Source organism: Lytechinus pictus, chromosome 3 (assembly GCF_037042905.1).
Source record: "Lytechinus pictus isolate F3 Inbred chromosome 3, Lp3.0, whole genome shotgun sequence".
NCBI lineage: Eukaryota > Metazoa > Echinodermata > Echinoidea > Temnopleuroida > Toxopneustidae > Lytechinus > Lytechinus pictus.
The window spans coordinates 74911482-74972429 of record NC_087247.1 but is presented as its reverse complement, the minus strand read 5'-3'; the positions used below and the strand labels follow the sequence as shown (position 1 = coordinate 74972429).

General features: G+C 37.3%; 3 protein-coding genes, 1 long non-coding RNA gene and 1 other non-coding gene across 6 annotated transcripts in view; 1 reads left to right on the top strand and 4 right to left on the bottom strand.

The window, feature by feature from the left end:
- Positions 1–3430: 3430 nt before the first annotated feature.
- Positions 3431–12448, bottom strand: LOC129256090 (m7GpppX diphosphatase-like). The gene is made up of 2 exons (XM_054894380.2): positions 10244–12448; positions 3431–6614 (listed from the first exon to the last, which is right to left on the bottom strand). Exons 1-2 carry the CDS (start codon positions 10677–10679, stop codon positions 6460–6462), a joined length of 591 nt encoding a protein of 196 aa, XP_054750355.1. The 5' UTR covers positions 10680–12448; the 3' UTR covers positions 3431–6459.
- Positions 12449–19868: 7420 nt separating this feature from the next.
- Positions 19869–20816, bottom strand: LOC135153463 (uncharacterized protein K02A2.6-like). Its single transcript, XM_064096080.1, has one exon. The coding sequence runs from the start codon at positions 20814–20816 to the stop codon at positions 19869–19871; it is 948 nt and encodes a 315-aa protein (XP_063952150.1).
- Positions 20817–27814: 6998 nt separating this feature from the next.
- On the bottom strand, positions 27815–41955 carry LOC129268705 (uncharacterized). Of its 2 annotated transcripts, XM_064097721.1 has the most exons (8): positions 41482–41955; positions 38631–38803; positions 38091–38168; positions 34786–34954; positions 34268–34335; positions 33391–33519; positions 32063–32273; positions 27815–30843 (listed from the first exon to the last, which is right to left on the bottom strand). In XM_064097721.1, the coding sequence occupies exons 1-8, from the start codon at positions 41537–41539 to the stop codon at positions 30668–30670; spliced, it is 1062 nt and encodes a 353-aa protein (XP_063953791.1). In that variant the 5' UTR covers positions 41540–41955; the 3' UTR covers positions 27815–30667. The 2 variants fall into 2 exon arrangements, with proteins under 2 accessions (XP_063953791.1, XP_063953792.1); XM_064097722.1 differs by lacking the exon at positions 32063–32273 and having other exon boundaries at positions 41482–41934.
- Positions 28776–28846, bottom strand: TRNAA-AGC (transfer RNA alanine (anticodon AGC)). Its single transcript has one exon. It is a non-coding gene; the product is annotated as a tRNA-Ala (tRNA).
- Positions 41956–53226: 11271 nt separating the features above from the next.
- The window catches only part of LOC129266690 (uncharacterized), an 18776-nt gene continuing 11054 nt past the window's right edge, over positions 53227–60948 (top strand). The window contains exon 1 of the long non-coding RNA XR_010293192.1: positions 53227–60948. This exon is cut by the window's right edge and continues 1531 nt beyond it. This is a non-coding gene — a long non-coding RNA (uncharacterized LOC129266690).

Sequence of the window (60948 nt, the reverse complement as noted above, 5' to 3'; positions counted from 1 at the left end):
CCACAAAACGCGCGAGACGGTGTAATTAATTGACCCCAATCAAGTCCACATATAGCTAGGGTTGTTCAATTCAACCACGTTTCAAGAATAATTAATATATGAGTAGACATTCCTGATCTTATCTGTATAAAATGATGTACACATTAGATAGGGAAGATTGATACTGAAGAAATAAAACAATGTAAGAGTATACCGTCATATTATTTATGTATGACTGATGGAACGATTGAAGTTAAAGAGAAGAAAAGGCGAGATCAGAAAGGAAAGAATGATCTGAAGAAATAAAATAATTAAAGGTATATAGACTTAAAAGAGATTGAACAAGAACGGTAGAAGAATAAAAGATAAGACAATAACAATTGATAGTGAATAAAATAAAGGTATAGACGTAGAAGATATAAAACAAAAAATTAAGAGCGATAGAAGAAAAGAGGACAGGAACTATTGATATTGAAGAATAAAATAAAGGGATTGACTTAATAGAGATTAAGAGAAATTAAGATATAGATATAGCATGCGTATGTGTACATGTAGAACAAGAGAGGTTGATACTGACTAAATGAAAGCAAATGATGGATAAATTGGAACGACTGATAATGATTGAAGAAAAGAAATAGAAATAACACACCCCCTCACCCATGCTGATGCCAGGCCGTCCTCGACTATACCCGATGTTCAAACTATAACTATGTTGTGCATTAAATGAATAAGGTAAGTTTATCTTTCCACATTTCTAACTGATTGTTTTACTTTAATCATTTTTCATACACATGAAAAATGTACTGCGCAATTTAATGTAATTTAATTGGATATATTTCTTTTTTTTAGTTCAAGTATACTGCCACTTCCTGACTTGTTGTTTCCATTATTGTTTTATTGCTTGGTTTTCCCTCATTCGCTCCGTCAATCATTTTAATCATATCACTACTGAAGTTTAGGGGTGGATCCAGCTTTTTCAACGGGGCCCGGGGGGGGGGTTATTTGCTTATTCAGAAAATCTTACAAGTTTAAAAAAAAAAATAGGTTTCACTCCCAAATGAAGGTAATATATGCCACGAAAAATCTGAACAGAAAAGCAAAAAGAAACCTAAACGAAAAAAAAAGGTCAGTTCATGGCCGTATGCAGCGGGGGGGGGGGGGGGATATTGAAAACTTCATTTTTGTAACATTTTTTTTGCTTTTACAAAATTCACCAAAGGCATGCACGAAATGCTTCAATTTCCCTTTACAGAATGGAAAGACGCAATGACAAGCTCGGTCACTTTTCTCACTTTCAATTTTTTTTTAAATTTTATGCATCTTGCCCCCACCCGCGAAAAATTTCTGCATACGGCCATGGGTCAGTTCACTTACGTATGTCCGATATTTACAACAACAAATATTTTAATGGCTCTCGATGGAGAGGGGGAGGGTGCTAATGCCCCCCCCCCCCCGATCCTCTATGGCTCAAATTCACATTTTTTTTATCTCGATTGTTTCGATTTCAAATGGAATTTTCAATTTCAGATAATTTTCCTTAGTACTTGTTCCCATTCTTTATAAAGTTCTCGCTATGCCTCTTAGAACTTTTTTTTTTTTTTTAGTATTTCTCGTTGATATCATCATATTAGGCATAATCTATTCAGCTTACTCCTAAATCATACCATAATTAAAAGAAAAAAAACCCATCTCGTGCGATCGAGTACTCGTTTATGCTTTTGCAGACACCGTACCAGCAATGCACGAGCTCGAAAGAAAATCAGATTGCTCGAACTAAGACTAAGTTACAACAAAATCACCAAATAGAAAGTATTTCGTGCTTTTTGTGCTATCCCTGTGATTGTTACTGAACCTAAACTCATTTTCTTCGGTAAAATGATACAGGTATTGTATTTTTTAATGATGGACGTCCATTTTAGAGACAAAATCGGAAGTATATGCACTGTCACTGTCCTCTCGGCCTCTGCTCACAATCACAATGTACCGGTACTGGTAGTGGTACCGTACCGGTAGGTACCGTACGGTGCCTAGCTAGCTTAGACTTAGTTATACTAAACTCGTACTAGTAACAGTGTGATTGTAGCTAGCTAGCTAGTAGTACAGTTCTTCAAAAGACTTTACTTTATCCTAGCCTAGGCCTAACGTTGATCGTATACCCATATATGCTTACTTTGTCTTTGTGGCAATGCAGATGTCGACGAGTGAGGGATATGTTAAGCACATTAGGTACAAGGCACAAGCAATTTTAATAATGTTGATTCTACTTGATTGTCATAATGTAAATGTCCAGTCAGATCCTTTTTTATGCCCAGTCGCCATATTATTACGAAGTTAGTAAAGATCTAGTTCCACTACCAGTGCCATTGTATCTACCCGTACCACTACAATTTTGTTGAAATTGTCTTTATCATTCAAAAATATGATTTGAAATTGGATCATAATAAATTGATCACATCTAGACATTGAGTCTACTACACCGACCTGTCGATGATCGCTAACGATAAATAATGGGCCTACCGTGTCTCGTAAACATATTGGTAGATCTAGTAAAGGAATACGACCCTGGATTTTGAATAGGCCCTAAATCATTACCAATCAACTGAAAAATATTAATAGAAAAAAAACTGTTAAGGATCTTTTTGAGAATATCGACTAGGATTGTAGATTTAGTCTAACCCATGCTCATGATTATGACAGTGCAGAGCTCCGATTTACCTCTAAATTGGATACGCTATCATAAAGAAATACAAAACCTGCATCAAAGGACCGAAGAAGAGTGAGTCTACAACATGCACGTACTAACGTTAGTTCTACCGGTACATTTTTTTTATAAATACAGACAGCAAATTAACAATTACAATGTAAATCTTAATTTTCTGTCTGTATTTTAAAAAAATGTAGACCTAACGTTTAATAGTACGTGCACATGGGCGAGTATATTTGAACATAACATTTGAAACATAACCGAAGACATAATACTTACAGTTAATTGTCCTGATGTTAATCAGGCCAATGTGATCCATTGTCTGACTTCAGTGGTTCATCTTTGTGCCTTTAGGCTAATCCACCGTTGGGTCTTAGTTAAGACCAAATCTTTACTTATTGACAAATATACATCTATATATCAAATCAAATGCATGTTTCTAAGGAATGATAAGGGAAAAAATGAGTCGAGCAAGCATTAGCGTACCTACAGGGGGCAGACTGCCCCCCCTGACGAGTCACAACCCATGCAAGAGACATATCTCTGCCACCCCCCCCCCTGACGAGCGAGACACAGATGGCCCGCTCCTTTGAACTTGAAGACCCTTTTTTTGTCAACTTTTCTTCTGATATGAAATATGCAATCCTTAATTTGTGGTTGAAGTCCTTTCTTTTTTTTCTTGTCAAAATTTTTCCTGGTATGAAATCCTTTATTTCTGGTTGAAGATCTTTTTTTTTTTTTTTTTTTGCTTGTCAACATTTTTTGGCGGACGAATTTGCCCCCCTAGGTACGCCACCACGAGCAAGAGAGATAATGACAGCAGAGGTGACGTGATTCAGTGAGAGGAGAGAATATAGAAATTCTGAACACTATCATTCGAACAATGAAGGAAGATTAATAAAAATTGATAAAGATATATGCTTATTATGACAATCCGGTGACAATAAATTGACACTCAAAAAATTATTTTTTCTTTGTTCATAAACACCAGCTAGAGCGTCGCATAAGATAGAATGAGCTTTGCAATATTACTCACACACACAAAAAAAAGAGTCAAAAGGATTGAGAAGTGTGGAGGAGAAAAAAAGGGTAGGAATCGAGGGAGAAGTGAGCTGAGATAGCGATAGAGTAGAAATTCAAGAGTGAGACATGGGTCAAATGGAAATATATCAACATAAAAAACGATAAAAAATAGAATATGAGGAAACAAGGGAAAAGAACACTGATTGTAATTAAGCATGAGTAATCAAGGACATTCGTGGTGCAATCAAATTAAGCCCTCTACATGCTGTGTTTTTGTGACTTGATCGAGTGGTGGGAGACAGAAAGGAGTTTATCATTCCTTATATCATAATAACGGTGGAAGAATGTTGGGCAATAATGCACTGAAAATATGAAAATTAAATCATTATGGTTGTGAACAGAGTAAGAGAATGACGGTAAAGGAATATAAGGAAATAAACAATAGGTCTGTTTTTTCCAGCCTCGGTGTCTCTTGCTTAATCTAGCCCCCCTTTCTCTCCATTATCTTTTGCTCTCTCTCTCTCTCTTGATCATTTTCCCCCTCCATCTGTCTCTCGTATCTTTCGCTCTCTCCTTCTCTTGCTCGACTCTGTCCCTTCTTATCTTGGGTGCTCCTTTTTTTTCTTATAACTATTCACTACTTATCCCAGAAAGTACATGATCTCATCTCGACCCGACTTTCGCTCAACGAAGTTCAGAAAGATGTCAATTTGAGGGCGATGATACGAGCGTGCATTAAAATTGTGCTCTCGCGCAAAGCTCAACATCAAGCCATGACATTTTTGTTTGGGTTTCGAGGAGACGGCATCTTACGGCAATAAGTTGCTGCCAAGTATCGTAATTTCGAGAGAGACATCGCGGCAAGTCAGGAGGGCTAATTCGAGCCATGTGAGTTGTCCAAATTGTGACATTTTATTAATTATCAAATCAATGTCTCTACGACAGAAGATCGTCCCTCCTTCTGCGGTATTATCGCGGTAATACACAAGATTTTCATTAAAAAATCTCGTGGTACATTACCATGGTAATTTCTCTCAGAGTGCGACTCACGCCGATGGAAATTTTCTGGTGGTAATCGCGCGTGACCCGATTTCACATCGACTTACGCGGTACAGCGCGGTAATGCGTCAACTTTATTCCGAGCAATACTGTATCTGTAATACAGAAAAATACACCACCATAATCATCCCCAATATCTGTAAGAATACAGGAAAATACACCACCATAATCATCCCCAATATCTGTCAGAATACAGGAAAATACACCACTATTATCATCCCCAATATCTGTCAGAATACAGGAAAATACACCACTATTATCATCCCCAATATCTGTCAGAATATAGGAAAATACACCACCATAATCATCCCCAATATCTGTCAGAATACAGGAAAATACACCACCATAATCATCCCCAATATCTGTCAGAATACAGGAAAATACACCACCATTATCATCCCCAATATCTGTAAGAATACAGGAAAATACACCACTATTATCATCCCCAATATCTGTCAGAATATAGGAAAATACACCTCCATTATCATCCCCAATATCTGTCAGAATACAGGAAAATACACCACCATTATCATACCAAATATCTGTCAGAATACAGGAAAATACACCACCATTATCATCCCCAATATCTGTCAGAATACAGGAAAATTTGCCCAGGTTTAATCTCTAGGGACCACAGTAATTTGTTTGACTTTATATGTAAAATTCAAATTAGTAAAAAAGTGTAACGGTCAAATTTTTTCTCTGGTGACAATTGCTCCACTGTGAATTCCATGCACTAATGGAATCGCCAACTTAAGCCATGAATTCAACACTATACCCTATCCTACACCTAAAATGCAACCCTAACGGCTAACCCTATATCTTAGACGAAATACAGCCTGGAGCAACTGTCGCAGGAGCAAATGTTGTGTCACCTTCATTCCATCTCCACTATCCCAATACATTGTTCATTTGTCATAGCAACAGCACTTCACCAGGTTCATCATTCATTTTCCCCTCAGTAACGCTTTCTAGTTTTCCATCCCTTTTGAGTTTTGACTCCACATGGCCTCATTGTTTAGTTCTCATTATTATTCAGTTCCACCTCATCATCACTCATCTCTGTGCTTTAATTGGTTTTCATTTTTTAATAGGGTTAGTTCATTTTGTGGTCTATACCACTTTGCTTTTACTTGATTGGTAGAGTTGATTAATGTGAGTGCATTGGCAAATGTGCTTTAAAAAAAGTAAAGTCAGTGCCGACTAGGACTTCATCTTGTTCACATCGGAGTTATTCTTTGTTCACCCTTCTTCAGTTAGGTTTAGATTATTTTTTCATAGAAGAGCATTGTAAATTTGATTTGAACAGGAGTGCATAGAAGATTGGAGAGAGTTATATTTTATTTTGACACTGTTACAGAGGTATATTATAAAAACCCAATAAAATACACAATGTTGAAAACAAAGAAATGCATGAATTCATGCCGATTTTTATTCATATATTTTATCAGTCTTATAAAGAGTAAGCAAAGAATTTGAGGTTTAGGGGCCTCATTATAATCATTAGACCAAACTTGATTCTATGCATAAAGTTGCATGATTAATAAGTTAGATTTTTTTTTAGGATCGACTCTGATCTATGCCACAGATAATGAGCATGCCAATTCACAATCAAGCTGTCATCAGTCAAGATATTTTTTTTTTTTTTTTTTTGGGGGGGGGGGGGCTGAATCAACCCCTCAATGAATGTTTATCTAAGATACCTGAATATTAAACTGCTTCTCTTCAATGTATGGTAGTGTCATATTCATGTAATCCTTGTATGATTCATTGATGAGATGAACATCTTGAGCAGAGTATTTCTGGATGTGTTTCTCAGTAGCAGGATATATCAAAGTTGTTTTTATTCCTGTTTGGGAGAAATGGATGCATAAAAGGGAAAAGTGACAGAGAGAAAAAAATCTGTAATTTCTTAATGACCACAGGCATATATATTAAAAAACCTTAATTTGAACAGACCTGATAATAATGACTATAGAAGACTCTAATCTTATTCCATAGGAAATAGCAGGCAGCATTTGTAATGCAACCTTAAAAAGTCTTAGTCCATTCCATGATTTTCCTTTTATTTTCCTCCTTGCTTCTTTTTGCATTGTTTCCCTTTTTGAAATAAAATTTATTTTCATTTGTCCAGGCCTTATGTTTACGTTTATGTAATTATGTTTACGCAATTATTCCACCCCCAAAAGTTTCACAAAATTATGTAGCCTTATTGCCATATCATTTTCATAAAATAAATAATTCATATGCGAAATTTTAAGGTTGAATACAGAAAATTGTTATTAAAGGAGAATGAAACTCTTGGAGCAAGTTAGCTTTTGTGAAAGCAGAAAAATCAAAGAATAAGATCAACAAAAGTTTGAGTGAAATAGGACTAGCAAGAGAAGAGTTATGAGCATTTGAATGTCGAGATCACTAATGCTATAGAGATCCTCCTATTGGCAATGCGACCAAGATCTACGATGTCACAGATGAACAACTCTCCCATTTTGGACACTGAAAATATACCCCAAAACATCTCTTTTTGCTCATTCTAATCATATGACAAACGATTCATCAATGATATAATGTTGTGAAACCTCTGTACTTGTCCTCTCATAAAGAGAACATCTCACCTTGTGATAGACTCTATAAAAGTGAGAATATAAGTTAAATAAGTACTAAAGTAATGAGGGAGTTGTACGTGTGTGACATCACAGATCTTGGTCGCATTGCCAATGGGAGGATCTACATGGCATCAGTGATCTCAATATTCAAATGCTCATAACTTTCTTATTATTCATTCAATCTTCCTCAAACTTTCAACAATATGTTTCTTTGATTTTCTCTTTTATATGGATTCAGCTGGTTTCAAGGGTTTCATTCTCCTTTAATAATTAACTGTAATTGTTTAATGTAAACAGTAAAGTAACGCAAAGGCATCACATAAATAGGAATCACTGGCAGGATTTAGTGGATAGGTGCAGGATGTTAGGTAGGGTGGGCAATGGAACCAGATTTGTGCTCTAGACATGTGTAAAAAAAGACAATAAGTGAATTTGCCTCAAATTTTCATTCTATATTTTGAGTGCACAATGTAGTTAAATATAGCAACATCTTCACATTTTTTCGTAGCCAAGTTGAATATCTACAGAGGCTCAAACAGTCTAGGTCAGCATAAAGACTTAAAAATGCCTATTTTCAGCCACTAGCCCACACAGTATAGCCTATGGGGATAGGCCAAAATGCTGTATGCATTTCCAGACACATTTTATGGAGCATTTAAGCCTTATTTTTCACTATTTAGGAAATTTTATGGTAAGTTTTGAGCAACGTCTTTGATAATAATGCTAATAAAGAATATATTAAAGGTCAAGCTCAAGTCCACCTCAGAAAGATATTTATTTGAATCAATACAGAAAAATCAGACAAGCATAATGCTGAAAATTTCATCAAAATCGGATGTAAAATAGGAAAGTTATGACATTTTAAAGTTTCGCTTATTTTTCACAAAATAGTTATATATGCACAATTTAGTCACTTGCAAATGAGAGAATCGATGATGTCCGTCACTCACTATTTCTTTTGTTTTAATTGTTTGAATTATACAATATTTCAATTTTTACAGATTTGGCAATAAGGACCAACTTGACTGAACCATAAAATGTTAAACAATGATAATTCCTTATGTTCAGGGAGAAATAGAACTTTTTTCACAGGACAATGAGGAGAAAATTTGAATATTTTATATTTCTTTTAATAAAACACAAAAGAAATAGTGAGTGATGTCATCAGTTCCCTCATTTGCATACTGACCGGGATGTGCATATAACTGTTTTGTGAAATAAAGCAAAACTTTAAAATGTCAACTTTCTTATTTTACATAGGATTTTGATGAAATTTTCAGTGTAACGCTGGTTTGATTTTTCTCTTTTTATTCAAATCAACTTTTTCTTGTGGTGGACTTGTCCTTTAAAGGAGAATGAAACCCTTGAAACTAGCTGAATCCATATCAAAGAGAAAAATCAAAGAAACCTATTGTTGAAAGTTTGAGGAAGATTGAATGAATAATAAGAAAGTTATGAGCATTTGAATATTGAGATCACTAGTGCCATGTAGATCCTCCCATCGGCAATGCGACCAAGATCTGTGATATCACACACGTACAACTCCCTCATTACTTTAGTACTTATTTCACTTATATTCTCACTTTTATAGAGTCTATCACAAGGTTAGGTGTTTTCTTTATGAGATGACAAGTACAGAGGTTTCACAACATTATATCATTGATGAATCGTTTGTCATATGATTAGAATGAGCAAAAAGAGATGTTTTGGGGTATATTTTCAGTGTCCGAATGGGAGAGTTGTACGTGTGTGACATCACAGATCTTGGTCGCATTGCCAATGGGGGATCTCCATAGCATTAGTGATCTCGACATTCAAATGCTCATAACTCTTTTATTGCTAGTCCTATTTTACTCAAAGTTTTGTTGATCTTATTCTTTGATTTTTCTGCTTTCACAAAAGCTAACTTGCTCCAAGAGTTTCATTCTCCTTTAAGGTTTTGCTTTTTAGTAGAAATGCTGTTTTTTGTTTGTTTTTTTTGTCCTACCTATGTTAGGATTAGGATTGTAGTACCTCGAGCGAAGTTCGTGCAGGCTCCACTCCACTTCACTACCGCTACACTACGCTCCACCTACCCGAACTTCGAGACCGTGAACTCGATATGATATTCCGAGTGACAAAGGTGGGATTTTATGGGGGGAAAATATAAAATTCATGCAACATCATGATCTTTAAAAACAAAACTAATATTCTTACTTTACACCAAGTTTCACTTCTTCTCCATGCTTCTATCAGTCTCAAAATTGGTGAATTAGAGCCAACATGAATTTCCTCACACTTATAAATAATTCGCTGCCGATTTCAAAACATCGTATGCGCGCGCGAGGGTCCGAGCTCGGACCAGACCCGGTACCTCGTGCAACGGCAGCAAATTATTTATATGTGTGAGAAACTTCATGTTGGCTCTTTTAAAGATCATGATGTTGCATGAATTTTAGATTTTCCCCCCATAAAATCCCACCTTTGTCACTCGGAATATCAGATCGAGTTCACGGTCTCGGAGTTCGGGTAGGTGGAGCGTAGTGTAGCGGTAGTGAAGTTGAGTGGAGCCTGCACAAACTTCGCTCGAGGTAGGATTGTACTTTAGGTGGTATGAATTAGGGAAGAGAAGTGTAACGTTACGGACGACGAGTCCGATAACATTAGCGATCAACAATGAGAAACAAGATGGCGGCGTAATTTCGCGTAAACATTCGGGCAAGTCTCCCTTGTCTTTTCGCATGAGGTACCAAGTACCATACCCATACCCCCCCCCCAACAAACTGAGTATGACTCTGTCTCTGAGGAGGAAGACCTTAACTGCCTAAGACTAGTAAGACCTAGGTAACTTACACCGTTACACTACTCTACTGTCTACAGGCAGCTTACTCACCCGACAATTCCTTGGGTGGAAAGCATTCATATACACCGTAAATATCATTCTGCATGGAACGATTGAGAGCAGATTTTTCTGACATCAAATTGGGTAACAGGTCTTCTGTAAATGCAGTCTTTTCAAGCAATACAACGGCCTGTAGCCGGGTTTGGTTTGGCTTGATGCCTTTGCCTTCCGCTGCACCTTCTTCGTCGCCTGTGCCAGTCGGGGCCGCTCCTCCCGCGACTGTTCCTCCACATCCACTTGGTTCACCAGCACCTGCAGATCCCTGTGCCTGTGGATCGATGTGGCCCAGTAAGAAAACGGATTTAGATGACAAATTCTGATTCAAAATTCGCTTTATTTTGAATCCTCTAAAACTCTGCAAGGCATCTCGTTCATATTCTTCTCCAGATACTTTTCGCTTTTTTTCTTTTGGTGGATTTTCGGCCATGATACCGGTAACTTTAGTTGCTTATTATATGATTGTAAAGCACGTGCAACTATAGACCAAAAGCTTCGGTCTCTGTTATGTTGGTCGTTCAGCTGGGGCCGATTGCACGAAATGGTCTTTCCAAGGACCGTCTTTCGTGTCGCCCATCTTTTATGATGCGCTATAAGCGGGGTGTTTCTGAAAGTTATGATAAACAAATGAAATTCGTAAGCTAGCTTTTAAATCAAATTTTATACAATTTCATGAGATATCACATCATTTTATAAAAAAATATTTTTGTTTATTCTAACGGACAAATAAAATATATTTGCAGATAATTTATTTGAAATGCGTTTCACATGGCGTATCACTTGTTCACTGCAACCACCCTGCCTGTGGGGAATCTACAGGTTGGACTATGGCATGCCAATGCTGTACAGAGCACACACTTAAAAAAATGATTAAAATATCACTTTTGTGACCAAAATTACTAATTTCCGTACAATTGCAATTTATTTTTCATTAGTGATTTGGGAATAATTTTTGAATTCACTAGAGCGCTCAAAAACTTGAATTTTGGGCATATTTTTGTGTACGCCCTCTATTGGTGGAAAATAATATGGCAAGAAAATTTTCATTTTTTATCTCTTTTTTTGATTGAGAAAAAAATAATTTAAAGAATCAAATTTACTTAAGGGCCAAGTTGTATGACGAATAGGTGTAATGAAAACTGTCAGTGTAAAAAAATCAAGCATTTGTCCCAAAGAAAAAGAGAAAATAAGCCAAACATTGCCATCCTTATTTTGCCACACATGGAGATATAACTGAGAACAAGGTTATATCATAACCTTGTTCATTGAATGAGTGTGGCGTATCATAAAAGATGGGCGACACGAAAGACGGTCCTTGCAAAGACCCTTTCGTGCAATCGGCCCCTGAACTCCGTTGGCTTCACTCACCAAATACGGAGACCGACGTTCTAGCGCGATCTGTACAGGGGACTCAATGGCCATATGTTTATGTGTATTAAGTTCGAATAAAACAGGGCAGTGAAGTTGCGCGACAGCCGAGGTAAGTCACTGTTTTTGTTCCATTTAACTTGATTTTCCCCATTTTTTGGCAAGAGGGAAGAGGGAATATTAATTTGCATTTCGGTCGCGTTAATTTTCAAAAGTTTTTTTCATTAAAGACAAAAATTGAAGAGCCCCGACGGGGGGATTTTGCATTGTAAGTCCCCTAATGCAATATGCAAGCCTTTCAGACGAACGCACTGAGAGAAGAATCCTGTTTAATGGTATAGCATACAATACACCTTTGGTAAGACGCTGGATAAAAATCCTCAATAGTTATGAGCTTCCAAGTCTCCCTAACATCCTTAGAGATCGCATTCCATATAAAGTATGGAAGAAGCTAGCACTGGGAAAAATTTATAAACAACACTATGCTGCCCTTGAAATTGCAATTGCTAAAAAATCTTCTCTAAGTCTATGGTCGGGCATGACCCAACGTGATAAAAAGAATTATTACCCAAAGCAAGTCTCCAGCCCTCTCCTGAGGGAAGCTATGTCCATCAGAGCTCAATTATCCTGCAGTACATACCCAACGAATAGAAGGTTATTCTCTCTGAATCAAAGTACCACAAAGTCCTGCAAGTTCTGCCACTCCGAACTGGAAAGTGTTGTACATTTTGTTGGAGAATGCCCAGCGTTTAGCACACACAGGAAAACCCTTCTAAACTTAATAAAAGAAGACGAGGAACTGCAGTATTTTTCTGTGCATTTCAAAGATCAAGAACCTCAACAATTTACCGCTTCCGTCCTGTTTCTTCCTGACGTCGAATTAGCAGATTCCTCCAGAAACGACCTCAACCTACTTGTCTTAAATTTCTTGCATAAGATTCACCTCTCTCGATCTACCTTACTCTCACGTCAAAATATGTAACGCTAATGTTAATGCAGTATTAAACTGCGGATCTCCGATACAGCGGAGGAAGGATACAGAAGAAGAAGAAGGTGGCTGCACGATAGCGAGCCGTCTGTGTATGAGGAGAAATTTAAAAAATAAAAAAATGTTAAAAAACTCCTCGAAACAGACGGCTGCCAGCTGTCTAGTGCAACTATAGCCTCTTGTCGAGGCCCTGGCGGCTGCTTCCCGAGCGAAGCGAGGGGTTCCCTAATTCGCGAAGCGAATTGCAGCCAGGGCCTCTTGACATCTGAACTGAATTATATATTCATGAGGAACGTCTTCCTAATGAATATACATATGAGTCATGATATTACCGGTCACCGAGTAAGCCAATGAAATGTCAGAGCTGTTTCCTTTTGGGTTCGGAATACTATATAGTATAGTATAGTCCATTATTCGATCTGCAGGGGATTAATTTAATTGCGGGACTTTAAAGGGGATATAACCAGCAAAATGCTACAAGTAGTGGTACTACTTCGTATCGACTTCGTCAACTCCACCTTGAGGGATTCTACGAGGCGAAACTCATGGGGGTTCGTCATCAATGACAACATCGGCGAGCAACACCTAGGTCGTGATGGGGTCCACCAACGAACGTAGAGGGCAGCAACACACAAGCGTGTTGCTCTAAGGAAGGTCAACTCCGCTCGAATTTTGTGACCACTTTAAAAAATAAGGTGGGGTTTTGGGAAATTTGTCGAGTTGATTTTTTTTCATTTGTTAATTTCAAATATTTTTTAATGAACAATTATTAGATCGGTTATTCTGGGTATAAATATTAAAAATATTACTTTTATTTTTAAAGAAAATATTTAGCTTAAAATAATCATGATTTTGACATTTTTCCTCATTTTGGAATATTGAGCCTGTAACGAGGATACCTCATATCTTTTATTTTCTTCTGCTGAATTTCGCTGCACCACTAATAAATGCATAGACAACCACCGTAATAATCGAGGTCATTTTTCTGGCCTGGGTGCGCCGAGTCTGGGCCGGTCGCGCAGCTAGCTAGTGACGTTGATGATGCGCTGGGGCTTCAGGCGACTCGTCATAGATCTAGCAACTTAGACAATGACGTCTAATTTGCCTGGCCTGATTTGAAGTGTAATGGCTTCAGGGCTGATGTTTATCAACGATGATTGTTCAAGGTTAGACTTCAAATTTTAAATGTCATTTGACTTTTAAGTCTATAAATCTGAAATAAAGGCGCTGTATCCCCGAAATCCGGGTCTAAATTTCAACTCTGAGTCCGAGACCATGGCATGGACGGCGAAAAAACGACCCATGCATCGGATGCATTGCATTGGCTGCGCGCTGCGCTGCAGCTGCACTGTGATGATGGGTTCAGCGAAGAGCTCAGAGAAAATAAGGTGGTTATATTCAATCCCGAAATGCTTTGCGAGTGGTCACAAAATCGTCTCGACGCAAATCACCTATACAGCCGTCTGGTGAAATCGCTGATAACAACAATCACCGATTTGGTAATGATTTTAGTTTCCTGAAACTTATATTTGTAAAGTTTTAAATATCAAAGTGTGTTTTTATATGTAAGTATATTCCTCAACATATTTTTTAAGTTATCTTTTATATTGTTGCATGTAGTCATATTCTTTCATATTCGTTTTTTGATCGCTACTAATTTGTTGTTGTATTGGATCGACATTGCTTGATTTCGTTGGCATGAACAATAAAATACGCGCGCAGCTCAGCTGCATGCGCGTATCGAGTTGACCTTCCTTATAGCAACACGCTTGTGTGTTGCTGCCCTCTACGTTCGTTGGGGTCCACCTTAACAAAATTGGCCAGGGTATCTTCGCAGCAAACATCCGCCGTGTCGTACCAAACCAGAAGCATCGACGTCCAAACTTCTTTGATGGAAGGTCCTATGCTGACGTAGCTGCTCCTACGACCAACTTACACGGAAATGTCAGAAGGCATGGTGAGACAACCAGATCGAGGACTTCGACAAGAGAGTGGCAGGACTATTTACTGTTAGTGAGATCATTACTTAATGGTTAAGTACATGTTACTCCATATATACCTATTTGATTGATGGAAGAATATGATACTATGATGGCAAAGATGGAAATGGGAAATTTTGATTTATATAACAGATCAATTGACCTGGTGAGTTCTGTGTTTATGCACGACTTTACCTGCAAAACGATTTGTTATGAAAAAATAAACTTCAGAATGATATATCCCAAATTGTACTTTTATTATTTTCAAAACAAATGGATCCCTTCCATAGAATTAATGAATACGGAAGTGACCAAAATCATTGTTTTCCTTCTCTTATTATTGTCTGGTGATATTGAATCAAACCCAGGCCCAAAATTTAAGTTTCCATGCATGTGGAAACTGTGAAAAACCAGTAAAATCAAATCAGTGCGGCCTTCTTTGTTCCACTTGTAAAAGATGGTATCATATTCACTGTCAAGAAATAAGCCTGGAAATATATTCAAATCTATATTTGAGCCCCGATGAGGAATGGTTTTGTTCAACCTGTTTTTTACCATCTTTCTGTGAATCTTTATTTGACGACTACAATAATACTATTGTAAACTGTGGGAAAGAAATTCGGGTACCCGAAAACATTCCAGAGCCAAATTTACAACAAAAAAACTCGAAGGATTCAAGTTTACTTTATCAAGATTTTGAAAACATATTTGCTGTAAAAGGCCTTCACTTTGTACATCTAAATGTTAGATCTATTCTACCAAAAATTTCAGAACTTCGAATTCTTTTTAAGAGAAAGAATCTTGCAGTCATTGCTTTCACAGAAACATGGCTAAATAACTCGGTGAACGATGAAGAAACCAATATAGATGGATACAAAGTAATACGCAATGATAGATTATCAGGCTCTGGGGGTGGTGTATGTTTTTATGTCCGAAATGATATTGCATTCAATATCATAGATGTTTTAAGTACAGGTGATTCTGAATCACTGTGGATTAATTTGCTTCTACCAAGATCAAAACCAATTATTGCTGGCGTCATTTATAGGCCTCCGAAAAGCAATCAATTTATTGAGAAGATGTCAAATATTCTCGATATATTAAAGAAAGATGATGAAATTATACTTTTAGGCGATATGAATGTTTGTCTTTTTCAGAAATCTCCACTGGCTAAAAAATATACTGACTTATTGAGTCTTCATGGATTTAGCCAACTCATCAAAGATGCAACCCGTGTCACTCACACATGTTCTTCTTTATTGGACCATGTGATTTGTAATAACGAACAAAAAATAAGTCAAAGTGGTGTTATTGATCTTGGTATAAGTGACCATTCTTTTACTTTCTGTACACGAAAGAAAATTAGGCTGGCTATAGGTGTTCACAGAACCACTGATATCAGATCGTTGAAAAAATATAGCGAAGAATCTTTCAATCTTAAACTGTCTGCCGTTGATTGGTCAGATTTAACCCAATGCACTGACGTAAATAAGGCTTGGTCAGTTTTTCAAAATACTTTTATTTCAACGTTGAATATGATAGCGCCTCAAAAACGGATTAGAATTAAACAGAGATCAGAAAACTGGATGACTAAAGATATTATTTCTCTTATTCGAGAAAGAAATGTGGCGTATAAAAAAATGAAGAAAAATCTAAGCGATCAGGATTATGACACGCTTTCCAAAAGATACAAGAAATTAAGAAATATGGTTCAAAGAGAGGTGAAAAAGGCCAAATTAGAATACCTACAAAATAAAATAGAAGAAAATAAAAATGATTCTAAAAGACTTTGGCAGAATCTAAAAAGTTTGGGATTAAAAAAGAAAAATGGAAAGGACCAAGAATTAGTCGTTTCAATTGACGGAGAATTATGTCATGATAAGATAACTATTTCCAATGAATTCAATTCCTATTTTACAAATGTCGCAGCTACGTTGGTAGATAAACTTCCATCTTGCAAAGACATTTTCAGTGCAGACAGTGAAAACATTCGTAAATTTTATGAAAAAAAGGGTATAAGCCAAGATAAATTTGAATTATTACCTGTTAGTGATCAATTCATTTTTAATGAGTTGCGTAAATTAAATGTATCAAAAAGCACTGGGTTAGATTTGATACCTGCTAAATTTCTAAAAGAAGGAGCAAAGAGTTTGTACAAACCATTAAATTTCTTAATAAATCTATCTATCTTTACTAGCACTTTCCCAGAGGATATGAAAATTGCAAAAGTAACTCCTATTCATAAGAAGAAAGATAAAACTGCTGTTGAAAACTATAGACCTATCAGTGTTTTAAGCATAGTATCCAAAATTCTAGAAAAGGCGGTATGTGTTCAGATCGAAAAATATTTTAAAGAAAATGATATGATTTACGAATATCAGTCAGGTTTTCGACATGACTATTCGACTGAGACATGCCTTATTCACTTGACTGATTATCTGAGAACAAATATGTCTAAGGGACAATGCGTTGGGATGGTACTCCTAGATCTTCAAAAAGCATTTGATACAGTTAATCACGGCATCTTATTGAGAAAATTACAAATAATGGGTTTTAACCAGGCTACTGTAGCATGGTTCAAATCCTACTTGTCGAATCGACATCAAGTAGTGGCTATTCGCGATATTTGTTCCAAAATTATGCCTATAACGTGTGGAGTTCCACAGGGAAGTATTTTAGGCCCAATCCTATTTTCAACTTATATCAATGACATGTCTATTTGTTTAAAAGCTGACTGTAAATTATTATTGTATGCAGATGATAGCGTACTACTTTGTTCAAATGCCAACCCAAAATTTGTTGAGGAAAAACTTAGCGAACAGCTGTCTACATGTGTCGATTGGATGACTGATAATAGATTATCGTTACACTTAGGCAAAACCGAAAGCATTCTGTTTTGTTCTAAAAGTAATCATAAAACTTCATTTGAATTTGAAGTATCATACAATTGTAGGCGTCATAAATTAAATCAGTATTATTTAATGAGCCCTCGGGTTCGAACTACAAATAAGAATCTACGAGATGATAATTGAAAGAGACGCAATATAAATGCGTATAGCTCTTGAGACAAGAGGTTTATTAAAATCCTATCAATATGTTTCAATAAACAGAGATATTATATGTTTCAACAAAATTGACACTTGTGTAAACAAACGAAAATAAAAAGAAATATGACACAAATTGAAAATGTAATACTCAAAGAAAAATAACCAATACTTAAGAATGTCTGTGTAACTTGCGAGTGGCCACTCTATTAACCGCGGAAAATGGAATCGATGATAAAGAATAATGTCTTAACAGTAGCTGTCCTCGCGAACAAGATTTCCAAGGGTGGACATACAGAAAAACGAAGAAGATAAAGTTATCACAGGTTTCCACAAATTGAGCAGATCAGGAATGAAGAAGATGAAACACTCAAAGTCTTCCAAGGTTTGAGCAAAATACAGAAAAGCACGAACTAATAAGATTTAGAAGAAACTCAGGAAACGTTCTGGAATAGATGGGGTCCACAATAATCATGTAAGTCTGGAAAGCGTCCTTCAAATAGTATACGTAGTATAGGCAGTTCACAGTTCACTTGTATTAGTAACAAAAGGGCGAAGAAATAACATATGCTGGATAGCGTCCACTCTCTATATCAATATTCTTCTTAAATATTGTATTAATAGTGAAGTTACTCCGTGTTCTATATACCTTTTTATCCGTTAGCACAGCAAAATAGCAGATCAGGCACAAATAATGTTAATAAACGTATTACGGAAGACAATTATCATGAAAAACTAATACACAGAAACAAAAACCCTTCCTTCTCCTGACAATCTCTACACTGCTCTGCCCAATCTTATTCCCTTCCCAATATACCACACATAACTTTTCTGGGGGAGAATAAATATATTGCAAAATAAAATCAGCAGAGCCTTACGAATTCAGAGGAGAGAGATAGAGAGAGAGAGGGGGGAGAAGGGAGAAGAGGGGTAAAGAAGAAAGTGGTCATTGTGCATTAATGCACTACACTGATAGATTTATGGTCCAAGGGGGCAATAGCCTTAACCTCAGATCCCTTTTGTGCAGAGGGCTGCAGCCCTATGAAAGACATGAATGTCTGGAACCAGGTAATGAAAGTTTGTTGATTACATAGGTACATGTATTATTATAAGTTGTGGGAAAAATGAAGTTTTACTATATGTATGAAACACCACAACTTACACATACACCTGCAAAGTTTTATCATGACTCCCACTGTCATGATAGAAAGAAATGATTTATTATTATTATTATTATTTTAAAATAAGTAAAAGCATAGCACAACTAAGCTCATTAGCAAAAAAGTTAACAAAATATTTTCAAGGCTATACAAGAGAAAAAAATAATAGAAAAGTAACAGCAATGATTGAAATATATATCTATACACTACAACTAAAACGAACATTAAGAAGTCACACGTTATATACATTACACTAATACACTCCCATGGTGAAGATCATCACCAATCCTACAAATGTAGTTAGCACAATACATGTAAAAAAAATGTTGTAACTCGCAACTTCAGGTAGAATTTCATGTTTCTATACAGTGCCATTTGGCCCAAAGAGGGCAAAAATTATTGCCTACGTCTCTTGATATTCTAACACTCAGACTTAGCACCAAACAATAATGACTGAAAACCTCACGATTATAATCCATATAAGAACACTCAAGATATTATTTTTTTCTTTTTCGCACAAGGAAACGGGACAACGACCTGATAGTAGAAGTCTTACTCCAGACTTTCACTATTGTGAATGAGGTACACATCTGGGACTGGGTTTAGTCTTATACATCTATTATGTTTGTAATTGGGGATTGGGTGGATTTTGGTTGGGAGAACACCATGGAAAGGGCAGATAGTGGTTTGTGAAACCAACGATCACCATTTGAAGAGGTTGATCTGGCACATGGGGCTACATGTATTTGGTAAAGAGATGCATCATAGCGTGTTGGAGGCATACCTCGAGTCGACCTAGAAGAGGTCCTTGCTTGGGGTATGGGGATTTGGGATGGTTCAGTGATTTGTGTACCTGTTTCCATAGCAAGGTTTGGCTTTTGAGGGAGGGATTCCTCTTCTTGACCAGGAGGAGGTCCAATAGAGCTCTGATGGGAAACTGTCTCTGGGGACGAGGTTAATGTAGCTACGGTGTCTTGAGGGATGAGCACAGGGTAGAGCATGAATGGTTCATGTTGAAGAGGCAGGGGTTCTTCGTCGTGAAGGGGCTGATTGGGGGTTGGTTGTTCCTGGTCAAAAGTCTCAAAGCAACAGGGCTTCAATTAATTTCTGTGCACTAACTTCTCCTCTTTCTGGCTTGATACAGTAGACAGGATTATCGGGGTTGGGCTGTGAGACTATGATGTATGGGTTTGGTTTCCAAAAGGGACCGATCTTCTTATCCTTCCTTGGGTTATGGTTGCGAAGAAGAACTCGTTCACCATCTGCTAGTGGTACCTCTTTTGCTTTTCTGTCGTACAGCATCTTTTGTCGATCTGCTGCCTGGGCTGCACTCCCTTGGGCTAACTTGTGGACGAACTTCAGCTTCGAGCAGTGATCCTTCGCCCATTCTGTCGATAATGGTGGCGTTTGGTCCACCATTAGGGAGGGAGTACTGAAGTGTAGGGGAATTCGGCCATGCCGACCGAACATCAAGAAGAATGGTGTATATCCAGTGGACCGATGAATGGTATTGTTGTAGGAGAAAATCAGTTCTCCAAGAAACTGGGCCCAGTTGGCTTTCTTCGCTTCATTGAGGGCAGAAACCATTCCGATCAATGTCCTGTTAAATCTTTCACACAAGCCGTTTCCCTGTGGATGGTAGGGAGTGGTGTTACTCTTTGCTGCTCCATATAGAATGCACATTTCCTTCATTAGTTTGGACATGAAGTTCGCTCCCTGGTCCGTGTGCACTCGCTGGGGGTAACCATACACCATCACAAAGTGTTTCCAGAACGCATAGGCTGTAGTGCGTGCTGTCTGGTCACGTGTTGGGACTGCTACGGCTAGTTTGGTAAAGTGGTCTGTGATGACCAGCACATTCTCATACCCTCCCGATGAACGCTGTAGCGTCAGATAGTCCATCATCACCAATTCAAGAGGATAAGACGTGGATATATTTACCAATGGGGCTCTGGTAACGCCGGCCCCTCCCTTCCGCAGGCAGCAGTTCGGGCATTGGCGGCACCATTCAGTTACCTCTGTCGTCATGTATGGCCAGTACCAATCTCTCCTTAGGGTGTCGAGAGTCTAGCTATCCGCTGCCATATGGGCCGCCTGCTCATGTCCGTGCTGGAAAACATCTTTTCTAGCCACAGGTGGTACAACCATTTGTTTATACTCCATTCTCTCCTTGTCATTGTAACAAGTGCGATACAGGATTCCATTGAGGACTGTCAACTTTGGCCACTCCCCTATCAACCTCCGAAAAGACCTGCTTCCAGTCTGGAGTACTTGCGCTGACGGGCGTCTGTTACCACTCACGAGCTCTGCGACAAAGGATGTCGTAGGGTCTCCAGCCTGGAGGTTGGCTACCCTCTGAGACAGCGATTGGGATCGGTGAGTAGGTCCAGTGATAGTCTGAGCATGTATGTTCAATAATTCCCCATCCTCCTGCTCTTCATCTTTCTTAATTTGTTTTTGGGTCAGCTCTTGACTGAAGTCCTCACTAACCGGTAAGCGGGATAAGGCATCTGCATTTTGGTTAGCATGGCCAGGACGATAGTGGACCTTGATATTGAAGTTGGCTAACTTTGCAGCCCAACGCTGTTCGGTGGCACGGAGGTCTGCCTTGCGAAGATAGAGGAGGGGATTGTGATCGGTGTAAACGTCTACTTGAGATCCAAGTAGGTAATCCCGAAACTTCTCCGTCACTGCCCACTTGAGGGCCAACAGTTCGAGCTTGAACGCGCTGTAGTTCTCGTCGTTCCTCTCTGACCTCCGGAGACCCCTGCTGGCATAGGCAATTACCCTCTCCTTGCCCTCCTGATTCTGAGCAAGCACTGCCCCGAGTCCGTGGCTGCTAGCATCAGTGTAGAGTCGGAATGGTGCATTGAAATCAGGATAGGCAAGGATTGGTGCAGAAACAAGGCATTGACGGAGGGTATCGAAAGCTCCCTGACATTCATCTGACCAGATGAAAGGTGGAGATGGACCTCTAGACTTCCGGGAGCCCTTCTTCGGTTGACCTACAAGGGCGAAGAGAGGTTTAGCGATTTTAGAGAAGTTCTTAACAAACCGCCGATAATACCCAGCGAAACCCAGGAACCTGCGAGTCTCTTTGGCATTGTTTGGGCATGGCCATGTCTCCAGTACTTTGCATTTATCGGGGTCGGTTGCAATGCCTTCTGCTGAAATCACATGTCCTAGGTACTGCACTCTCTGTTGGAATAGGTGACACTTGCTAGGTTTCACCTTAAGACCAGCCTGATGAAGTCTTGAAAAGACTACATCTAGATTCCCTAAGTGCTCTTCAAAATCTTTGGAAAAGATGATGATATCGTCTAAGTAGATAAGCAACGTTTCGTAGTTCAGGTCGCCCAGACATCGTTGCATGAGTCTTTGAAAGGTGGCTGGGGCATTCGACAGACCGAAGGGCATTCTATTGAATTCAAAAAGCCCCATGGGCGTAGTGAAAGCTGTCTTTGGCTTATCTGCTTCCTCCATCTCCACCTGCCAATATCCACTGGCAAGATCAAGCGTCGAGAAGTACTTGGCCTGACCGAGGGCATCCAGTGACTCTTCTATACGTGGGAGGGGGAATGTATCATGTCTTGTTTTGGAATTTAACCTCCTATAGTCGACACACAGTCGCATGCTGCCATCACGTTTTCTTACTACAACAATTGGTGATGCCCAAGGACTGTATGACTCTTGGATGATATTTGCGTCAAGGAGCTGACGGAGGTGTTCTTTGACTTCTCGATAATGTTGAGGAGGGATTCTCCGGAATGCTTGTTTTTGGGGTGGGGCATCTCCAGTTGGGATACTGTGTGTAGTGAGATTTGTGCAACCGTAGTCATCACTTCCTGTTGAGAAAACATGTTCGTGTCGCCGTAGCAATTCACTGGTCTTGGCAACCTGATCATCCGTTAAGCCATCTTGGCAGATATCAATCTCCGAAAGGAACTTCGCTGGCAGAGGACTTGTTTCGGTCATTGTCACCTGCAGTGTCTCAGCATCCACATACTCCAGTTCTATATCGTGCTTAGTAAAGATTGCACCCCTCTCCACAGTGTTAAGTATCGCCAGCTGTGTGTATCTCGTGAGAATGATGTCTCGTGGGCTATGGTTGGCAACCCGAACAGGGACAATTCCTCCATCAACCATCACCAAAGAGCGGGCAGTCATTATCCCATTGGGCAGTCTGTTCTCTTTCATTGGCTCTATGACAGCCAATAGCTCCCTTGCTGATTTCATAGGATGGCAATACCCACGGACAATCGATTCATGGCCCGCCTTTATCCGTACCTTTCCACCAGCAACCCTTATGATGTGCTCGCCATTGTTGATAGCATCAGACTCCGTGGTCGCAGCCAGAACTCTGCTCCATGCCTCATTTTTTCTAGCAGACTCACTTCTAAGGTAGCCCTTCCCTTCCTGACTGAATAATCGCTCTTTACACTGGTCGATAATGTTGGTACCAATAAGGCAGGGGCACTTAGACGAGGTCGGCTTGTCCACCACTAACATACTAACAAGTCCCAAGTCCTGTCCAAGAACTGTCATCTTCAGCATCACACAGCCTAACTAGGGGACTCTCATCCCACTTGCTCCTGTTAACTTCAACCAGGGTATGCTTTCTGGAGTGTGTCCATTGCCCTTTAGGGCAAGCAAAAAATCCTTCCCAATGGTGGAGACCTGAGAGCCGGTGTCGAGAAGACAGGTAACGAGCATCCCTTCGATTTCGGCATCGGCCATCACATGTCCACCCAGGAGAGGGGGTCGATTCTTTGGAGGTGTCTTTGTTGGATCCAAGAGGGGGAGAGGGTCATTAAATTCTTTTTCCGGTATCAGACCCTTGGAACCGGAAGTATTTAGTTTCCCTGGTGGAACTGGGGTGGGTACTGTGGCTGATATTGCTGGTAGCTTTCGAAAGACCCTTGTGCATGAGGATTAAATGAGGAGGGTGTTGGCTGGGCAAACTCCTGATACAGAACCTGTTGCTGTTGGGTTGGTCTAGCCCTTGGTCTAAGAGGCTCCTTACACTCCCTTTTCATATGTCCTGCCCTACCACAGTTATAGCAAAGTAGTGATCGATTGGGGGTGTTTGATTGGCCTGCTCTTGGCGGTTGCCTATTGGGTGTCAGCTGGTCTACCCGCAATCGCAGTGCTTCAACCTCCTTGGTTAGATTGCGAAGGAGCTCTTGGGTTTCCTTCTCCCCCTGCTTGATTGCTGGCTTCTCACTCTCCATAGCTAGGACAGCACTCTCCACCTTGGAAAACTCATCCTGGTTTCCATTCTCTTCCTCTTCTGCGATCTTTGTGGCCTCATCTTTCAGCTCTTCAAAACTTCCACCTCTGTGTTGACGCCAGTAACGGGCCACCGCAACCTTCACTTGGCCTTGCCGTAGACCTTCGACAAAGCAGCTACTCAGTAGGTCACTCATGTCTTTTACGTATTCTTTGTTAATCGTTTTAATCCGTCCCCCAATCTCTTGCAATGCAAGCGCATACCTCCTCACAGATTCTTCTCTGAGCTGGCGTCTTCCATGTAGCCTGCCCAGAAGAGATGGGATAGTTTCCTTGTCCCCAAAAGCACAGTCAAGGGCCTTGAAAACCTGCTCTGGGGTTCTCCGTTGGTCTTCGCTCAGCACGAGGATCTCCCTCTTGGCCAAACCTGCTAGGTGGTAGAGGATGACCCCCACCTGCTGATCTGTAGGTGTCCGCCAAGACTGGAAAGCAGCCTTGACTTGGGCGATCCACTGATTTAACACCACCCCGTCGTTATCACCAGTGAATGTGGGGATGGTCATATACAGGGGCACATAACTAATCGGGAACATTTGGTTGGGGGCTGAGTCAGCTCGACTGTCGGGATGTTGGGGCGTTGGAAGAGACATGATGAATTTAATAAGAGTAAAGTTAGTGGTCAAAAGAATACTGAATTTGGCTTGGGCAAATTAAGATTATCTTTATCTCTACAATTAGGAAACAATTATATCGAAACAAAGTAAAGCTTTGTAGTGTAATATGTTATACTATACCCTAAACACTTGTCATGTAACAGCAAACTTCTTGTCCTATTTCAATATCAATCCCACCGCTGCCACCAAATTATGTAGGCGTCATAAATTAAATCAGTATTATTTAATGAGCCCTCGGGTTCGAACTACAAATAAGAATCTACGAGATGATAATTGAAAGAGACGCAATATAAATGCGTATAGCTCTTGAGACAAGAGGTTTATTAAAATCCTATCAATATGTTTCAATAAACAGAGATATTATATGTTTCAACAAAATTGACACTTGTGTAAACAAACGAAAATAAAAAGAAATATGACACAAATTGAAAATGTAATACTCAAAGAAAAATAACCAATACTTAAGAATGTCTGTGTAACTTGCGAGTGGCCACTCTATTAACCGCGGAAAATGGAATCGATGATAAAGAATAATGTCTTAACAGTAGCTGTCCTCGCGAACAAGATTTCCAAGGGTGGACATACAGAAAAACGAAGAAGATAAAGTTATCACAGGTTTCCACAAATGGAGCAGATCAGGAATGAAGAAGATGAAACACTCAAAGTCTTCCAAGGTTTGAGCAAAATACAGAAAAGCACGAACTAATAAGATTTAGAAGAAACTCAGGAAACGTTCTGGAATAGATGGGGTCCACAATAATCATGTAAGTCTGGAAAGCGTCCTTCAAATAGTATACGTAGTATAGGCAGTTCACAGTTCACTTGTATTAGTAACAAAAGGGCGAAGAAATAACATATGCTGGATAGCGTCCACTCTCTATATCAATATTCTTCTTAAATATTGTATTAATAGTGAAGTTACTCCGTGTTCTATATACCTTTTTATCCGTTAGCACAGCAAAATAGCAGATCAGGCACAAATAATGTTAATAAACGTATTACGGAAGACAATTATCATGAAAAACTAATACACAGAAACAAAAACCCTTCCTTCTCCTGACAATCTCTACACTGCTCTGCCCAATCTTATTCCCTTCCCAATATACCACACATAACTTTTCTGGGGGAGAATAAATATATTGCAAAATAAAATCAGCAGAGCCTTACGAATTCAGAGGAGAGAGATAGAGAGAGAGAGGGGGGAGAAGGGAGAAGAGGGGTAAAGAAGAAAGTGGTCATTGTGCATTAATGCACTACACTGATAGATTTATGGTCCAAGGGGGCAATAGCCTTAACCTCAGATCCCTTTTGTGCAGAGGGCTGCAGCCCTATGAAAGACATGAATGTCTGGAACCAGGTAATGAAAGTTTGTTGATTACATAGGTACATGTATTATTATAAGTTGTGGGAAAAATGAAGTTTTACTATATGTATGAAACACCACAACTTACACAATAATAAGATAATTCATAGGAAAGAATCTGTAAAGTATTTAGGCATTGAGTTGACTAGCTCCCTTTCATTTTCATCTTTAGTAGAATCAATCGTAAAAAGGGCGAATGCCCGTTTGAAATTTTTGTACAGGTATCAAAGTTGTATGGATCAAAAAGCAAGGCGTATTCTCTGTTTTGCTCTTATTCAGAGTTTATTTGACTATGCCAACCCTGCTTGGTTTAGTGGCATAAGCGAACTCGATAAAAAGAAGTTGAAAATTATACAGAATAAAATTAATGGTTAGATTCATTAGCTGTTCTGGTCCCAGAACCCACATGGCTACACCGAACTCTCTGGAGCAGGTTTTCTTGAAGTCAACAAAAGATCAAAACAGCTTATTTTGCACCACGTGCATAAAATCTATCACAATAGATCGAATCATTACATTGGATCAAACTTTAATCTAGTTACCGAAATCCATAACTATAATACAAGAAACAGCCATTTCAATTTTTGCTTACCAGAAAGGGTAGGTAGTATTGGTAACTCATTTTATTACAATGCTATAAAACATTGGAATTCCCTTCCCAATGATATAAAGGAAATAGGAAACTTTTTGCATTTTAAGAGGAAATTGAAAGAATATCTTTCACTTGAGAGTCAAAAAGAAGATGCAAAGATATGTTGTACGGTTGATTTAGCCTGAATACTGACCTAGTTCCTTTCTCTTCTCTACTAGGTATTATTATGTATTTTACATAGTTTGATTGAAGCTTCGATATGTCCTTTCTTCTATTCTTTCTATTTCTTTTATTTCTTCCTATTCTCCTCTTCTTGTTGTTATTGTCGTCACGTTTATGCTGTTGTTCTTCTCCTTATTTATTTCCCTTCGTTATCAGTTTCTTCCGTCTCCTTCTACTCCTCGTCCCCTCTCTTCTTCTGTTCCTCCTCTTCCTTCTCCTTCTTTTCTTCTTCTTCTTCGTTACCCTTGTAAAAAAGTACTGCGGTAGTACTGCGGTACAAGTACCGCAGTACTACCGCAGTACAAGTACTGCGGTAGTACTCGTGGTAAATTGGTCGGTACTACTGCGGTAGTACCGCAGTACCTGTACTGCGGTAGTACCGCGGTACCTATACTGCGGTAGTACTGCAGTAGTACCGCAGTACAGGTACTGCGGTAGTACCGCAGTACCTGTACTGCGGTAGTATCGCGGTACCTATACTGCGGTAGTACCGCAGTAGTACTGCAGTAGTACCGCGGTACCTATACTGCGGTAGTACCGCGGTACCTGTACTGCGGTAGTACCGCGGTACCTGTACTGCGGTAGTACCGCAGTACCTGTACTGCGGTAGTACCGCGGTACCTATACTGCGGTAGTACCGCAGTAGTACTGCCGTAGTACCGCAGTACCTGTACTGCGGTAGTACCGCGGTACCTATACTGCGGTAGTACCGCAGTACAGGTACTGCGGTAGTACCGCGGTACCTGTACTGCGGTAGTACCGCGGTACCTGTACTGCGGTAGTACCGCGGTACCTATACTGCGGTACTACCGCAGTAGTACCGCTGTACCTGTAAACCTCTGTACCATGGTACTACCCTGGTGCTACTGCGGTACTTGCACACCTTTATGAAAACGATCACAATTTCATTTAGCTTAATCACAGTAATAAGAAAATTACAAAAGTATTAATATTATAAAAAGTTTATTTTGAGATATGTATATATATATATATATATGTTTTAACATCTGTAATCATGTACTTTCTTACTAACATGACTAAGTTTTGGCACACACAATGGCTAAATGGTTGGTTGAGGTAACGGGATTCCTGAAGTTTTAGCACACACAATGGCTGAATGGTTGGTTGAAGTAAAGGCAAGTTAAAGTTATATGCTTAATATTTTACATGATAAAAACTGTAGTGAAAATCATCTGTACTCGAGTTGCAACAAAAACAAAGATATCTAACATCTCTACTTTAGTACTTTTATAACAACTATGACTAACGAGTTTTAGGTTCACGCACAATGTTTGTGGTGAAGGCAAGTTGAGATTACGCTTCATATAAAAAGTCTATACAATTTCCAAGAACTGTTGAGTTGTAAAACACTGTCCACGTACTTGTATCAAAGTTGCAACAAAAACATAAATCTTCCAATCTTTGACAAGGTAAGTAAATAGAAGTAAAACATGATTATTTAAAACCATTAAAACTAAACACATGCATCATATATGTAGAAATTGCAGCAGATAATCTATCAATAATATCTCAAAACTGTAGTTAAAAACATCTCTACTGAGTTGCAACAAAAACATGTAGATATCTAACATCTCTACTTTAGTACTTTTTTATAACTACTATGACTAACGAGTTTTAGGTTCGAGCACAATGTTTATGGTAAAGGCAAGTTGAGATTACGCTTCATATAAAGTCTATAAAATTTTCAAGAACTGTTGAGTTGTAAAACACGTACTTGTATCCAAGTTGGAACAAAAACATACATCAATCAAGTTCCTTCCAATCTTTGACAAGTAACACGAATAATACAGTCAATTCAATCTTTATTTCCAAATAAAGATTGAATTGAGCGGAGAATTAAACTGACCATAAATATATATTATAGGTAATAAAGAGCAAAGAAAATGGGGTTCCATCGGGATTCGAACCCGAGACCTCCGGATTGCTAGCCCGGTGCTCTACCGACTGAGCTATGGACGGCCCTAGTCGATAATTCGTCCCATAAACCCCTTAACTTTCAATGCTCGTATGGTCAGAAGCTATAGAAACCTGACATAAACCCAAAGGATAGAATCAACTTTATAGGCCTATGCGAGGGATCACGGCGAAGTGATGCAGCTTTTTGAATATATAATTAACACGAATAATACAGTCAATTCAATCTTTATTTCCAAATAAAGATTGAATTGAGTGGAGAATTAAACTGAACATAAATATATATTATAGGTAATGAAGAGCAAAGAAAATCTTTAACAAGGTAAGTAAATAGAAGTAAAATATGATTATTTAAAATAATGAATCATAAATAAATAAATGAATCATATATGTAGAAATTGTAGCAGATAATCTATCAATAATATCTCAAAACTGTAGTTAAAAACATCTGTACTGAGTTGCAACAAAAACATGAAGATATCTAACATCTCTACTTTAGTACTTTTTTATAACTACTACAGATAATCTATCAATAATATAACAATATTTGTTACAGCACTTTATCAATGTGACCTTACACAACAAATAAGTAGGGTAAATATATTGTGTACACATATAGAAGACAATGCCTTTAAAATGTTACATGAGCATACTTTGTTATTTGGCACAAGGCAAAGTTTTTAAAGGACGAGAGGAAATTTGCCACTTAAATAAATGGCGTCAAACGCATACACATTATCAAAGTTATTTTTCAGCACACAATGAATACATTTCAGCAATATCTTTGGCAAATAGAGTACGGAACAATCAGGAACATGAAATAATTTGGTATATTCCCGTCATTCAAAATCATAACAAAAGCAATTTTAATTCCATTCGCTTTTGTTTAAAGACGAGATTAACAATACCAAATGTCTCAAATTTTAATGCATGTTTGAGGCAATTTAGGTTCCCCATATAAATTTTGATGTCTTCCAAGAGACGTAGTTTCTTGTTAGTCTGATTTGATTCCATTCTTCAAGGTGAATTTGGGCTTTTATCCGTAGATCATATATAAATGCCATTTTTTGCACAAAAAAATCTCAAATTGTTTCCTTATCAGATCAAAATTTACTCAACAAGAAAGTTCTTGACACTTATTTGTTTAGAAGGGTGCCAACAAAGAACACTGATTGATGCGTGCGCACTGTCATTTGATATCCACATGCCAAAACATAAAATTTAATATATTAGTACCAGCTGGACGGAAAACACAATACATGCCTAGAATTGATGTGATGGCCCATGAAGAGCTTTTTATCAAAATAGCTTTAGAAACAGGTGAAATGTTAAAGATCATCAAGCGTTGGGATGCTACGCTACAGATCGCCATTTTGAACTAGGCTAGTTTGTGCGCAAGATGGCACTGTGTGTATGATAAACGATGCAGGAGCACCTTTAATATATCAGATAAGGATAATTCTGGCCCCTATTAAAACATTATTATTATTTTTTTTAATGTTGGTCTGTAGCAAGCATTATAGCAATGCCTGTGGTCTAAAACATATTCCAATCAACCAAAAAAATACACAGGAGCGACGGGCGATTCAGAAGTGCCAGAAACGTACCAAACATGGCATACTCGGATAGGTCGCATCATGATGATCATACTAAATTATATTTGGAACAGAATATGCATGTGCTTGTTAAGTCCTCTGATGCTGGCAGTGTTCGGCAGGCCCATGTTACTGACCTCGTCACTGAATGGTGCGAAGAATGTGGCAGGTCGCACAAATTTGCCTCCTCTGGACAGTGAACAGGGGATAATTAGTAAGTAACAAGACTTAGCTCATTATTAATTAATTAGTCATCTTGACAAAGTGCTTCATTCGGTCTCATCTTGTGGTTCTTGGTTTAATTCTTTGGCTTGGTTTTCTTTGGCTTGGTTCTCTTTCGGTTGAGATCTACGTTTGGCCAACTTAATTTCGTTGCCAACTTTGTTCCGCATAACGATGCGGATTTCCGATGATGACACTCCTGGGAACTTTGACTTGACATGACCTGCAAAGGAACACGTAAAAAACAAAAAAAAAAAGATTATAGTCAAGGTAGGTAAATGAGAATCATAGCACGACTTGGGTGCCAATGGCCACTTGAAATTTTATTTGGCCACTAGAAATAAGAAAGAAGCTCTGTATTAGCCACAAACTTGTTAGGTTCTACAACACACAAGTCTATGATCAAATATATTTAATGTGTTATGTTCACCTGTAAATAAAAAGCTAAGCACTAGCCCTGCATAGATTGGGCAGTGATATCTTTTTATAATAAGTAGGCTGATACGGGCTATTCCAGAGTCAAAGACATTACAAATATGAACTAGATGGATCTTCGATTGCGAACTATAAAAAATCCTGCTTCCGCTATCGCACAATTTAAAGGATGTAACTTGTACTTTGAATACAAAGCTATGAACAAGTTTATACACTACAAGTTTACAAACATTTGGCTCATCAAATGTTCAGCTATTTCATAAAATGTGTACCATCAGGATCCATTACATAATTTGCCCAAATATGTAATGTCCATGATGGCACACATTTTCCACTATAAACGAACAATGAATGAAGAAAATATTATCAAATCAAAATTGCTGGTAGCTTTGTAATCTGAGTAAAAATTACATAATGGACGGGTACATCTGTCAGAAGTGATCATGATATTGGGAAACCCTGTTATAACGAGCTCGCTTATAATGAAGTACAGGTAACCCTGTTTTAACAAGGTGGTCGGGACCATCAAATTTACCTCGTTATATTAAGCGGTACTTCGTTATAAACGGCAGATTTAATAATACATATAAAACACAGATTTACGATCGGGACCAAAGGATTCCCCTCGTTATAAGCGAGTTCGTTATAACGGGGTTTCCCTGTACCGCTTATAACGAGGAGAATCCTTTGGTCCCAATTGTAAATGTGTTTCTATATGTGTTATTGAATCTGCCGTTTATAACGAGATACCGCTTATGACAAGGTAAAATCGATGGTCCCAAACACCTCGTTATAAGGGGTTTCATGTGCACATGTACAAATTTAAAATTTTAAAATCCAACCACTTTGTTAGCGGAGGGTTAATGATTAAAATGAAACATTAATGGCATTGCATAATATTATCTGCACCCACCAAATTTGTAAAGCTGACAAATTTAAACACAAAAACCAAAATTGTACATCTTGACAAATGTTTAATCAATAATGAGCTAAGTCTTGTTACTTACTAATTATCCCCTGAAGCTTGTCACTGTCCAGAGGTGGCTTTGCGCGACCTGCCACATTCTTCGCACCAGTCAGTGACGAGGTCAGTAGGGTAGGCCTGCCGAACACCGCCAGCATCAAATCGCAGGTGTACTTGCGAAAATCACCAGCGTTGCACCTGTCGAGGACGTTTCGACTAAGAGAGACCTTCGATCCAAGGGCAATCTGTTGGGACTTAAGAAAATACAACATGGTTAGTGATTATATGCTGATATACCCTACTGACTTAATCATGGCCAACATAAATGAGGGTAAATTTACTGTAACATATTTAATGCAATGGTTGAAATTAACAAAGATTTATACAAACCATTGTTCACATCTATGAAATACCATTTGTAAACTGATGGATAAAATAGATGGATCTTTTGACTGTGCGCAGGAAGGGGAGGACGGGGGTTGGATTCCACCCCCTCACTTTTTGCACGATAATTCTGCAACGCACGCAGGTATTGCCGCGCGACTTCAGGAGTTTTTTCATCGAAGTCTTCCGCATCGTATGAGACCAAATTTCGCAACGACCATGTGTATACCCTTTTGTAAGCGATTGCTAGCCCGGAAATCGCTAAATTTTGTGATTTGTGTACAAATCCTATGGAAACTGATTTTTTTTTCCAATAAGAGAAAAAAGCTTCATTAATTTTTTTTTCAATCAAAACTATCTTTTGATTTTGGGCTAAAAATTGTTGACTGATGGTAAATAATTTTTCCATCGAAAAAACAAACAATAAAAAATAAAATAAAATAAAAAAAAAACATAAGAAATTCCAAAAACAAAGAAATACACCAGGAATTATTTGGCTGTCGCAATTTTGAAAACATGTTATAAGTTATAAAATATGATGATGCACAAATTGAGCATATTGTCAATTATATTTCGAGATTTATAGACAAAAGGGATTTCGCATAATTTTGCATAATTAACAATACTGATTTTTTCAAAAAAATATTACAATCTTGTAGATTATGTCGCAGGTTATGGTGCCAACTTTCGTGGCGGCGGCGCGTTCTGCGGCCGAGATTTCTTGTGGGGGGGGGGGGGTGCGGGCTATAGACTAACCTGGCCTGGTGAGGACTAAATACTGTTAACAATATTGACAGTACACACTTAATGCAACAAATAAATGTTTCTGAAATATTTTGCCGATTTGCAAGCTCGAACCATCATATAATTAGAAATTGTTATCTTGTATACGAGCAGTAATCAATGTTAATCATGGTTATGTACAAATTTTCTTTTTGAATCTGGGCCACTTAGTCGAACTAAAATATTTATACATGAAGTAATTACCTGTGGTCGTGCTGATGATGGCGAGGATTGGGTGGAGGACTGGGTGGAGGAACGAGCGGGCGAGGAACGAGCGGGCGAGGATGATGTAGATGACCCTCCTGATGGACAGTGCATCTCTTCATGATCAGCCTGCCAATGAAAACGAAAATCCATATTTCATACCATCAAATATTTACCAAGATTTTACTGCAAAGTAGGTCAAGCAATCAAAGGAAACAAAAGCAAACAGAAAATAGCAAATAGCATAAGAGATTTGCATGCATGTTTCCTCCTCTAAAAAATGACTTCTAAATAGTTACTAATTCCCACTGATTCAGTTTTCATAGACCTATACAATATAACGATCCATCCAGAGTAATTCATCATAAACACAAATGCACGCTGGCCTGGAATCGCTTTGCCTAAAGGAGTGATCACACAGTCATGACTATACCCACAAATGCTGTACACATTTGCCTGCGGTATTAACCTGTACGATCGTAGTTCGCCATGTATCGACCATACCTACATATGCTCAATGCATACTGTATGCATATTTGCGAATGCCACAAGAATGCAGTGAGACAGCAGTAAATATGCGATACTCTTCCATCAAGAAAGAAGAACCAGTACGAGGGTTACACACTTGGTACAATTGCAGTAAGAATGTCATAGGTATTGTCCACCATTCTTACTGCAATCATACTGAGTTCGCAAGACATCGTACTGGTTCTTCTCCATTCTTGATGGAAGTGTTATCGGATTCTTACTGCTTTCTCATGGCATTGGCAAATATGTGAACAGTAGACATAGAGCACTAGTTCGTACCACATGCATACAGCAAATTCGTGGGTATAGTCATGTCCAGTGTGACCACCCCTTAAGATTCACAACATACCTTGAGTCTCGACATCTCCTCCATATCCACTATGAACCCTTTAAAGGTTTCGATGAATTTAGGCACTCCTTGAACAAAAACAAAATAACATAGATATCTATTCATACCACTAAAAATTGAACTATTTAAAACTATGAAGGTATTATATGAAGAAAAATTTGCCAAACCGAAGCTGAATACTCTAGAATGGAGAAGAGAGCTGGAGATTTAATACAAACATAAGATCATGACACAGATAAAAAAAAGTAGAAAACTTCTTTGAGAGATTGGGATACCTCAGAAAAAGAAGCCACTCCATGAATTTCACAAAGTTCAGAAGGCTTATACAGAGTTGTTAACATATGGAACAAGTCCCCTCATTCCAACTTTTTTTTTTACCAACTATTCAACATGAATTATTTAAATGGGCTCAAAAGGGTACCATAAACTAAAGGTTTGTTTAACGAATATGTGAGGTATATGACTATGAGGTATTGTCCAAGCATTTGAATACTAAATAATGGGAGGAAATACTGTACCTTGCAAAAACAACAGCTGTTGCTGTATCTTTTCCCTAACTGCCTTCTCCTTAGTCAGCTTCACCTGCAGATCCTCAGTCTCTCTCCTTGATTTCTCCAACTGCTTTTTCAGGTCAATTATCTCACCACTTGTTCCACTTCCCGTTGCCGTACGTCCATTTGATTTTTTCTGTCAGAATGATAACAAATCGGACACTAGTTAAAAAGTATGGTTTATGAATGTGAACCAGCGCAATTACCTCGTCATAACAGGATTTAGTTAATTTTGACCAATAACAAGGTTTCACTGTGAATTAGGATTTGTAAGATTTTACATGGCAATTAGCATACTTATCTAACTAAATATATTGACTTTGTACATTTATAATGTTTAATTACTTAGCTAAATATGTTCAATGAAAATTTTAAAGGATTCATTCAAATGTGTTAAAATTGTAGCAATCAATAGGAGGGCAAGTCCAAGATAAGGTCCCCTGAGAAGACAAAATTTCATCTTTGCTCAACATTGAAATGTTTGGTGTCATTTTGAAGCATGATAGTTGAAATTTAAAATTCTGTGAAGGAATAAATTGTATCATGCAAATTTATGCAAATTTCAGTGACTTAATTTGCATAAATTAGAAATGCTGTGTTACGTATGGGACAAATATAAAAAATCATTATTATTTAAAGAGGAAGATCAGTAGTGGGCGAGAGGGCGTTGGAACCATTTAACTATTTTGGGAGCTGGAATGAAAATAACTAAAAATACTGAAGTAAGATCATTAATTTTAAACAAATGTCACGTTTATTTGATCAAAATCGGTTCAGAAATGGCTGAAATATCAAAGAAAACAGATATTTACTTTTGTACGTGGCCCACGTACAAAAGTCGATAACGGCCGTGTGTATTGATATTTGAATTTTACGAACGAATTTTCGCTCTTCGATGGATACAAGATCAACCTTTTTTCATTCATAAAATCACACAGAAGTAAAATTAGGTGTCCAAAATTCCACGATAGTTCTTTAATGATGTTTTCTTTATATAAATACCCATTAACCTGATTTCAAATACATTTCGAGTTCCTAAACCACTACTGATCTACACCTTTAAAGGAACACAATTGAAATTTTATTAATATGTGGACCTAAGAGGTTCATCATCTATTTTAATTTGGTATGAAAATTTATGCACGACGCAATTAATTATGCAAATTAGGTCGCGTCCTATCAGCGATTGTCCCATACGTAACAAATTGAGGACATTTTTTTAGTTTATTTCTGAATTTGTAAAAGTTATTGCAGTGCTATTCTGGGAAGTTCTAATTTATTGTGTTAAGAAGTTAGATACTGGTTAGAAAGAAAAGAAATAACAATTAGACCCATTTTTAATTAGCAAATGAAATAATGTTACGTATGTGACAATGTGTTACGTATGGGACATCCCCATATATATTGCATGCGAATGTACATGCAGCAGGCATCAATAGTTTCTCAGTACATGAATGGTCAATGAGCCTGCAGCATGCATCCCAATCTTGCAGCCACTGTCTTGAGACAATACTAGACTGCTGCATTCTAAATGGGGAGAGGTAGGTAAAATAAATCAGCATGAAATGTGTAAAATATATTAATTTAGGTAGAGCATAATCCATACAGAAGTCATCACTTCATTTGAGAACAATCTGAATATGAAGGAGCACATTTGTTCTTCAAGAAATGCAACAACATTAAGCCATCCAGAAGAACCTGATTCAGATTGAAAGAATGCTATAATTTGATTAAAAAATACCCTCTTATTTATTAATTTGTAAGAAAGGTGAAAATATATGACAATCAGACAGTTGCCATTACTGTCAGCCTCGGAATCATGAGGAAGAAAACAAGTCTTGCAAAACAAAGTTCAGCTTTGCTAATGAACCAGAGACAGATTTTTTTTTTTTACCTCCACCAGTTACTACCAATCAAGAAATTCACATCTTTACAGAGGAAAGTGTAGCTACTGAGTAAGATAAATACAGTGAAGAGGGATAACAAAAAAAAAAAAAGAACAAATTTTACAAAAATTATGTGATGATGCAGAAGATGCCCATAAAAAATAGCCTTTCAGAAAAGTTTTGTTAGAAACTGTGACAACATCAAGAATTTTAACTGTGTATTATTTCATATTGTGGCCCCCCTGTTCAAGATTAAATCTACAGGTAGTAAAGATGTATTTGATAAAAGCAAGGGTGTGTATGCTTTCATTTTAGAAATCATGCAACTGTTTCATGGCATTTCATATTTAGGGAAAATACACTAATATAGACCAAGAACGGTGCACGGTGGTTCATTATATTCGCACAGAATGATCATACTTGTTTGTAGATCTATAGCTGGTATTACTCAAGTGGTTCTTCTTGAACAATAGAAAAGGCATTTTCACACAGTTTAATTATACAACTTAAAAGCCCAGTGAATGTATAAAAATTGCCCCCACCCCCAAATAAAAAAAACAAAAAAATATCATAAAAACTTCTATAATAATTAGCACTAGTAAATACATGTTCAAATCAGTTAGTGGTTGATTAGCAGCATGCCCGTATGAAACAAAATAGATAAAAATGAAAAATATAATCAAATATGATTATGGTTGTAAATTTTATTGGAATTTCATTTTCCTGACAATTTGCAAACAAATCTGATTAATTACAGCTTATTTCACTTTGGTAACCAGACCAAAAATCCAATATACGCTTTCCACACACTAAACGAATAGGGGAAAAAATGTCCCATACGTAACACGTCATATCTGTCTTTAATCAGAGCCTGTACTTAGAGCTTTCTGCCTTTTTACATGAAATTTATCCTTGGTAAACTTGAGTGCTGTGACTTTTATCACAGTGAGTTTCAAGGTTTTAAATGAAATACTTTCTGAGCAATTTCAACTTGAAAAAGAAATTAAAAAAATCTCTTTTCTTCTGGTCCCATACGTAACAGCACACATTTTCTCTTCTAAAATCTCATTGTCAAGGTCATTTCTCACAATTTTTTACATGAATACACTTCTCCTGGATATCAATCACCATGGTTAAATTCAATGCAATCAAAGTTCCTTTACACCATTTTTCTGGAAATAAAAGCCTCTGAAATGTCCCATACGTAACACGCGCGTTATCTTGGACTTGCCCAGGACTGAGCATTTAGTTAATTGTCATATAACAGTGATTTTAGGACACTTTGCATATGTGAACAAACTTATAGCTTACTATGCATCAACAGGTACCTTAGATTAATCACGCTTGCAAGTTGCAATTCCAAGGTGTTTAAATAGCTGCACATACCGTTTCATTGGCACCAAACATTTGCTTCCTGAGATCCCTGGCCATCTCATTGCACTGTGAAATTTTTGATTTTGATTTCTGAAAAAGGAAAAGATAGAAGTAAAAACAATTTTATGATTTTTTTTAAATAGTACTGTTTAGCATCTTGGGAATTGTCTAGGCACACAAGTTACACAACCATTGGCGATTGCAGTTACTTCATGAAGAAAAATTTAGCAATATGTAGACGCTTAGAACCATCTGTATTAAGCACCCAAGAAATTTAAAAAAAGAGCAAAAACATGTTATTCTGTTTCTACAAATTGAAAACAAATATCCCTCCTTATACATTTTAACCAGAACATTTGTTTATAAATATGATTGAGCTGCATAATATTGAAACAAAGCCAACAATGTTATTTCTGTAAACTGTAAAGGATTTATTGACTATGTTTGTTGATGAGTTTGTAAATGATAACTGGATAGAAAGATTTTGTTAATCTGTCAGTCATCAAAAATTACTTCCAGTGTTGGGATATCATATGACACATGTACACACACCTTTGTTTCTTTTGGTTGAGGCTCCTCATCATCCGTCTCCAACTCCGAAGATGAATACATGTATGTGCGTGTTGGTTTCTTCTTTCTCTTCCCTCTCCCAGTTTCCTTATCAGTCTCCATTGATTGCCCGTCACACATCTTGTTCCTTTTTCTGATGAGATTATCCTTGGATCCTTTAAACAATTTTGAAACAAATTAAAAAATTAACTATACAATTTCAAACAAACTCACTTGGAGCTTTCCCACTCCTCATTTGGTTTGGTTTATGGAAATAATTAATACAAAAATCACTTTTCAAATGTCTCCATAATCATGATAATTGCTTTAACATATCAGGGAGACCCCGAAAAAATTTTTTAACAGGCTAGGGCACTTCTAAAAAATAATCATGCACATAATCATGTTTATGTCAGATTGTCAATTTCTAGTACCTACCTCATCATTCATGCAGCTCGTCAGCGCCACACATACAGACATAACTCTGGGGCGATCCGAATCCACTCAAAAGTGAACAAAAAACTAAAAAAGTTCACATTTGTGCAGTTGGCCACGGGAGGGAAGTCTCGGAAGCCATTAAATGACTGAATTTGTGCCGAATGGAGGGGGAAATCCGATTCTTTTATGGAGGCACAGCAAAGCTAGCATATTGCGTCATATTTTGGTGGTAATTAAGTATTGCATGATTTTATTATTTTAAAGCTGAATTCAGCTGCACAAATGTGAACTTTTTTTGTTCACTTTTGAGTGGATTCGAATCGCCACGCGCAGCGTGGCAATCCTCGGAGTTAACAGACATGTAACTCCGGGGATCGCTAGCGCGACAGCGCTAGTGATCCGGAGCCAAAAATGTCTAATGGGAGTAATGCGCAGCGAAAAACTGCTTTAAAATAATTAAAAAAAAAAAAAAAAAAAAAATCTGCTAGCGATGCCCGGAGTTAAATAACAGACATGTTGATAATGCATGTGAGGCTTGGTCTTGGAAATTTACTAGTACTACGTGATCATGTGGTCAGTGCCACTGTTTACATCGCACTCACTGCAATATACCAACATCATGGCAATGTACGAACATCAGAACATAAATCACAGACAATGTTTATAATATAGAAGAGTAGCTAGTAGAACATTCAAATACAAAGTCAAATTCAGTTAACAAAAATAACGGTAAAGCCTAAAGGTCTACAATTGCACACCCCCCTGGCATTTCAAAAGTGTATGGCCGATTGAGATGAAATTTGCACAAATTGATGCTCTAATAATGATTAATACATTACGATATCGGCATCGACATCCAATGCGATCGCAATGGAGAGTAGTTGTTGCCTCCGATCGTACAACCAATTGTGATCAATCCCAAACAATAATAACGCTGATCATAACATGTGATAAACTTTTTTCCATTATGAATATAAATTATAAGGGAAAAAATAACAGAAAAAAATGTAAAAAGTCTTGTTAATGTTATCACACTCACAGCGTTATAATTGTTTGTGATCCATCACAATTGGTTGTACGATCGGAGGCAACAACTACTCTCCATCGGCATCGCAATCGCAGCCATTGCCATGTTGACACCGATAAGGCGATATCGTGAGTTCCCGCCTTCGAATTTCTTTGAAATTTTTGTCACATATCAATCATTATTAGTTAGAGCATCAATTTGTGCAAATTTCAATCGGCCAAATATTTGTTGAAATGCCAGGGGGGTGTGCAATTGTAGACCTTTTTTTACCAAAATAACAATTTGAATCAATATAGATCTAATTAATAGTACATTGACTGTAATACTGGTAGTGGTAGTGGTACAAGTCAATGGACCATGTCAATTGACTGTTAACCCATCAGTGCCTAAGGCTAAGCCCCGCATATTTGTGGGATGGTAGTGATATTTTAACGAATAATGGCCAACAAAATTTACGACAAATACGAGTTGCCAATTTGTAGAGGAAAACAATGATCAATTTGGCCTTGGCTTTAGCCTTTAGGCTTTAAATAGCTCTCGTCCTTGATGGGTTAATGAGTCACAAGTAGATCTACTAACATACACAAGGTGTTTTACACATATGACAAGAATATATAGGATTAGGAATGGTGGCAGTGAGTGAGCATGTCAACAATAATGTTACATTCCCATGGCCATGCACACGTTTGTCTTCGGCTTCGCAGACGCAGTTTCTTTTTGGAAGGTTTAGATCTATTTGAAAGTCGATTTGAACTTGAAGAAAAATATGTAGGCCTACGTTAAATTCTTTAGACTTAAAATATTGTATGACATCAGATGTGTTCATTATGAGATTGTGCAGCCGATCATATAATTTTCAATTTGATTTTATGCAGAGAATATGTATTTTTGACATTATTCGTTGACATGTACGTCATTGTAAATATGTATGACCACAATTATCGTATATTATAAAATAGCTGTATTATTTCAAGCATCGCGATTGGTCAATACGCGTCACATGACATCCAACTTTTTTTGTGCACTGCACGGTAGTGCAAAAGGTGTGCAACGAAAATTGACATTGCACGCTCGAGCAAACCAGTGCGGTAGAAGTCCAACAAAACTACTGTAACTTTAAAAAAAATTGTTTCTGTGTTGCTATTTTATAAAACAAATAATGCACTTGCTCTGTCGTGCGTAAAAGTAAATGCAGAGAAAGCTCGGTTTCTTCAGATGGAGCACACTGGGCACTCGCCGCAAGCGGCTCGTGCACAGTGCGACTCCTATCTAAAGAAACCTCGCGTGCTCTGCATTTCCACTAACGCACTCGGCTGCATGCATTATTTGTATAGTAATGCATGCATGATGCATGGGACTGAGTTGCATGGGTACACCGTACGGACTTACTATTTACAGCCAACACTGTTGCTCGATACTTCTCCGTTTTGCTGCCACTGACCCACATAACTTCAACAGCTTGATCGACATAGCTTTCAGGATCCACATCCTTGTCCGTGTCTAATATCCAAGAAAATGGTCCAATTTCGACGCTGTCATCGCTTTCAAATTAAAAAAGACAGAAGAACTCGTCTGAAGCTGGTGGCGGCATAGTGAGGCTGAGATCTTGAATGAAAAATAGACGATCGCGATCGCGCGCGCCTTTCTACGATCCAATAAAAAAGGTGCACGCGCGTCACGTGATTTTTCGAGATACGCGCATGCGTCCTTCAGGTGATCACGATTGTCAAACAATCGCGTACATATTACATCGCATGATTTTACTGTTCAATGTCCATATTGCATGTAAAGATTAATTAGCCTATATAAATTTCCCGGGATAATTATCATCCTTTTATTGTGAGTATAAACGATAATTGATTTACAGGGACCGCGGGGTATCGCGGAACGGGGTGGGGGGGGGGGGGACTGAGGGTTGCAGCCCCCGCCCCCCCCCCTCCCCCAATTGTGTACAAATCCTGTGGGAATTGTTTTTTTTTTCAAAGAATAGTCAAAACCCTCATTATTTTTCTTTTTCATCACTGCAATCATTTGATTTGGGGCTAAAAGTTGTTGAATAATGTTCAATATTTTTTCCATAAAAAGAAAAACAAAACAAATATAATATCAAACAAATACATAAGAAATTAAAAACCAAGAAATACATGAGGAATTTGTTGGCTATCACAATTTGTAATGTTAAAAACCAGTTTATTTAGTAAAAATGGATGTTGATACAGATAATAAGCATATTCTGAGCCATATTTAGTGATTAGGAGTACCACGTACGGTAGTACCACGGTAGTACCACGATAGTACCACGGTTCTACAAGTACTTCAATTGTACCGCGGTACTATTGCAAGAGTACCACGGTAGTACCACGATAGTACCACGGTTCTACAAGTACTTCAATTGTACTGCGGTACTACTGCATAAGTACCACGGAAGTACCACGGTAGTACCACGATAGTACCACGGTTCTACAAGTACTTCAATTGTACTGCGGTACTACTGCATAAGTACCACGGTAGTACCACGATAGTACCACGGTTCTACAAGTACTTCAATTGTACTGCGGTACTACTGCATAAGTACCACGGTAGTACCGCGGTAGTACCGCGGTACTACAAGTACTTCAATTGTACCGCAGTAGTACTGTGGTAGTACCGCAGTAGTACCGCGGTAATCGCAGTACTTTTTTACAAGGGTATATTCTTGTATATATCTTATTTATTGTCTATATATCTTATTTATTGGTAATAGTAAACTATGATTTTTTTTCTTCATTTTTAATATGTAAATAGTATAATTTTAACATTTTATTATCTTAATTCTGTATATTGAGGACCCCACTGGAAATAAGCTTTCGAGCTTTCGTGGGTCATCCTGTGCAAGCCTGTTGTTTTAATGCTACTGTTACTGTATATATGTTATGGTGACTTGCCAAATAAAATCAATCAATCAATCAATCACTAATACTACTACTACTGGCCGTAACAGACCCATCACCGCCCCGAAACTTCCCGGGAGATACTGCTCAGCCGCTGGTCAGACTCGAGTCAACTCCACCCCAGCTTCCCTCACTGCACTGCACAGCGGAGATCGATAATCGACGCCCCGGTTCGACCGGTGGAATCAATCGCATGAAATATTATATTTTTTTCCATATCCTGTGGGTAGATTTACAAAGACATCTCGTCCTTTCAGTGCAGAGTTAATTTCATCGACTTGCAAATCCTTAAATCGGTCAATATTCATCATTTTAGAGTCATATTCAACGCTCTTTGATATTTCGTCGTCACTCCCTGCCAAGAATCCAAGGGTCGCCATTCAAGATGAGCTCATGAATATTTAATATGACGTCATAGCAGCTCGCGCGCTCTCATTGGATGATTTTCACCGACCAGTTTTTGGTCTGTGAATTGGTAAAAACAATAAAAAACAAAAGAAAGTCGGTGAAATTCGGGTCAGATGTCCAGAGGCCCTGTCTCGCGGCGCTCTGCTTCGCTCTCTCCCTTGCTTTGCCATGTTCGCTCGGAAAGCAGCCGACAGGGCCTCGACAAGAGGCTAGTGCAACTACGTACCTGTACCCGATACACAAAACGTTTGTGTACGTACACAAGACGTCTAAATTATGAAGGATCCCATATAGTCTAACGAGCGATAGCGCAGCTTAAGTAGAAGACGCATTTCGAGAAACCGACCCCAAATGTGTGCACTTGTAGTGGGCGCCGTACGGCGCCGCGTACCAGTATGGACCGGTATGGACGCAGGATCTTATGAGGCGCCGCGGCGAAACAAAAGTGCGCCAAAAGTCATTTTGGGCAATTTCAGATTTGTAATTTTTGTTATGCCCAGCTGAAAGACAACACTTTGAAGAATACTTCAGCAAAATATTTCATTCCGGAATTTGCATTAAAGGAGAACTATATTGATTATGAATTTGGTCTTATTATATGTCAATGGAAAGGTAATGATGTGGGGATTATCAGTGGGTCATTCAAAAATAACGAAAATAATACATAAGGTGAAAATTGCCGATTAAAAAACGCTCAAAATGCCCGGTCTCCGAAATATGCCTCGCATCGGTCTCTGAATTGACTTGAATTTGATGACGTCACTTTCTGTACGAGATGCGTGATTGGCTCTCCCACGTGAAGCTCCACTTGCATGCAAAACCTGTTGCGAGGGTCGTTTTCTCCACACTGTCACTGAATACTTCGATCACGAAATGAAAGAAAACCCAGAATTTTATCTAGATTTGGATTTTCAAATTGATGATTTGAAGATGAAGAGAATGATGATGAAATGAACAACAAAGTGACGTAGTTGGAGGTAAATTGGGGGAATTACGCCGATGATGATGAGTCGGACAATTCAACTTGCAAGTACACGATCACATGCCGATTCGCTACCTAACTCATGCAGCTGCTAAGTGCTAGCTACACCGCGCGGGCCAAATTAAATTCATGAAAATGAATTACCACACTGTCCAGACAGAGTCTCTTACCTCTGTGACTATGAAGAAGGAAAATAATGATAAAACTGTACTTACAAACAAGTGAATGTAATCCGAACCTGAAGGCAACTCAACGAATAGCAGCAGACGATATGCACCGACGATAAACTTCATGTGGCTGGGATAGATTGTCACTCGTTCTGTTAGATGTAATTTTTATCTCATTAATTTGACAAAATTACGAAACTCGGGGAATTATTTATCGATATAAAAATATAGTAACATCTCGTATTATTTTTTTTAATTACGATAAAACCTTTTAAAAGCTCGTATATGTGATCGTAATCAAAATCACAAACATGCCGTATTGCTAATTGCTCGCATTGGCTGAGAGAGTAGATCTATGCACGTGTTGCACAGCTCTCAATCAAGCTACGCATGTTGGGGATCTTTTTACATCTAATTTTAATTTAATAAATCAACGTTTTCCTTCAAAAAACGTTTTATCGTAATTTAAAAATTATACAAGATGTTACTATATTTTTATATAGATAAATGATTCCCCGATTTTCGTAATTTTGTCAAATTAATGAGATAAAAATTACATCTAACAGAACGAGTGACAATCTATCCCAGCCACATGAAGTTTATCATCGATCGGTGCATATCGTCTGCTGCTATTCGTTGAGTTGATTTGCCTTCAGGTTCGGATTACATTCACTTATTTGTAAGAACAGTTTAATCATTATTTTCCTTCTTCATATATAGTCACAGAAGTAAGAGACTCTGTCTGGACAGTGTGGTAAGTCATTTTCGTGAATTCAATTTGGCACGCGCGGTGTAGCTAGCACTTAGCAGCTGCATGAGTTGGTAGCGAATCGGCATGTGATTCTGTTGCAAGTTGAATTGTCCGACTCCTCATCATCGATTCCCCCAATTTACCCCCAACTACGTCACTTTGTTGTTCACTTCATCATCATTCTCTTCATCTTCAAAATCATCAATTTGAAAATCCAAATCTAGATAAAATTCTGGGTTTTCTTTCATTTCGTGATCGAAGTATTCAGTGACAATGTGGAGAAAACGTACCCTCGCAACAGGTTTTGCATGCAAGTGGAGCTTCACGTGGGAGAGCCAATCACGCCTCTCGTACAGAAAGTGACGTCATAAAAAATCCCCAATTTCGCGGACGTAATTCTGCGTGTTTGAAGCATTCAGAGAGAGAACTTTAAACTATCAATTAACTGAGTTCCATCGGTCTCCATGATAAATGATGTACACCATCGTGTTCTCCTTATTTTCTCCTTTGATTTGATATATGATTCTCAATTTTTACGATTTTCAATATATTTCTCCTTTAAGGTTGTTAATTTCCTACCTCAAATCGTTAAATGTGACATTTTGCGAAATTTCGCGCATATGATAACTAGTTGAAAAACAGGCCATTTCACAGGAGGTTTTTCATATAGGAATCTGAAATGGCTCCCACATAATCCTGATATATTCTTTTTTCGTGTGAAAGGGTTCAAAGTAGATAAAAGACACCTTTCAGAAGGTTTATAGGATGATTATTCCTCGAAATGGGAAAAAAATCCATGTTTTTTGCATTTACATTAGAAACGTACGTTTAGATTTCCGTGGATTTCCGTCTAAATTCTATAAGCATCATTTTTCCCGATCTCTAAGCTTTAAGTCGATACCAAATTTAGCTGCCCGTTTTTGCCCGTTGTCATGTTAGAGCCGATTTTACTTGACACAACACCCCAAAAACCTGTTCAAAAATGGTCATTTTTATACCGCGCAGTCATCGTAGCGCACCGTATGGGTGTACATTGCCGTTCGCTTTTGCACGGCGGCGAGGACGATTCCCCTTCCATTCCATGAAAATGACATGAATTCCGGCCGGGCATAATGTAAACAAAATAAAGGTTGCTAACGCAAATAAGGGCTATACCCACAACTCTTCCAGAGTTAAAACTTACTTGTAGAATATAATTTAAGCCAAAAACCCTCCTCATAGTGATACATTCGTGGTGTTATATACTCTGCGTTTTCCACAAGTCAACACAGCTTGATAAAGCACGGTTAATATTTTTCTGATTTTAAAGTTTTTTTTGTTTAAATCTAATTAATGATCATTTTGATGCCATAAAATTATTTTCGGCATCTCATACACACTTTTTAGGCATGTGAGAAGCATAAACCAACATTCACTCTGGTCAATCTTAAAGTAGCACATAACACAAAATTTATATACTACACATTGTTTAGCGTAATTTGTCTTTTCACAGATAGGTTCCCGGGGGGGCCACTTACATTGACGAGTGGATACCATGCGCGACCAAAAAATCACGTAAAAAGGATGTCTTTTTCAATTAAGATAGGGCACGTTACGTACGTACGTAACGTGATAAGGGTGTCAAAAACACAAAAATATTGAAAAAAGGGTATCTATTTCGCTCTGAAAAATATACGTGTTTAGGGTCAAATATGCGGGGATGATAAAACAAAATCAAAATGTTTTATAAAGGATGTCCTTTTTGCCCCACACTACGTGTTTAGAGTCCGATTTGCGCGAGGTGTGGAAGGTGGGGCCGTACTAAACCAAAATAATAGTGTCTATATAAAGGTAAAACCGACGACCGACGGACGCGTGACATAACAATAAAATATCTCTGTGCTTTTTTAGGGGTTCATTTCAGGGAATACTTGCTAAGAGTATCGTTTTGTTTCCAATACTTGTTAAGGGGTGCATTTTCAGAATATGGAAAATACATTGCTGTACTTGTTTAGGGGCTCAGTTCTGGGAATACTTGCCAATAGTATTTGTTTCCAATACTTGTTAAGGGTAGGGTTTCACATGCCAATACTTGTTAAGGGGTGCATTTTCAGAATATGGAAAATACGTGTTTAGGGTGCTATTCAAGACCCCGTGGTCGCGCATGGTATCCACTCGTCAATGGAATTGTGGCCCCCCGGGGATAGGTTTTAAGTAGCCAATCAAAAATTGGCATCAAGGTGACGTCTTATCGGCTTTAGATTATGTTCAGTCGATTCTACGCCCAAAATTACCCATAATCAACATGTTAAAATAAAAATCTAACACGGAATATAATTTTGGCGCACTTTCAACTCATTCTGGCCCACTGTGCGCCGTTTGTACCAAAATTACATAGAACAATTATTTGTTATATAATCATTATTTAACAAATAGTAACAATTATACATATATAATTTACATTTTATTTATAAATAATTACTATTTTATAAGTTAACAACTTTCATTATTTAATTATATATAATTATAAGCCACGCTTCATTATTTATAAATAATAGCAATTCAACACTCCATTATTTATAAATAATGATTATTTGTTTTCCATTGTTTATAAATAATGATTATTAATTTGTTAGCCATTATTTATAAATAATGATTATTTGTTTTCCATTATTTATAAATAATGATTATTTGTTTTTCATTATTTATAAATAATGATTATTTGTTTTCCATTATTTATAAATAATGATTATTTGTTTTTCATTATTTATAAATAATGATTATTTGTTTTCCATTATTTATAAATAATGATTATTTGTTTTCCATTATTTATCAATAATGATTATTTGTTTACCATTATTTATAAATAATGATTATTTGTTTTTCATTATCACGATGAATTTTCATTTTTTATAAATAATGAGGTATATATTTCATTATCTAACAAATAATCGTTATTTATAAATAATGGAAAACTCGAACATTAAATAATGATTATTTATAAATAATGAGAATAATGGCGCACTCGAAAAAATTATTTATAAATATTGAAGTAGACGTTTTCATTATTTAACAAATAATCATTATTTATAAATAATGGGAAACTCAACAAATTTTTTATAAATAAAGAAATGTGCACTACTGGCATTGTTTATAAATAATAGAAAAATTGACAAACTTATTTATAAATAATGAAAAAATGAATTGCAATTATTTATAAATAATGAAGTATGTAGTGTCATTATTTATAAATAATGAAAAACAAAAATTATTATTTATAAAAAATGAAAATTCATCGCGTGTTTCATTATTTATAAATAACAATTTTGTTTCAATATCCCATTATTTATGAATTATCATTATTTATAAACAACTTTTACAGTTTGCCATTGTATACAAATAATCATTATTTATATACAAATAACCATTATTTATAAATAATGGAAAACTCGACTATAACATGCAAATGTGGGGCCGCCCATGATATGAATATTCATGATGCGATTTCATTTTTCGTGATTTTTCTTCACAAATTTTTGTCCATTTCCTCTTCATTATGACATTTCTTGAAGCAATTTTCTAGGGATATGGTCTGATCGTAATATTCTTCATTTTCTATATAACTTCGTCTTCGTAGAAATATCAAAAAGTGTAATTTTATACGATTTTTCCTACAGTTCACAATCCCCATAGGCGCGCGTGTATTTCGCCTTATAGGGACAACCGGTGAATCGACGGAGTGCTCTTCATCGAAATACTACGTTGGTTGGTCCCCGGAACTGGCGGGCGGAATTTAATTAGCCCGAATCCTCGATGGAAGTGGATCAAGTGCATAGCTAGGAGCTGAGAGAGAGAAGTATCAGTGTACGTGCATCAGGCCCTTCTACTTTCTATAAAAATATTTTGTTTCTGTTTTTGTAAAGTAAATTTTTCCTGGTGTAGAGTTAAGTTTCAGTTCTAATAATGCACTTCAATTACTTTTTGGAGTGTCTGTTTGAGGCGCTTGGGGCGATTTTACCCCGCCCCCAAAACGACAATACGGGGGCATGATGCTGACCCCTAAACTTTTGAAAACTTATTTTTTTATTGAAAATTATCACAAATTCACCAAAAGTGTGCACGAACGCCTTCATATTTCACTTTTAAAACTCCAAAAAGTGCCCAAATGACAAGCTTGGTCGCTTCGCTGTCTCGCGCCGCTTTCAACTTCAGAATGTTTACGCGTCTGCTCCCCCCCCCCCCCGAAAGAAATTCTACGTACGGCCATGCTCAAAAGAGCATGACACAATGATTTATTTTATATCATCATGGTCTTACGTAGATGCGAGTAAACTTTCTCAAAAAAATCTTGAAAAAGCGAAGCAACCAAGCTGTGTACGGCCATGCTCAAAAGAACCTGGCACATTGATTTATATATACTTTCATTTTCATTATTTTTATCTCATTATCATCATGGCCTTACGCAGAATTTAGCTTGGTCGCGTGGCTGTCTCGCTTTCAAGATTTTTTTTGAGAAAGTTTACTTGTGTCCTCCCCCCCCCCCAGAAAAAATTCTGGCCATGAGATAAAAATAATGAAAAGTATATATAAATCGATGTGCCAGGCTCTTTTGAGCATGCATGATGGCCGTGCACAAAATTTCTTTCGGAGGGGGGGAGCAGACGCGTAAACGTTCTCAAGTTGAAAGCGAGACAGCGAAGCGACCAAGCTAAATTCTGCGTAAGGCCATGATGATAATGAGATAAAAATAGTGAAAATGAAAGTATATATAAATCAATGTGCCAGGTTCTTTTGAGCATGGCCGTACACAGAATTTCTTTTGGAGGGGGGGGGGGGGGAGCAGACACGTAAACGTTCTCAAGTTGAAAGCGACACAGCGAAGCGACCAATTAAGCTTTAACAAATAATCATTATTTATAAATAATGGGAAACTCAACAAATATAAATAAAGAAATGTGCACTACTGGTATTGTTTATAAATAATTATTATTTATAAATAATAGAAAACTTGACAAACTTATTTATAAATAATGAAAAAACGAATTGCAATTATGTATAAATAATGAAGTATGTATAAAGTGTCATTATTTACAAATAATGAAAAACAAAAATCATTATTTATGAATAATGGAAAACAATCATTATTTATAAATAATGGAAAACATATAATCATTATTTATGAATAATGGAAAACAAATAATCATTATTTATAAATAATGGAAAACAAATAATCATTATTTATAAATAATGGAAAACAAATAATCATTATTTATAAATAATTTGATTTGATTTGAATTTATTTTTCTTCTATAACAATATAATATAACATAGATGTAACAAACATATATTGACAATAAATCAGGTATAAATCATTTAGCATAAAATTAATAGCAGAAGATGGATTGCCATAGTAAGCAAAAAAATGCTTGAAAAATATGACAAACCGAAACATATCTTAACCATATAATCATATTATGAGCAGAATGGACAATAACAAATTATTAAAGTATCAATTAAGTATAATATAAAAAAGAGAAGAACAAAATCTAACAAGCCAAAACTTGCTATAATATATATAATCAAGTAAAAAAAAAATAATAATAATGATAATGACAAATGAAGATGATGAAGATGATGATGATGATGATGATGATGATAGTGGTGACGGTGGTGGTGGAAATAATGTTAATGATGATGGAAACGGAATATTAGAACATGATTATGACACAAGAAAGTTTATTTTACATATTCCGATAGTAACATGACCTTAACTTTAGCTTTGAATGAGTGTAGGGAGCAAGATGATTTAATTGAGTCTGGGAGAGGATTCCAAAGGTCAGGACCATGATGTCTTACGGATCTCTGGGCAATACGTAGTTTTGGATTGACTATATATAAATGTAAATTAGAGGAATTACGGGTGGGGTAATCATGAATGGTTTTATTCAAAGTATAAAAATTTTGAAATAAATTTGGTAGCATCCCATTTAAATTTATACTTGAAAATGAACGATAAACTTTGTAGTGTATTAATGTCAATACTGTCAGAGTTTTTAATTGGTAAAATAATGGTTTGGAGTGAGATAAATATTGTGAACCAGTACAAATGCGAAGCGCTTTCTTTTGCAATAAGTGAATAGAATGTATTTTTGTTTTGTTTGTTGTGGCCCATACTAAATTGCTATACGTTATATACGGTAAAATCAATGAATTATAAAGCAACGCAAGTGTTTTGCAAGGAATACATTTCTTTAATTTATATAGTATACCAACATTCCTAGAAATAGAAGTTATTATATATGACGTATATGTTCGTTCCAATTTAAATTTTCGTCAATGACGACACCCAAAAACTTTGTTTGATGCTTTCTAAATTTCAAGAGGAACATTATCTATAAATATGTTGTAATGTACGTCATTTGTATGAGATTGTATGTGTTTAAAATACATGAAATTAGTTTTGTTGATATTGAGAGACAATTTGTTACATTTAAACCATAAAGATAATTTCAGTAACTCATTATTTAGTGTGTCAACTAGGGTGTTAAGGTTATAATGTGAGTAAAAATATGTTAGTATCATCTGCAAATGATATAAACGATAGAAGAGAAGTTGTATTAGTTGAGTCATTGATATATAATAAAAAAAAAGTAATGGGCCTAATATCGATCCTCGATAATGGAAAACAAATAATCATTATTTATAAATAATGAAAAACAAATAATCATTATTTATAAATAATGGAAAACAAATAATCATTATTTATAAATAATGAAAAACAAATAATCATTATTTATAGATAATGGAAAACAAATAATCATTATTTATAAATAATGGAAAACAAATAATCATTATTTATGAATAATGGAAAACAAATAATCATTATTATTATTTATAAATAATGAAGCGTGGCTTATAATTATATATAAATAATGAAAATTGTTAAATTATAAAATAGTAATTATTTATAAATAAAATGTAAATTATATATATATAATTGTTATTTGTTAAATAATGATTATATAACAAATAATTGTTCTATATAATTTTGGTACAAACGGCGCCTCATAGGATCTTACTAAGGCTCTGCCTTTTCTGTCCCTATTGAATGTTTGATTGACTAAATAAAACAAAACCAAACGGAAGCATCAGTCAGCTCTAGCTCTATTCTTTTAGTTTCTGTCAGCCCCTCATTTATGAGGCGCCGAATGTACCATTATTATATAGAACAATTATTTGTTATATAATCATTATTTATTAAATAATAACTATTATTTATATATAATTTACATTTTATTTGTAAATAACTACTATTATATAAAATATCATTTCTAATTATTTATATATAATTCCAAGTAATACTTCATTATTTGTAAATAATAATAGTTCGACATTCCATTATTTATAAATGATTATTTGTTTTTCATTATTTATAAATAATGATTATTTGTTTTTCATTATTTATAAATAATGATTATTTGTTTTTCATTATTTATAAATAATGATTATTTGTTTTTCATTATTTATAAATAATGATTATTTGTTTTTCATTATTTACAAATAATGATTATTTGTTTTTCATTATTTATAAATAATGATTATTTGTTTTTCATTATTTATAAATAATTTGTTGAGTTTTCCATTATTTATAAATAATGATTATTTGTTAAATAATGAAAACGTCTACTTCATTATTTATAAATAATTTTTTCGAGTGCACCATTATTCTCATTATTTATAAATAATCATTATTTAATGTTCGAGTTTTCCATTATTTATAAATAAAGATTATTTGTTAAATAATGAAATATCTACTTCATTATTTATAAATAATAATTTTGTTTCAATATCCCATTATTTATAAATAATCATTATTTATAAACAATTTTTACAGTTTGCCATTATATACAATAAGATTATTCGAATAAGCGAAGAAGATAGTTTGCGAGAGAAGACAGGTCTTCTCAAAAAACCAATTATTGGCAAGCCATACACGGCCCGCGAAAACAAAGCGCGCCCCTGCGATTCCGCGGGAATTCTCCAAGGACACGCCCCCAGCAACATGTCTGTGATTGGCTGGGCATGTCATGGATGGCGCCGTTACACAGCGCCCTTGGTGACAGCCAGGCAACGGCAACGGGGGCACAGCCTCTACGCTAAAAAGAACCAATGAAATGCATTGAAATAATTCAGGGACGTGCGCAATACGCGACAGATTTGGAAGCACATGTTCATTCTCAACTAAGCTCTGGGGGATGCAAGACGTTAATTTGTAGTTCGCTATGAAACTGTTCTTGGATCATCATAGTTTAGGCCTCACTTTAGCAGGCTAATACAAACAATTCAAGTACTAGTACTGCTCATCCCAGGTCACAGGGATGTCGGGATAAAATGGATCCCGGGAAAATTAATTCTCAGCGTTTTTATCAACATTATGAATGGCTAGCCGTCCAGATCTCGCTGACGACACGCTGGCCGGTGGAGCTGCAGAGTGCAGTGAAGGGATGGACGGATACAACGCTGAATTACCGAACCCCTACAGGGACTATCTCAGTTAGGCCGGGATCACCGTTCTCGTTAGAGGTCTAACGTTAGATCGACCGCTATTTTGCCACGGTCTATCGGTGAGACTGCAGAGTTGGAATATACATCAGCTTCCACAGGAATAATAAGTACTTTCAGTCAAACGGAAGCTCTGACCAATGCCGTGAATGAGGATATTTGCCGGAGTTGTTCTCCTATGAGTACAACTAGGCCGATTGTCTTTTGAGGCTGTGCCTGTGATAAAACTGCCGGCGATGCTTCGAGTTCGATGGAGCTGGATCTAAGTAATTGATTGTTGATGCGAATGGAGTGGAGTTAGGGCCCGGACCACAGTGTATATATCTTGACCCGGTGAGTGTTTGGATCCATGTTTGTACTTGTAGTTGCACATCTTGACCTAGACCTTAAATGAATTTGGCCTGAACCGGCCGCTATAGTATAGCTATTACTTAACTTGGGGCCCGGAACTGTAACGTGATAACTTGTGATACTAGATCTAGGCCTATATCTATTGACCAAATTCAAAGTTCCAACTCAGACTAAATGTTTTCTGGGCCTGGATCTATCCCTATAACCCCTTTGGCTTTGGTTCTAGGGCCAACTATGATATACGATATCGATCTAATAGGACCGAACATTTTTCAATGTATTTCTAATGTGGTTGCGGGAATGCAGGATAAATGGAAACTGAAGGACCTAGGCTAGCTTCGACTCGGCTTGGTTTGCGACTGGAGTTGCTCCATGAGTTAAGTTGATTCAATATGACTTTATGAGAGCGTTGGTAAGGGTCGAATCAGAGGGCTTGGCGTCGCGCCCCACTCGAAAAGGCAGCGTTGAACAGTGGACTGAGTTGAATTATCAAATATTAGGTCAAAACCTATCACAATATGATTTTTGTATTGGATCTAATTAAAGGATCAACATTCTGTTTCGCCAGCTGAGTCCCGGCTCATGCTACAAAATAAACAAAAAAGAAATAAACGATGCTCCATACACCAAGCTGGATCCCACGATAATTTGAGCCCATTGATCAGCTGGCATTTTGTAACCAAATTCCCCAAAATGAACAGGATAGGGTCTATAAATGAAACTGGGGTGGCTGCCTTCGGTGTGAACAGGGATACGATAAATATGATGAAATAAACTGCATTCGCCCCCGGTACTAAAACGATATTATTCATTGAGATAGATGGTAGAGGTATAGGTCGATGTACCGTAATCCGTATTTTGCTGTCCATTGGGCGTGTGCAATAATAGTTATTTGCTTGGTCAACTTCATCCTGTTCTGGACCTACATGAATTAACTGACAGCTTAGTTGCTTGATGAGGTTGGGGAATGCTAAGATACGTCATTTTTTTATAGACCTCTATTACCAAATTTAAGTTCGGAAATGTAGTCAATGTATGCCCAGTGTCCGTACCACTTATCCCTTCTCGCCGGCCTCGAGTTTATAAGATGGCGTAAAGATAAAACATAACCACAATTAAAATATACGTCGATTGTATCATTCCGGGTGAGGGGGGGAAGTTGAGGGCGTTTGTGCCCCCCCCCCCCCCGAAATGCTCAAAAGAGCCCTGGAAAACCCCATTTATTGCCATGTTAACCCTTATAAAAATCGCCAATGGTATTTGAATGGTGGCGAATGGTAGTTGAATGGTGATCTGAATGGTAAATGGTACGCGAATGGTATTTAAGTGGTGTTTCAATGGTAAGTTCTTAATGGTAAGTGGTAGTTTATTTAATGGTAAATGGTATACCATATACCCAATGGTGTCTCAGTGGTATGTGTCTAATGGTATGATTGGTATGATGAATGGTATACCATACCCAATGGTGTCTCAGTGGTATACAATGGTGTCTCAGTAGTATGTGCCTCTAATGGTATGATTGGTATGATGAATGGTATACCATATACCCAATGGTGTCTCAGTGGTATTCAATGGTGTCTCAGTAGTATGTGACTCTAATGGTATGAGTTGTATGGTGAATGGTATACCATATACCAATTGTGTCTCAGTGGTATACAATGGTGTCTCAGTAGTATGTGCCTCTAATGGTATGATAAATGGTATACCATACCCAATGGTGTCTCAGTGGTATACAATGGTGTCTCAGAATCTCAGTAGTATGTGTCTCTAATGGTATGATTTGTATGGTGAATGGTATACCATATACCAATGGTGTCTCAGTGGTATACAATGGTGTCTCAGTAGTATGTGCCTCTAATGGTATGATTGGTATGACGAATGGTATACCATATACCAATGGTGTCTCAGTCGTATTCAATGGTGTCTCAGTAGTATGTGCCTCTATAATGATATGATGGTGAATGGTATACCATATACCCAATGGTGTCTCAGTGGTATCCAATAGTCTCAGTGGTATATGTGTAATGGTATGATTTGTATCAATGGTATACCATATGCCCAATATGGTGTCTCAGTAGTATGTGCCTATATAGTGGTATAATTAATGGATAGTTGTTGGATAATTGTAACGCAATTGTGGCTTAGTGGTGTGTGCCTAATGAATGCTATTTATGTTAATGGTGAATGGTATGCCCAATTGCATTACCCAATAACATAATTCCGAAGATTTAAAGAGAAAAAAGATCAAAGATTAAAAATTAGAATTATTAAAATTTTTGAGTTGTGACTTTTATGCGAGCAGCTTCCCCAAATCAGGCCCATTCGCTCATGATGGCAAACATGGCCTGTTGCATTCTTTTAAATTGTCTTTGTCTTTATTAAGTAAAAGGCCTATATGTGTTTAAATATTATTGAACCAGTGCTTAAAATACAATATTATTAATTTGTTTTATTTTACAATTGTACACATTACCTTCTAAATTTATATCTGATGCATTGAGTGCAAAAATAAAAGGAGTCAATGAAATCTTATTTGATAAAAAGGGTTTTTATTGTACCTTAATATCAACGGACAAATTATTTCACAGCCGCTCCCGAAAGGGAAGATATAATCATCATTTACCGTAAAAATCTTGAAATTAAAACATGCAAGTTTTAAAGAGCATGAACAAGATGTGTATCGTACTAAATAGAAAATTGTACATTTCACCATCCTTTCTTTTCTCTTTTTGTTTCTTGGTATAATTTGAACGGCACACCACCTCTCCTATCTGTACGGTATACAGTTTTTTTTATGTAACGCCCCCCCCCCCTTCTTGAAAGTTTTGTTCTATTTTTAAATTAATTTTCTTATTTAATTATGGCCACTTTTTTATAAAGAGAGCTATGGGGTGTTGCAAGAAAATATTTGCAGTCAATCCCAAAATTCGGTTGCAAATTTACAAGTGATAGACTAATTTCATCTAAAGTAAACCAATTTATAGATTTATTGATGGAAGAAACAATAAATCCGTTGCAAGTTTGCAATGAAAAGTAAGACTTTCAATTGATTTTGGAGTTTGAAATTGACTTGCGTTCAACTGCAAGTTTCTTGCAATGTCCCATAGGTCATTATTTTGCTTAAAATGAATTCACTGTTGGTTGTCTTCCTCCCCCAACCCCTATTGAAATTCCCATCGGCAAACCCTGATTTTGGTCTGCAACGACCAAAGCCCCCTCCCGGCCAATTTATATATCGCTACTACTGCTTTAATTTTGATCATAAAACGTTTCTTTTTTTTTCTTTACAAATTGTGTTTTAATTATTTTTTCTCACTCATGGATGGTGTTTATAAAGAGGAGAATAATTCTAGGCCGGTCATTACTTGCTTAATTGAAATGATTTGTCTGTTATTGTCTTGCCCTCCCCCCCCCCCCCAGTATCAAAATTCCCTGCCGCCAGGCTGGTACAATATGTAACAGAAAAAATCTAATGAACGAAATTCTCAATTGCAATCAAAACAAAAGCGAAATTAAACAAAGGGAGAATTAAAGGAAAAAAGAAATAAGTAAAAAATATATATATATCGAAAAACAGAAAAATAAATTTAAAAAAAAGAAAAGAAAAAGACTAAGACAAAGAAAAGAAGAAAGACTGAACAGAAAAAAAGAAGGAAAAAGAAAAAAAGACAATGGAAAGAAAAAAAAGAAAGACATGGAATTATAGAACAGAAAAAAATTGAGCAAAATGATTTTTTTCATAGATCCTTTCAAAGGATAAGCAGTGGCAAAAATTGACTGCATGGTTAACTGCCAACCCAGAACCAATCAAGAAAAAGACACCCCTGATTTGGTCTTACATGCAATTCACTCCTCCCACATATCGGGATGTATCTTGGCTAAGAAGCCCCCTCCCCCTGATTTGGTCTTGATTTACCCCCCCCCCCCCAATATCGGGATGTACGTGTTGGCTGCGCTGCTAGCTAGCTCGCTCTATGTATGTAAGACCCCGTATGTAAGTGTTGTTCTCGCACGCCCGTGCGCACGTACGCATGTAACCGCCAATTGCAATATTTGAAAAAAGAACCCGATCAACCACTGTTTTGCTGTTCAGAAGTCCGTCTATAATTCATCATAAACTAAAGGAACACAGGTCAGATTCGGACAACGACTTCAAATTCATTCGCAGAATACGCTAAACAGTAAGTTAGATAACAATTTTCTTTGATATTGTTTTCGTAGTTAGTGGCTCGGCCTGATTTTCTAGAATGTTACTGTTAGATGTCGTTGTACTGCCACGGGGATTCACTGCCACCGTACCGCCACTGCCCCGTTGGCGCGGGCCGGGGACACGCCTGTCTCTGGCGAAATGGATTATGGGGTGCGTTAATATGCTTTGTATTGGCTGAGGTGAGCTGAGCCGAGCATTGTCATTGAGTAGTAATTCGCTCGTATGGTCTGATATCTATTGTCAATGTTTTACAAAACCATCTCTGAATACCGGTATGAATTTATGAATGAATGACTTGTTAAATTAATGCTGTACAGTGCAGTACTGTCAATGTCATGACATTGACTGTCAAAGTGTCAATTAGGCCATTGGTTACTGCACAACATTGACATTGTTTCACTGAAATGGAAACCTTGCCGAAAAATATTGCTCTGGAATGAGGCCTATAATTTGTTGTTGTTGGTAGATAATGTTGGTAAATTAAGATGACATGGACATGGTAGTATTCAGGTGAAACATGGTAAGGTGTCCTAAATTTTAAAACATAAAGTAAAGCCTTAAAGGCTACGCAGGCCCTAAAAAGCTACGCACCACTTATTGCGCATGCAATTTCAATGGTAAAATGTGCACTTTGTGTGCGGAACTGTGACTGGAGAGAGTGACAAACGATTCCTATTCAATTTTTCTAGAGAGACTGCAATAATTATTCAGAGAAAACCTACAACTGTTTGGAATTAACATATTTTAGAAATTGAGGCAGAGAAATATTCCATGATAAATCAAGAAGTGTTCTGAAAACATGGCGGGATTTTGGTATTAGTGAGTTGTGTGATATTTTCTTCTTGGTTAGGCCTAAGGTTTTTTAGAATATTTATGAATACGATATAATTTGTTCAAATATAAAAATTGGCATAGTTTTTGACGTTTGTAAACAAAAATCGTAGTTTACATGTATATGTATGTATCCCCCCCCCCCAAAAAGGGCCTATACTAATCTGAACTCAGCCATGCCGGCTGACTAAAATCACAATTTCTGAATTTTTTCCTTGGGATTTTTCCGTGGGATTGGGCGCTAATTTCGCACCGACCAACTTCGAGCAAAATTCACCACCAAATGTTGTTCTCAAATGTCATATCAAATCTGAATTGCATTTGAATGTCCATATGCCCACCGCTTTTCCGAATATCGGGAACAGCTGTATATCGGCTTCGATCTCTACGTCATTGTTTGAATCCTCATGCGTTGCTTTGCCGTAATTTTTATATGGACTGAAGTTCGTAACCAAATCATGCAAACTGCCGCAGGCAAATCTTTTGGTCGCTAACTTCAGTCCTTATAAATAATGGCAAAGCCAAGCAAAGTGATGTCTGACTGAGAATTTGAACGATAACGTAATGTTTAATGTTGGGGCCCGCAAAGATAACCTGGCTTGAGCCCGGACCGGAAGGTTTAGCAAAAAAAATTCTGGGTCCTGGATCGGCTCGGAACTCGGAGCCACCGCTCAACACCGCTGCTGCACTTTTGTACCCTGCGATGTTAGCGAACTAATTTAACCTAAATATTTGTCCGAATCAATTCACTGAGCATCAGGAACATCTTTATTCCGGCTTCCACCATGATTTCATCATTCGAGTTATCAGATTTAGGGTCTCACTCCACCGTATATTTATTTGGATATTTGCTGAAGTTAGCGATTACAACGCGCAAACACGAAGTCAACAGTGTTGCTGCCCTCTGCGTTCGTTTGGCAAAATCTGACTAAGAATTTTAACTAAGACGTCGAGATCAAAGCTAAAATAATGCTGTTTCCACTGCTCAAAGTGGCTGAAATTCATGTAAAGGATAAATTAAGTTAGATTATTCGAGAAAATAGATGAGCTTGGTTCATGAATAGTGGTAAATGGTCGCATTATCTTGGTGTTTATTTGGTATTTTTCGGAGACATAACAGCTTCTGATCTTCGCTGTTTTGACTCTCAACCCGGACCGGCTTGGCCTGGGGAAAATCCCCCCAACTCACTGGTCTCTGAATTCCACCCCGGCATGGCTCCCACCATTACGATAACATCGGGAATGGAGCCAAAATACCGCTGTTCCCGATCGTGATGTTTGGAAAAATGGTGGGCATACTGTGTATTGACCTCAAAATGTGTGTAGACAATTACTGGTGGAAAATTTTGCTCGAAGTTGGCTGGTGTGAAACTGCATTAGTGCGGGAGAATAATCTGAGATCCTTTCATAGGGCTAGGCAAATCCATTTTTAAAGTTAATTATATTTTTTTGAATTAAGTTTGTCCTGTGATCACTTTTTATCTGTGTTTATTTATTTACTGATCAAAAACTTGCCCAAAATAATGTCTAGAATTCACCCACTGGCATATGATTGTCCCGGGACGGATCCTGGATTTCTCAAGGGGGGGGGGGGGCACATTTTTTCAGGAAACTTTAACAAGCACAAAAAAAGAGATCTTTACTTGTGTATGAGACAATTACCGTGTTTACACTTGATCAGCTTT

Coding starts and splice junctions, on each gene's coding strand:
- LOC129268705 (XM_064097721.1), bottom strand. CDS start 41,539: ATGTGGGTCAGTGGCAGCAAAACGGAGAAGTATCGAGCAACAGTGTTG. Junction 38,804..41,481: donor AACAGTGTTGGCTGTAAATA/GTAAGTCCGTAC, acceptor AATTGTTTAAAG/GATCCAAGGATAATCTCATC. Junction 30,844..32,062: donor CAAGCTTCAGGGGATAATTA/GTAAGTAACAAG, acceptor GTTCCTTTGCAG/GTCATGTCAAGTCAAAGTTC.
- LOC129256090 (XM_054894380.2), bottom strand. CDS start 10,679: ATGGCCGAAAATCCACCAAAAGAAAAAAAGCGAAAAGTATCTGGAGAA. Junction 6,615..10,243: donor TCCACCCAAGGAATTGTCGG/GTGAGTAAGCTG, acceptor TCTCCCAAACAG/GAATAAAAACAACTTTGATA.
- LOC135153463 (XM_064096080.1), bottom strand. CDS start 20,816: ATGACGACAGAGGTAACTGAATGGTGCCGCCAATGCCCGAACTGCTGC.